This window comes from Topomyia yanbarensis, chromosome 3 (assembly GCF_030247195.1).
Source record: "Topomyia yanbarensis strain Yona2022 chromosome 3, ASM3024719v1, whole genome shotgun sequence".
NCBI classification, from domain to species: Eukaryota; Metazoa; Arthropoda; class Insecta; order Diptera; family Culicidae; genus Topomyia; species Topomyia yanbarensis.
This window is the reverse complement of record NC_080672.1, coordinates 271,977,015-272,044,192: the sequence shown is the minus strand read 5'-3', so window position 1 is coordinate 272,044,192 and position 67,178 is coordinate 271,977,015. Positions and strand designations below refer to the sequence as shown.

General features: G+C 38.2%; 4 protein-coding genes across 10 annotated transcripts in view; 1 reads left to right on the top strand and 3 right to left on the bottom strand.

Moving 5' to 3' along the window:
- Positions 1-1,725: 1,725 nt before the first annotated feature.
- LOC131688606 (dynamin-like) lies at positions 1,726-5,599 on the bottom strand. Of its 3 annotated transcripts, none has more exons than XR_009305263.1 (3): positions 5,390-5,599; positions 2,542-5,325; positions 1,726-2,489 (listed from the first exon to the last, which is right to left on the bottom strand). XR_009305263.1 is itself a non-coding variant. In XM_058972972.1 (3 exons), the coding sequence occupies exon 2, from the start codon at positions 5,287-5,289 to the stop codon at positions 2,764-2,766; it is 2,526 nt and encodes an 841-aa protein (XP_058828955.1). In that variant the 5' UTR covers positions 5,290-5,325; positions 5,390-5,599; the 3' UTR covers positions 1,726-2,672; positions 2,737-2,763. The 3 variants fall into 3 exon arrangements, 2 of the variants coding, with proteins under 2 accessions (XP_058828955.1, XP_058828954.1); XM_058972972.1 differs by having other exon boundaries at positions 1,726-2,672; positions 2,737-5,325; XM_058972971.1 differs by having other exon boundaries at positions 1,726-5,325.
- Positions 5,600-18,597: 12,998 nt separating this feature from the next.
- On the bottom strand, positions 18,598-45,611 carry LOC131689121 (GTPase-GDP dissociation stimulator vimar). Of its 4 annotated transcripts, none has more exons than XM_058973969.1 (5): positions 45,293-45,611; positions 26,497-27,405; positions 20,939-21,112; positions 20,664-20,876; positions 18,598-20,282 (listed from the first exon to the last, which is right to left on the bottom strand). In XM_058973969.1, exons 1-5 carry the CDS (start codon positions 45,297-45,299, stop codon positions 19,747-19,749), a joined length of 1,839 nt encoding a protein of 612 aa, XP_058829952.1. In that variant the 5' UTR covers positions 45,300-45,611; the 3' UTR covers positions 18,598-19,746. The 4 variants fall into 4 exon arrangements, with proteins under 4 accessions (XP_058829952.1, XP_058829953.1, XP_058829951.1 ...); XM_058973970.1 differs by lacking the exon at positions 45,293-45,611 and adding an exon at positions 44,891-45,047; XM_058973968.1 differs by lacking the exon at positions 45,293-45,611 and adding an exon at positions 44,789-44,819.
- LOC131689122 (uncharacterized) lies at positions 32,855-37,136 on the top strand. The gene is made up of 4 exons (XM_058973973.1): positions 32,855-32,989; positions 33,051-33,178; positions 33,279-33,575; positions 36,768-37,136. Exons 1-4 carry the CDS (start codon positions 32,857-32,859, stop codon positions 37,002-37,004), a joined length of 795 nt encoding a protein of 264 aa, XP_058829956.1. The 5' UTR covers positions 32,855-32,856; the 3' UTR covers positions 37,005-37,136.
- Positions 45,612-62,545: 16,934 nt separating the features above from the next.
- LOC131690070 (basic salivary proline-rich protein 3) overlaps positions 62,546-67,178 on the bottom strand; it is an 8,170-nt gene continuing 3,537 nt past the window's right edge. For both annotated transcript variants that reach the window (XM_058975550.1, XM_058975551.1), the window contains 2 exons: positions 63,247-63,773; positions 62,546-62,892 (listed from right to left, as the gene is read on the bottom strand). In XM_058975550.1, coding sequence (XP_058831533.1) covers positions 62,785-62,892; positions 63,247-63,773 — 635 coding nt within the window. In that variant the 3' untranslated portion in view covers positions 62,546-62,784. The remainder of the gene's footprint in view (positions 62,893-63,246; positions 63,774-67,178) is intronic.

Sequence of the window (67,178 nt, the reverse complement as noted above, 5' to 3'; positions counted from 1 at the left end):
TTCAAATAATACTTCTGTTTGTATTTTAAATAGAAACATTGTTGAAACAAAATAAAATTTGGTAGATCTAACTGATCCCTTTGTTAAAAACCAACAGAATCATAGTTTGATTTCAACTAAATTTAAGTTTATCTCTCCTTTGGTTATTATTAAAATTTTTTTTGTTTCTTCGAACTTGTTAGTTCGGTTTAACTTATAATAATTTTGTTGTTTCAAACGAAATATTTGTTGAAATTACTGAAAAGTCAACAAATGAATTTGTTGGTAATTTCAATCAACATTATTGATTGAATCAAACCTGAATCTTGTATGTCACTATATATATATGAAACGGGAAAATTGTTATTTAAAACCAAAATTTGGTTATTTTTACTGATTTTTTTCTGCATGTAACATGCTTTTACAGAAAAAAAATCCTGGAATTTGTTACCCAATCACGCAAAATACGCTGTTACACAGCGGTACATTCCGAACCCCTACTCGACCAGAATGTCATTTGGTGCGCTCTTTGTTTACTTGGCTGATCAGCTGTTCACAGGTTTTCGAAAGAATAGCTGATCAGCCAAGTAAACAAAGAGCGCAGCGAAATGTCATTGCGGTCGAGCTGGGACTCAGAAAGTACCGCTATATAAATAACACAGCATATAAATTTTGACAACATTTGTGACCATTTGTTATACGGGGGGGAGGAGGAGGGAGTCAGTTTTTCGCAATTTTTGCGTTACGTAATTTATGAACGGTTCCTAATGATCATTAATATATTCTGGTTGCAGTTGGAAATCGAAATAGTGAACTTGCGCCTTTCGGTTTTTCTCCCATTTTCAGCTTGTGCAACTAAAGCGCAACTGGTGTAGATGATGTGCAAGTTGATTCTCTAACATGTACACAAGATGCGCCTTAGCTGCCCACTCTGCAAATAGGGAAAAAAGCGAAAGGCGCAAGTTCAATATTTCAATTTTCAACTGCAACCAGAATACATGAAGATAATCGACATATCTCTTTTATAGCACCTCTGACATCACAGTTCTCAACTAATAATGAATTAGAAATACTCTGAATCAGTGATTCTCAATCTGGGATCCGTGGACCCCTAGGGGGCTGTGAAGTCGTTGCTGGGGGTCAACGAAGAAAAATTTATTTTCCGAGTGCAGATTGAAATTTCAAATCTTGTTTCCTAACAAACTGAAAATAACATATTGATAGCATACAAAATTGATTTTTATTCGTGGGGGTTCGCAGAAACTCAGGGTGATTTCAAAGGGGTCCGTGGCACGAAAAAGGTTGAGAACCACCTCTCTAAATTATAAGTCTAAGTCTAAGAGGTCTAAGTAAGTATTCTAAATCGTAGGTCTAAGCAAGCACAAAAATTTTGCCAAAGAAAATTTGACGCTAAATGTTAGCGCAAACGAAATATTCCGCCAAAGCCCCAATTAGTCAAAATTTTATGAGCTATGGGAATCCTACTACACGGGTACTAGTTATTTTTGTAACGCTTTTCTAGGATAGCGTACATTCAGAGATGGTTTTCCAGGAATTGGTACTTTCGAATGAATGGTTTTATGAAGAACGGTTCTAATGGTAAATATCCGGTGTTTTAGTTTAGTTTAGAACCTCAAAGTGCATAGTGCGATGGAAAATTATATTGAACATTGAACAACAAAATCAGCAACTACATGAAAAATTTATTGAAAGCCATGCATTCTTTGCATAAATAAGACAGGTAAGTTGCACCATTAGGTGGATTTAAACAGGTTTACATCCTTTATTTTTAATTTCTTTGATTTGGTTCATAATTTGCTTATTATACCTTATATTGTAATGTAGTGGTAAAGATATGGAGTTTTAACGCCTCCTTTGGGTAAGCTTTACACATTCAATACAGGCAACTCTAGAGAGCTTTTTCTTCATCAGGTTTCATAACCCCCCGAAAGTCCCGCTGATGGATCCTCAAGCGAGCATCTGCTGATATTAAAGACGATTTCACCAAAGTTGCTGGGCATGACGCACTTAGTGCACAAGCTCGACTATCGGAAGGTTAAGACTTAAAAGTTTGATGAAGGATTATTAAAAATAAATAAATCTAAACATGCCCTACTTAGTAAATTAACATGATTGATTTTCAACATTTCCAGAACTATTAGATTTAACATTACATCTCGTTTAAATGATATCTGTGAGAGCACCATTGGCGAGTAAATATAATTCATTGTTCGTAGTAACTTTAGATACACGCTCACATAAACTCTAAGATTTTCGTAAGATGCTTTTTTACTCCATGTTTTTTCGTAGATCTTTTTGAAAATGATAATAGTCGTCTTGGTGAGAATCTTTGGAACCGATGAACTCAATCATGAATGGTACCGTAGCCATTAGTCAAAATTGATACATTTTCCATTAAACGATAGGATACTGAGCAGTCTCGAATTGTATTAGGTCGCTACTTGCGACAATTTTGTTATACATTGGAGTATTTTTACTACAAATCAAGTCTGAAAACAGTCATATATTTATTTTTATAATTCAAACTTCAATGATACGTACATTATACTTATGATTTAGATATTATACAATCATATTTACTGTACGTTATACAACAATATCAGCAACTACGATGAACGAATTTTTACAAGCAGCTAGCTGCCTTTTCTAGTAATCCACGAACATGTTGGTACCTAATTGGAAACATGGAGAGTATCAAGGTCAGATTTTAATTAATACTATCAATAACACATTTGCCTTAGCTCTAAAATCGCTATCGTTTGTTTAGCGACGCGATGGGATAAGTGGTGCTGGGAGAACCTGTCCACCTGGCCTTCCCTGTGGTAAAGGGGGAGCACCGCCACCACCGGGCCTATTTGGAACAGCTGGTGCTGGCCTAGCACTTGATGGCGCCGGTGGAGGACCTCGTGTATTGGTTGGACCTCCAATTGAGCCGAAAGAACCCTGTTGTTGGGGTGCATTTTTACGGGGACCTCCTGGGCTTGGAGGTGATAGCCGAGGGTTGTCCAAGCCACTGGATAACCAATCATTTTTAACAGGCGGTGGAACGGGAGTCGAGAATGTTGCCATTGATACATCACCTATAATTCTCAAGGCTTCCTTACAAGCTTGGTACATTCTCAGCATTTCTACTCGCTTCTGAGCCTCTTCAGGACTCTCTTCCATCATTGAAGCTTGATCACCGGATGCGTAAAGATGAGCAAGCAATTCACCATTTATGAAGTCTTTCGAATTGTTGATGATTAGCATCATAATAGCTTTTGGAACCATATCATGAGTCGTCTTTGTGACGATTTTCATATATGAATCAACTAAATTTCGTATTGTCTCAACCTGTCTCTCTAGTTGTGGATCCAGTGAGCTGGTTTGACCAACGTCATTCGAATCGTCTTCGCCTTCTTCACCATTTGTTGGATTCTCTTTCTCTGGATAGACACCTGCCCGCAGAAATGAAGCCTTCCATGAGTCAACATCATCTGTACTTTCAGACGATAGTTCCAATTGTTTATAGTCTTTATAAACATTACGTCCATCGGGGTTGAAAAGAGCAAATGTATGACGTCTTGACATGAATCCTTGCTCAATGTCTCTTAATTTCAGTCCGTCAAGAGGGAGCATATATTTCTTTTCCTTTTCATCTTCGTCTTTATACCAAGAAATACTTTCAGAAGTCAGGACAAACCAATATGGCCGGGAGCCACCTTTCATTATGCCAAGGTTTTGGATACATATGTGGCCTTTTCGTATCACTTGATTACCAAGACTTCGCGAACCGGTTTTTGCTGCACTTTCCGTTTTATTCTGAGCGTTTGCAAATCCAATAAAATCTTCATGGTTTGTGTTCATATAAGCAAGCTCATAATCTATCAACAGCAATAGTTGTTCTTTTGCTCGTTGCTCGCACTGCCTTATGTGGGTGGTAATGATACGTTCAGTTTCGTCTCGGAGACGAGGATAACGGGACATCTTGTCAGTGCATGTTCTGACGACATTTGATAATTCTTGTACTGCTAAATCAATACATTTTAAAATCGGCTCTTTTAGTTGCGAGATCTGTTTTTTAACTATTGCTTCAAAAGCCATATCAGGAGTAAATAGACCAACTCGAATTCCATGAATATTCCGAATTGCAAATGATATTTCTCTGCGCAATTCTTTTTCATCACATGACATTTTAACAATTTCAAAACGTAATCTTTCATGAAATATCCGATTTATCTTGGCACCACCCGACAATTCGTTGGTATTAACTAATGCCGAACCTGACCCTTCAATTGTTCGTTCAAAATCAGATTGTAGTTGCTGGATCATTTGCAACATCGCCTTGGTCTTTATGCTAGGATCGTCTGGCCGAAAGTGTTTAAATTGCTCTACATCTTTTTCTAACGTTAAAAGCTGTTTTTGCAAACGATCCCGTAAACCAGGAAGAGTATCCCTTATATGGTTAGTCAGCTGTTGGTTCAATATTTTTTGTAAGTACGGAGTTCCCAATCGCTCAGCGATGTGACTGTAACTAGGATGGCTGAGAAAAAACTTTCGCTCCGCTGCCAGAGCAGCAGTTATATCTTTACGCCCCTCAATATCCCTTTGGGAACGATTAACAACGCCAATGTATCCCCGACGCAAAGGCAGTAGTTTATTTTCTAAGATGTCACGCGCGTCTGTACCTTCGTCCATTAAATCTAACTTCGTTATCACTCCTATAGTTCGCTCACCTTGCGGGTCCACCTCTTTTGCTAGTTTGAGTGCGTCGGAGTTAGCCAAATCTGTATTAGCAGGGGTCACGGCCAGAATCAGACATGTTTCTTTACGAATGAACTGAAATATCATTCCTTTTATTTGATTCTCTATGTCAGCCGGTTGATCTCCGATGGGCACTTTAGTTAAACCAGGCAAATCAATTAGAGTCAGATTCAGCACATGTGGTGAATAAACTCGTAGATTGATTGGAATGTTTGAAATGCCTTTATTACTTCCTGTAATACGATCCGTTTCCGCCTCAATTTCTTGCCGTATTTCGTCGAAATTTGTAAACTTTTTGCCTTTTTGATGTAGAAACTCGCCATACTCAACCGTTCCATTTATAAGCTGTAATATCAGGGGCCGTCTAGTTACAATGCCAGATCCTCGAGGAAGAAAATCCTTGCCAACGAAATTTTCTAGAACAGATGATTTGCCTGCAGATTGGCCACCTACCACTGCTATTTGTGGTAAATCCAATTGCATGTGAACACCCATTTGGGTGAACGCATCCTGCAGTTTATTAACGATTGGTATTAGCGATTCCATGTTCTATAGTTGCTGTTAGCTAATCTTGAGTTAATGCTAAAAGTATGACACAATGCAATGATCAATCGTTTTTTGTGTTGCGTTTCAGTTTTGATCTTACTGTAATTTCCTTAGGCTGATTTTGTCTTTGGATCCGACATGATATACTGTTTAAACTAACACATCTTTGTAACTAATAAAACAACAAATTACAATGAGTTTGAAATATTTTACAATCTTTTCCTGTGCAGAAAAATATCGATCTGTATCCACTTAGTCCGCCCTGAGTCCACCTTGCTTGTGGCTGACTAGAAGTTTCACTCTCTAATGATTGGCTCGCAGTTTGCAACCAGAGAGCATATTCTCTCTGATTTTGACATATCAAGTGAGTCCGCTCTGCAGCATATATCCACACCAAGATGTTTTGAAATGTGGAAGGTGGGTGACAATCCACCCCTTGCACGTGTACAATAACAATAATCATCAAAAGTTTTCAAAAATTAGTAACCAATTTGCTTATTTATCACACATTTAATGAGCCTATTATTTTGCTCTGTTTCTATTATCACCTTACCAAATTGAAGTGGTTGGTTAGAACAGTGTCTGCTATCAACGCTTGCTCAAATGCTAGTGCGATAATTGGGGCATTCAATTCGAGTTTTAGTTGCGCTGACACAGAACAATAAATTCACTATTCTCAGGCCATTTTTTATATATTGATTCTTAGGGATGAATATGTTGATGCTATTCATCGATTGTAGGCTGCGTTATTAATTAAAACCTGCGACATGTCAAAAATAATATATCTGCTCGTATTTTTGCTGTATTAACTTGAGTTCTCCGATAGATCGATATTTATAAAGTGATTCTAAGAAGATAGTAGGACGCACAAACCTTCACATGACAACAATTTTAATTATTGAATAATCCAATCATTTTTTTAGAATATCTGCGACGTTAGTTAGTTCCTATATTGTCGTATTTTTACGGTAATGATAATTCATTTTCTGTCTTAATCACAAATCCAAAAAGAAAATATTCAATATTTCGACTAATTTCAAATAGGAAGTTGACATTAGAAAACGTTGTACATTTCAAAACGTGTTTAGTTTAGAAGAGGAGTAAGCTTCCGTTTAGTGTTTCAGTTGTATTCGTTTGTTTACCAGAGATAAAAGAACCCCAAGCAGGAATTTATAATTCAAAATTAAAATTTGCAAAATTTCAAGACATTTCATTATACCAATTCACAAAATAAAAATATATTTCTAGAAAAACTTAAAGTATGCTAATAACCAACGAAAAAAGCACTTATTAATTTAAATCGGATGAAAATTGTGAAAATTATTCAAATTTTGTAGAACTTTTGAACCTCTCTGAGTCAACGCACTGAACCATCTCAATCCCAATTTTTTTCTAGGACTCGTTTTATAAAATATTATTAATTCTCTGTTAAACAAATAAAAAAAAATCTTTATGGTTGTTCGGCCTCCCTTATCCAAATGGTTGAAGACTTCTGATAAGAATAATTTCAGGCTCAGTGAAGTCGGAAGTCATCGAATGATTGGTATGCAATTCAGTGTGGAGTATTTAATATTTTTCATAAAATAACACTTACGATACAAAATTGGTTTAAAAAAAAAACCCTCTAAAGTCTTAAAGTTTGCACCCTATAAAGTCTTAAAGTTCTAGCTGCTCAATTATATTCTGCACAATGTTAATAAAAACTTTACGAATTCGTAGATACATGTGAAACTACATAATACATACGTAACGTATTGTTATTAGTTTTACAATACGTCACGTCTGTAGCGGTATTTAGTATCACAAACTAATAATTTACTTTCCATCCTAGAATATCCAGCAGTTCGAATTTTGAAATTATATAAGATGTCGGACAAGACTTATGTAAGGTTAAAAACCTCAAAATCTGAACATCAGAATGATTTGAAGAACGTTGAATATTTTGTAATTACACTTAGATGTCTTACGCATTGTATTTTAGTACATTGAAGTTTGGTGAGCCAGCACGGCAAAATCGATACTTCGTAAAAGTCTATATGAATCCAATAGAATTTCAAATTATAAACTTCTAGACGTTGTAATAATGTAAAGTATATTGTTAGTAGAAAGTGACTAAATAGTAGGTTGAGTTACCATTCGTGAAGCTAGTTATAACATTTAATTGGTTGATTTTCGAAATTTGACCTAGTATTTGTAAAGGACACCTTAATACATCCACAGGCTGAAGCAATTTAAAATAATTATTATCTTCTTCGCGATATGGTAGAATGCGTGATTTGCGTAGAATCGGCATTTTTTTGTTTGGTGGGAAGTTGTGAACCAACACAAAAAGTAGAAGAAATGGAATACTTTTGGGTTTTTTTTGTTAGGGCTATAGAAGATAAATTTTAAGACATTTCTTAACTAAAGATGAGACGGAAAAATGATCTGATTCGCAATAAATAGTTGACAACATGATTCGCGCCAAGCCATCTGAAGTCGCGGTTGCGACACGAGAATAATCAAATTGTTGTAGAATCCTATTTTTCGCATAAAATTTAACCTTTTATAATATCATAATATGTATGAGTCATCTCTCTGTTTTTCGAATTATGATACTGTTCTTTTTAAAAAAAACTATAATCCACTGAAATGTAAGGCTCACAACTCCCCACAAATAGTGGTTCACAACTCCCCACTTTACATAGACTGATGAGCTATGTATCCAGATCATGGACTCCCACGCGTGATATGTAAAACGAATCATTCTGCTTTTTTCAACCGATCAAAACAAACGTAAACATCACGCACATGAAAGAAGAGCGCCCAGAATTGCGCAAGCAGGAAATAACCATGCGAAGGTTAACAACTGGAATGACAAGTTTCACATCACACATTGCTTTCTCGCGATCCGAATTGTATGTGCAGATGAAAATAAAATATCTCCAATCAACAATTAGTTGAATAACTTGAAATAATTGATTACTGAAATTGCATTAAATATATTTTCAAGTTCATGTTTTGGTTTGGCCACACTGGTGATTCTTTTCAGTATGATGGATGCAAAAAGTTTGTTTTGATTGTGGTAGTGTACCGGACAAAACATGGCGATAATGTGAACCACCTTATTTAATATTATCCTATTATAACACTACACCTATCCTAGTGTTTAACGAGTGCTTTTAAAGTGAAATAATCGTAAAAAGGTTCCCCAGGTAAAATCGAGGTATGTATCAGTGCAATGTTTAATATATTTGTGCTGGAATAACGAGATATGAGGCCGTAAATGCTGCCTCGTAAGTATTTATTTTGCTAAGCTCCGTTGCGTCCTGTTTCGGTTCACTACGTGAGTGAGGCGGATTAGCAGATTTTTCGATAAGGTGATTTTAATTTAATTAAAAGTTGGATTTAGAGGATAGTTCTAAAAATATATTTGTACAACAAACAAAGAATATAACTTGAACTTATTTTTACACACCTGTTTTAGCCAAATCGTCATTATTTCATATGCTTGGTTCGAAGCCAAGGGATACGAAATACTGCCATAATAGGCACATCACCCTATCTTCGAAAAATACGTATCCCCATCGACACACTAAAGGTTCAGCCAAATTTGTTGTCAATGAAAGCCAATTGCCCAAGGAATGTTTTGCACTAATTTATTTTGAAATCAGCTACATAACTGGACTCCACATACCACAAATACAATTGGGTAAAAAAACTTTTTGTTTGGTATATCTATTCGCTAGTTACCTAAACACGAAGAACGTGAGTTAATGAAATATTTGCTAATGAAAAAGTGACGTCATGACAGTAGAAACATTGAAAAGTAGTTAGCACATTTGTATCATTTATAGCTTAGCAGGAATTGACGGTGTTCACAACTCCCCATCGTCCCCTACTTATACGATTCTGTATGAGACGTGTAAATATTATGTGTATTATTTTATAACACTTTTTTATTAAGTTCGTTTATTTAATAAGCACAAATGCGTTCTTTTTTACATTTTGGATATCCTAAAACTAGGAGCTTACAAAGTTGAAATATTTTTTAACATAAGAGGAAAAATTTTACAGATATCTTAACCCAGTCATGCCCATGTTGTTTGTGGATAACAAAGTTTTAAAACAGCTCTAACTTTAAGATTTGCTCACAAAGGCAAGTAAGGCTTATAAATGTGACTATTGCCTTTTATTTGATTATCAACAGTTACAAGGATCAGTTCTAGAACTGAAATTATTGCAATTAGTCTGATTGGATTCCGATGGAAATTGCTGCCAGGGACAGTTTGCGTTGACAACGAAAAATGAATTTTTCATATATCTTCGTTATGGTGCAATATTATTGAAAACTGATAAAATTTATCAATTTAGACTCTTTGGCTATGTTTCCACGTTATTGGACTATTGTAAATATTCTAGGAGAATTGTATTGAGCATTGGAATGTAAAAATTAAGCAGCTTCTAGCACTGCGAGGAGAGCACCTATCTTTATTAAAAAAAACCATTTCGTGTTTCTTGACCTCACCGTTTTCAAGAGAAAATAGTTTTGAAACCTTACATGCACTAGAAAAAAGTTGGGCATGAAAGGGTTAAAACTAGAAATACTATATTCAACAGTGGGATACACTAGCCTTCCTTCGAAAATTTGTTTGCAGCTATCTTAAAATTAGGAATCCAGTTTGATGTACAAAAGAGTGAACATAAGTTTTTTTTACGAAAATTTTTACATCTATCTTAAGACTAAGAATACAGTTTAATATGCAATAAGGTATCTTCTTAAAACTAGGAATACAAGGTGGGAAAGAATAGTTTTTTATAACAAAAAATATAGCTACCTGAAAACTAGGAATACAGAATGCAAATTTGGTTTATTTCCGGTGTTGCTGTCGTTACATCAGGGACCGAAGAGAGTAGGCTGATATGAGAACAGGTAAAGAATACCAAACTTGCCACTTTCAGGCAAACGGGGGATCAGCAACATGACTTAGATCGTCAGGCTACCCAGACGTCAAGACCTGGGTTGATGGGTGGGATTCATCGGTCCAGCGGAGAATCGGGTCGCCCCTCGCTTCAAAATTGCTTTAATGCAGGCGTGGTAAGGGCGACGGCGGTCATATGGTAAAACTCTGGTGCTGATCAGCTCCACAAGGTAGGACAGGGAACTTCTTGGGATATTTATCGTTTTTATGAAAATATAAATAAGGGACATATAGTGCGAGATCGCGATTTGCCAGCATATTCCGAACTTGGAAATTGGGTTGTCCACCTCGAGCTCGAAAGGAATCCTTTAACTGAGATCTTGCGTCACAATACGCGGCGCATACCCAGACAACGTGCTCGATGTCATGATAGCCCTCGTCACAAGCGCACAGATTACTCTCTGCAAGCTCAATACGCCGAAAATGCACATCCAACATGTAGTGGTTGGACATAACCCGGGATACTATACGAATGAAATCCCGACCCATATCCATCCCCCCTGAACCAAGGCTTGGTTGATACCTTAGGTATAATAGAATGTTGCCATCGTCCAAGTTTTCCATTGCTCCATGGGGTTTGCCAAATGCCTATGACGACAGACACTGAAAAAATCGTTGAAGCAAATTGGTCTTTCATAGATGTCACGTGCTTATGCGCCCACCTAGAAGTCTAGAAAGTCGGCCTTCTCATTGTATCCTAGGCAATGAGAGTAATGAGAGGAGAACCAAACACAGGTAATCTGGTAAGATTTTTCAGATAACGTCAGAGATGCCAACCTTACAGATTTATCTAGATTCTTCCAGATTTTTAAGCGTCGTCCAGACATACAGATTCCAATCAAGATCAAAGAATTTGTCCAGACTTATCCAGAGAATGTGAAAACGGCAAAATAAATAACAAGAATGCTTCATTGATTTTTAAACCACTAATAGGGAAAACATGATTATTTGTAGTGCGAATATTAAAGTTTCTTCGCTGAAAGTCGACTAAATTTGTCCAATTTTTATCAGCTGGAAGCTCCAGCAATCAAAAATACTGAAAGCTCAGAGATTTAAATTGAATCCATTTGATGGATTCATGCTGAATATTAGGCATTTGTAACCGAAAATAGGCCAAATACCGAATTTTCAGTAAGCCGAGATATGTTTGTTAACCACCAAGCATATTCCAATAGTAAAATGTACCAATACAGCTCATATAAGAAACTTACTTAAAAATGTGCTTTTCAGACAACGCAACAGGTTTAGCAACAAGTTATTTAAAATCGGCGAAAGACCATACTGGTGCAGCTGCTCTGAAAGAATGTTGATAGAAACTGAGTCAAAAGCCCCCTTAATATCCAAGAAGACTGATGCCATCTGCTCTTTGTTAGCATAGGCCATTTGGATTTCTGTAGAAAGCTACAAAAGGCGATCGTTCGTCCCTTTGCCTTTGTGGAAGCCAAATTGTGTATCTGACAGTAAGCCAATTGCTTTAACTCAATTGTCGAGGCGAATAAAGATCAGTTTCTCGAACAACTTCCGAATACAGGACAGCATTTCAATCGGCCGATACGAGTTCTGGTCGGAGGGTGGTTTTCATGGTTTTCGGATGGCTCAGTAGCAGGGATGTAATGCACCTCAGGGCAAATAAAGAGAAGAATGAAAATCGCTCTTTGCACTTTTCATGCGAACCACCGCTCTTCTCTTTCACAATATACCTCTTCACTCCGATGTGTGCTGCTCCCATACGTGCATTCTACTCCATGGTTGCACAGCTCAAAGTGTAGAAACAAAGAGGCCCTTTAGTGTGAATCTTGGTTCCAAGTGCACATAAGCAGAGAAGGCTACCAAAAACATTTTAAACTTTATCTGAATTGTAGTTTGATTCGCCTTCCTACCTGCTTGCCAGTGATGGGAGGCACGAAAAAGTGGCTCTTCGAGGTGACTCTTTGAACGAAATTGTGCAGCTCTTGGTGAACAGATCTTTCTCTTTTTCGTTTTTAAGTTTCTCTTTGTGCGGTCGTTCTGCACATCGCAGTGTTTTTCGCTCTTTGTGGCACATTGTGCGAGCAAATAACAAGCCTGCTCAGTAGTAGCCCTAACAACCTCTGTTCTCAACTCCTATTTGGAAGTGTTCAGGCCGTCACTCGCGTTACGACTTGGTAAGGCCAATCTGGTGGCGAAGGGGATCAACTAAGGTTGATGGTCACATCATAAGCGTATCTGCTTTAAAATCGACAGACAGCCGTTATTAATTATAAGATTAGGGAATATGTGTAAAGTGGCCTTTTTCGCATCAGATAGTTCCCAAGTAACAATTGAAGTTTTATAGCATGCTACAAGTGCAATCTAAGCTTTATGAGTGGCTATAAAACTACCATAAAACCTCAATTATTACTAGGGTTGGTATTCGCGCCAGCAGAGCTCCGAAGGAAATAGCGGATTCGATGACAGAGTTTTCGATTCCAAGAGACAATCGACTAACGGTGTCGAAATGCCAGAAGAGATGAGCAATGAGTTTGATCCTACTTACAAGTGAATACATCAATTCGCTTGGGAGGGGGGACGTGTGGATCCTGCTAGTTGTCGACTCTTTTGACCTTGGGTATGGGTTAATTCGAGCAAGGAGTGCAGGACTGGCACCTAAGAGATAGTTAATCATTCAGGACTTGTTTTTTTTTTGATTATTTAACACGGCCAAGCAGACGGGCTTTAAGAAATGCTTATCAACCCTTTCGGGTCAATGTGGTTTGTATTATTACAAATATTATTTCTCATGCCATTTATGGGCATAGATTATTGTTGTGAAACTCTAAAATGCCTTCACCCGTATAGCCACTCAGCATAATAATAATAGAAAAAAATGATGATTTGTTTGTAATAGATAAGAATATTGACTAGAACAGGGAAAATAGAACTCTGATGATGGCAAAACAGCACGGTTGTACGAAAAATATTTGCGAGTAAGGACTAACACTGCTGGTATGTTTATCGTATCCATGAATATTCGATTGATTCGCTTCGAACCTAGGACACAAAAAGGAGATTAGGAAGAGACAGATGCGAAATTTTCAACTATGACGCAGACTCCAATGCCATGGTAGGATGATTTACCATGAAATTGGACAGACTAGATGACAAGACGTTACACGCTCTCTGAAACAAACCTGTGATAAATAGTAGGTATGTATGTTTTTTATGTAGTAAAGTTTAAAAAGCTTCAAAAGCTTGGTCTGTAGTGTATTGGCACTGTATGGGACTCACGACTCACGTTCGTGCCAAACCACCCGCTTCCTTGAGCCATTTAGCTTCCAACTTTATCGAGATCAACTCGGATATTATCCTACTCCGACTGAGAGTTCCCCGGCAACAGGATTTCTCTCGGTATCGGTGTTGTTTTGTAAGCCAATTAGCTACCCTTTTCATGACGATTCTGTCGGGCCGTCCACGGCGGCGAATCTACCCTACCGTTAACTCCCCAGCGGTATATTGCTCACGATACCGATGTTCGTTTCTGTGAGCCATTTAGCTTCCCGCTTCGTCTACTCGGTCTAGTCCCCGGTTGTGGACCTAGCCTATTCAACAGGCCAATCAGTAGGTGCTGAGGTCCATCCAGCGTTTCTGGGTGCAGCGTAGCTTTCGTAGGTTCACCGGCGCCTCAACGACCCACTGCTAGCTATTCGACGCGGTCTACTCGGTCTAAACCCCGGGGGTGGATCTAGCCTACTCACTAGCTACCCGGTATGGTGTCGAGGTCCATCTGGTGATTCCTGTGAAGCCTGATGTCCGGTTCTCTGGCGCCCCGACTACCCGAACCCGGTGCTACGTAGCGTACTACTCAACTGGTCCCTGGCGGAAGACCCAGTGTACACCGTTGGAGAGTTCCTTGGCGGTGGAATTTCTCCCTAAACCCGATTTGTGGTTCCACGGCGGCATTCTAGCCTATGGCGCTACTTTATTGGTCCCTTCGCCACTTCCTCTGCAGCTCGGAGAGTATACTCCTAACAACTCTGTTGACAGCGTCCCAGATATACTCGTCGTGGCACATCTCTTCGACGATAATGTCCACTGTCACACCAGGTATACCTCTTCGAACTTCTTTGAACCTAGGACACTCGAAGACGACGTAAAGACAAGGGATGGAATGCACCTCAGAGGAAATAAAGAGAAGAAAAAAAACGCTCCTTGCGCTTTTCGTGCGAACCACCGCTCTTCTCTTTCATAATATACCTCCGATATATGTTGCTCCCATGTGTGCATTTCTACTCCATGGCTGCACATCTAAAAGAGTAGAAATAAAGAGGGTAATCAAAAAACATTTTTGAAACGTTCTTCCGATCAATCTTTATCTGAATTGTAGTTCAATTCGCCTTCCTCCTTGTTTGCCAGTGAGGGGAGGCACAAAAAAGTGGCTCTTCAAGGTGACGAAAATGTGCAGCTCTTGGTGCACAGATCTTTCTCGTTTTCGTTTTCAAGTTTCTCTTTGTGCGGATGTTCTGCAATATCGCAGTGTTTTTGTGCTGCACTATTTTGCATCGGTGTTGTATTACGTTCTTTGTGCACATTGTGTGAGCAAATAAATAGCCTGAAAAGGACAGTCCCAGCAACGCTCGCTGCTTGGTCGAATTGTAAGAAACAGTCATAGCGCAAATAATTATTGCTTTCACAAAATCCATTATTTCCGTTATTTTTAGTAATTGTACATTCTCTGGAATCAGTTACAAATTTGTTGTGCACATTTAAAATCAGATTTTCTCATCACTCGTTTGACCGTCGTTGTACTACCAGCATCAGCAGTAATGGAGCAACATATTTCGCGCCATGGCCCGTAACAAACAGTCCACCCGCAAGTCCACTGGAGGGAAAGCTCCGCGCACACAGTTGGCAACGACGGCCGTCCGCAAAAGTGCCCCAACCACTGCTAGTCTTAAAAGCCCCTATCGCTACCGGATATTGACCAGAAACTGTCGCCCTATCAAAAATTCGCCACAATTAAAAGTCAACGGGGCAACTAATCCACAGGCTTCGCTTCCAGCGTTTGGTTCGTGAAATTGCGCAGGACTCAAAATCGGTCTACGCTTACAGAACTCAGCCGAAATGGCACCCAAAGACCTCCCCATCCAAAGCCGCCATTCGAACGAAACAACACTAAAATCCGCCCTTTTCAGGGCGACTATTTTATTTGCATACAGAGTTACTTCAACTTTCTTCCCTTCTCTAATCAACGTCCATTTTGAATATTTGAAGTTTTTTTTGCAATGCCGTCCTAAATACTTAAAATTCTATCATGTAATGTATTTTTATGCATTTTTAACATGTTATTATATTACAAAATACGTGCGGCCGCCGTACGGCATCGTCATTAAAATTGAAAATATATCAAGACGGATGAAAAACGGGAAATTGCAATTAATTGTTACTAAAATGTAATTAGTTGGTCCTAGGGTTGTGGTACCGGTAATACCGGTACCGAAAATCCCAGGAATACCGACCCATTTTTGGTACCGTAATACCGGTACTGAGCAAAAGCCAGTACCGGTATTTTCGGTACTATACAATTTTTTATGACAAATATGTTAATTCTGCAGGGGATCTGTTTCAAAATATCGGTCTGCAAGATAACGTTTAATTATATTAATTTGCCTTCTAGATAAATGTTCGATATAACACCTTTGTGTAGGAATGAGGTGGGGCCATCATCATAATAATTCTAGAAGTTAAAGTTTTATTAGCGACATTCTGATTGGTTTCCATTATTCACTGGGTGGCGCGTAATAAGACTACGGTCTAAGTCATGTCCGTATTTGGTTTGCTCTTAAACCTTTATCTATAAAAGAACGAACAGCGATTTAGTAGCTAACAGTTTTAGACTTGGTGAACTGCAAGAGAGGAAATGCGATTAACCTGCTCGGATTTACTGCCATTCTCGCTTTGATTTACTGTTGTTAATAGGGTTTTATACATTTACCACCTGTTCAAATCGACGAAAGTCGCACAACTTAGCAGTTATTGATTTCAAAGTGGCCTATATTTCGAAATAAAGGAGGTGCCCTATACGAAAAATATCTTCTATTAAATAAGTCTTGCCATTCCGAAGCAATTAAAAACAATAAACATGTTTTTTGATCAGCACAAATCAATCATCTGAGAATAAGATCATCAGTTTGAGCATTCAATTTCAGTTTGAAGCTTTTTTCGAATTTTTTAAAAAAAATATTCGAGTACCGGTACTTTACCGGTACTCAGGGCTTCAGTACCGTAGTACCGATTCTCCCCAAAAAGGGTCGGTACAGCGAACCCTAGTTGGTCCTGACCATTGGTTTTTGTGTTTTATTGTGCGAGTCACAATTTAGGCTCGCTCATCGTGAATTCGACGAGCCAGTTGAATGTTTTCGGCATGAGGTTATTGGCCTGGCGTGGATGGCGCACAGATTCGTATCCCTGAACAAACTCACCAGGTAGGCCTCGCCGGCTTCTTGGAGGGCCATTACGGTGGTTTTGAAAGGACAGTTTGTCGATTATTAGCTCTGTCGACTTCTGATAGCGATGAATTTAACGCAGGGCGACAGTTCCTGATCGATAGCAATGGGCCTTCTTAATGCCACCTGTGACATTTTTACGGGAGGCCTACGTTACCAACTGCTTGCGGGCAGTCTTTCCTTCAGTGAACTTGGGGGGGCGGTTTGTTTTGTACGGGTCATGGTGCGAAAAATGCTGCTCTGCTACTGCTGATGCTTGCGGGCTAGTACTACAACGTGAATACGCACTACTATCGCTCTCTCTCTCACTCTATTTCTCTCTCTTTCTCTTTCTTTCTCTTTCGTTTTCATGCTATGTACCTTTCCATTTCGTTTAGCTACGAAAGCTAATACATAATCAAAACAAATATGTCGTTATTCCTTCATCCAGCCGAGTGGCTAGTGTTGCATCACTTGCTTTTTCAGCTTTTCGTCAATTACGTTTCAACGATATTTTCAAAGACTGTTGCTGATTGGAAAAGAAGGTAAAAACACATGGAAATTCCAAAAATAATTCCAAAAAACTGTGTATGTACAAAAAATGGGTAGGTAATGTCTGTACATAACCGAAGTGTCGCGACTACACTTCGGACATTTTAACAACTTTTAACGCTGATAGGGTTATTTTTCTTGGCAAAGGAAAACGTCAATGTAGAAAGTAGCAAATACATATACATATTTCGTACTTTTCATATCTCAGACAAACACTTCATTTGATTCATCCAGTGGTTTAATTTGAAATCTGGAATACACAACACATGGTAAAATTATGATCGGTTGACGCCCTACACTAAGCATGTCATGTCATGGTGCCTTCCGCTGCACATGATCTGGTGCATTGTGATCTTGGAGGCCCCAGCTTCCAAGCTTAGAGTCTCAATGCCAGGGCTCATCGCCAAGCTCAGGGATGTTCTTTTTACTTTTGTCAATAAACGTGAAATTTTGCACGAAACGCCCGTATAGCGTTTGCTGGCCGATCGTAGCGCCGGCTAGTGGCAAGTTGCTACTTACTAGTGGCATTTCAAAACGACCGATTTATTTCTTACGCACATTGAAAACTTTACTTGTATGTCAGTTCTCAGTTAAATGAAAATGCAATTTATTATTGTTGCGGAATTAAGCAAACACTTATGTATGAAGATTGAAAAATCAAAAAAAAAATACTAGAAATCGTATAATTGCGTTCGATTTACACATTTACAGAGAAATGTTCAATACCGAATTCAACACACACGTAAAGCGTACATACTAAACAGTCTTTCATTTACTGCCGCTAGAAGCATAATTGTCCCATGTGTATAGGGATTCCCATAGCACATAGGACAGTTATGCTTCTAGCGGCAATTTAGATATAGCATAAAAGGCTATTCAACCAGTTTGAGGGCACTCTTTTCCAATCAGAATCGATCACACAATGGATTGCTTCGTACAACCGGTCAGAAGTTCACAAGTTCGATCGGAATTCCACCCTTTCTAGTGGCCTTTCACACCTCGTTTAGTGTGTCGATCCTTATTCAATTTGGACCTGCTCTATTCTGCCCATAAAAGTATAAGAGTCCCATATTGAAAAACAACAAGCCGAGAAAAACGCTGTTCAAGATTTACATTTTCATTGGAACTTATGGCTGGAACAATCATATTTTGGCATTTTTTCGATATTTTCTAAACAAACTTGGTAATCTTATTTGTGCATTATGATGTACTGTCTATAATCGCAAGTCATTTTTGATTAAAAATTCATATGGGACTCTTATGCTTTAATGGGCAGTATTCGTTTGTTCACTCAATAATGACTCAAAATGTCTGTCTAGAGTTTGAGTATTCTTTCAAATAAACAATAGAAGGTGTTTTAATTGGAGCTTTTTTACTTCGCAAAATTGTTCTATAACTATATTTCAATACGTTTGATACAGTGTATGCGAACGTTAATTATAGTTGTAAACTATTTTTTATGTAGAAGAAATAAGTTTTGCTGACCACAATACTTAATGTGCCTTCGTGTGACCTACTTTTCGATGTGCCGTTTGTATTCTAAAACGCTATACACATGTTTTGCGTGAAATGTATATTTTGTAATCTGTATGTTCCAAACGGAAATTCTTTTAACTATCCGATAATCTCGTCTTTTGTTTCAAATCAATACATTCAACCTTGCAATTGTGCTTTCTATTTACTCGTAGAATTGCAAACCTTTCCATATGGATTGCGATCCAGTAGCGTGTTTGTATGATGTATTTGAATATGCTTGTAAATAACAATCTCGTGTATTTGTTGGCGTGAACGACATGAATTTGGTTATTGAACTCCATTTCGTAACATTTTGCCGTTGACAAATATGAAAAACATTGCTTATTATTTGGTTTTAAATGCTTTCAACATGCTTTATTTTCAACTTTGTGTTTTACTTGAGTAAGGGGAAAAGGGTTAAGACGATTCTATCTGTCGATTACAAGAGCATTCGTTTGACGGCATAGAAAGAGTAGTGGTAGAAAAAAGTTAGTCTTACATGCTCTGTGTAGATTTCTTTATTTTAAAATAGTATTTGCAGAAATCGAAAATATTACTACATGTTTCTACAGTTGTGTTTTGCTCTGTTTGCAATATTTAGCACATATTTAATAAATGCAGTGATTGTTTTCAGTTATCAGTAGATTATTTTTGTTAAAACTTATCCAAATCTAAAAGATTTACCGAAATAGCTAATGACTAAAATTTGTGATTGCATCCGTTTTTGTTTAATTTGAAAATAACGCCACACAATATTGCTACAAAGAATCAGTAACATATATTTAGATTCATATCACCAAACTGCAGTGCCCAGGGCAGAGGTCCTTTGAGACATAATTCTGTGACCTTCTGTGCGCTATTTTAATTTAGGCATTGCACAAACAGAGTGCTTCGAAGACTCATTCATCTTTTATTATTTCGACGAAAGGGTGAATTAAGTAATTATGTAGCAGTGTAACTGGAAAAAGTTAAAGATCAAATTCAATACCTTACAGAGTACAGTACTCCACTTGACTAGGTATGGAGTTTAACAGTTCGTCTATATTATGTTTTTTCAAATGCTCTACGCACGTTGGGGAGGTTCTTAGTAACCGGACAAATGTTTGCAAATTATCAACAATTTCTTTCGTCATAGTTTCTCCGTTAAGAGTGATTTGCTCTGCCAGCTTAGCACCCACATCGGCTTTTATTAGCAAATCTTCCAACTTCAGATCAGTGGCATTTTTGTTGTGTAAGACCGTAGACAAGATGCTAAGTGCAATCAACGCCTCGTTTTGCATCACCAAATGAGTGGAGGTTAGCATGCTCACCATACTGTCGACAGAACCCTCAACGTCAACGAATTTCCTCAGTCCAGTATCGTCCGCCGCAGATAGATCCTTATTAGCATGGTACGCATGTTTGATAAGCCATGCCATCAGACGTAACGATTCCCCGAGTACACCAGTAAACTCGGATGTTTTGCTCCAGTGAACCAGTTGCTTTATAAGTTTCTCATTCTGCAGCAACTGTTGCGCTAGTCTTTCTAAAATTGAAAAATGGTTGTTAGTCTACAGCTTGAACTACACACCTAGAAAAAATATTGTAAATTTACGTCTCCTGACCCTGACATATACGAGCATCAAAAATAACTTAGTTTTACGTTTGATTTTAATTTTACATGACGTTGAATTTCGTAAATCATATAATTTTACTCCTCATACAGCGTTTGTTCTGAATGGTAGGAAGTGTAATCTTATGTCATTGGGCATGTAAAGTATATGTTTCATGTAAAATTAAACGGAACACGGTAATGTTCCGTCATTTCGTAAATTACGGTTTGTTGAATTGTGTCATGTTTGCAATTACGTCAACGATAAAATTCAGATTTTTTTGGTGTGTATGCCCTTCCTCGTTTAAAACATACCCTGGCCATCCACAGTCATCCGAAGAGTGCCAAGTAGCTTAAACACAACAGGCGGCTGATGAATTTCCAACATGGGCAAGATGATGTCTACCAACCCGGCTTCAATGACGGCTGCCTTGTTTGGCTTCGGAATCACCAGGTTCTTCAATGTACTCAGTAGGGCATGCTGCAGAGTCATTTGGTTGTCGGCTCCATTGTTTTTCGCCAGGATAGCTAGAAAATGTGGAAAAAATCGATTCACAAGGATAAGAGTACCTTTCACGCATACACCTTACAAAGCAGTTTGTGCATGATTTTGTTCTCCACCATGTAAATGCAATGCCTGTCGGTACGAGCGAAGTTTCCCAATGCCAGCACACCGGTCGTCAAAAGCTCTACGTCATATGAGTCAAGCCAGTCTTCCATGTATTTCAGCAACGGAGTGTTGTATAAATAATGCATTGATTTGTCTGAAATGAGAAGAAAGTATATTTCTGCTGTAGAAGAAATTGCCATCAGGAGCAATTTTACATATACAAATGAACTTGGCTTATTTATGCTAACAATAACCGGAAGTAAGTTTTAATCAGCTTTGAGTTATATGTGGGAGGTTTTTTTAAACACTCAGCTCAATGTGTTAGCATAACTGTGTCATGTTTTCACACCATGTAAAAAATAACACTTAAAAGGCCTGTCGTCGAGTCTTTTTGACGCAGTTTTCTGCTGCGTGTTGAGGTGTTCTTTGGCGGTGAAGCTGGGTTGTCTAACCTGAGGGTCATTTTTGTTGTCTAGTGTATGAGTTAGTATTTTTTGTGGAAATAGTCCAACTGAAGACCTGGACCTAGGTGCTAGGACCGAGGACGGCTGATCGCGACCAAGTTTGTTTAATGGCGAAGGAAACTAGCGTTTGTATGTTAACATTTGGTTGATCACATGAGCGTTTGCATATCGCGTGTGCTAGCATGTATGTAACTTCGCATTTATAAATTTCTATAGTCGTGTTGTCGTTCGCGTATTTTGTGTGCTCGCGCAGACGAGATTCCAATATAGAATTTTTTACTATCTATTTTAGGGTGGTGCAATTGGCGTTTGTATAATCGCAGTTGTGATCGATTTTATAAATCTGTTGGGTCTAACAGGTTGATTTATTCACCGAATTTTCCAAACGGACTCACCGCAAAAGCCAGAGCATCTCGAGTTCCCACGCTAAACCCGAGCCTAATCGGACACAATCAAGAGGAACTGAAAAACCATCAAAATCAGACAATCCTCACCCGCGCAAAATCAGAAGAAATCCAATACGCACCCCCATGCCTAATGGAGCAGAAATGTATGAAACACCGAAACCTGACGCCATATCGAAGAGAATCCCTCCTTGAAAATCGCGCCTCCGGGACGCAGGAAATCTCCGAGAAAAGTTCAGAAGTGCGGTCTCCTACCTTTCCCCGGTATCAAAACTCCCAAAATTGAAATACCGTCGAAGCAAAAAAAATCAACAATTTCAGCTCCAACCACAAGTCCCATCCTGATATAATATTGATAATTTCTGGATTAATTTGGCATTTTTGTTCCACGCCTTAGGAGTTGCTTAAGATCTGAACTGCACAGGGTGTTTTTTAAGTGTTATTGGAAATTCTGATAGGCTGGGTACTACAAACCTACACTAAAAATCAGTAACATCATTTTAGCCAAAAATCTGTAACCTATATATACAGAATTTTGGTCGTAAATTATCTAGGAAAACGCGCAAAATAGATTATAATCTGTATGTGTGATAACCCTGGCCAGACTAAACATCCAAATGAACTAATAAAAACACCCTTGTAGTGACAGCCTCGCCACCAAACAGACATTAGAGAACATGTATTGAGCAGGCATTGCATTTATCGCTCATATGAGTAAATGCGTCCAGATAATTTGCTACTGCGACATAAAAAACTCACATTTTCACACGAAAAGTTACTGGCACTCACACAATTTCTCCGGATAAATACAACGTGTTATTTCTCCGGATAAATAAAACAGCCGGAGAAGGAGCGAATGAGTTTATCACGGTATCCTTTTGGCGCTCGCTGCCTTGCTGTCACTATTCCAAAACACGAAAGAACAAGTCTATCGTACTTCTTTGCCGCCTTTCTTCGAAATTGAATATATATTTTGACGCTTTTATTGATTTCCACGAAATTAAAATATTATCACCTCCTCCGGTGAGAAGGAAAAAATCAAATAAATTTTATCCGGAAAATTATTTCTCACGCCATTTGTGGAGACGGAGAATTTTGCGACTCATCTTATCTCGGAAAAGTTGGACATCGGATAAGCTTCTTCTCGCGTGAGTGAGAGAGAATTACAATGCTTGGTATTGAGACAGAAACAAACAAACACCAAACGGTGCCGTGACCATAACTCACCCCAGTGGGTCTGGGTTCAATACCACGTTCATGTGCTGATAAGCCGATATCTAGGGTCCAGATAGTGGAGTCACCTCTCTGGCGTCGGTGCTAAGAAAATACATTAAATATTATTGGATCCTATAAGTGAACTTCATTGAATTTTTTAACGTTGCGATGAACGATAAAACCAAACCGCATCAAAATTACAAAAACCACGCAATGCACCCATCAAGAGCACACGCTAGCACTATAATCAAACGATACACCTTGCGAGGAACATACCCACTACAAAACAGCGTTCAGCACCCCCAAACCCAAAGCCAGCTCCATCAGCGAGGAAGCCAATGCCAATGACGGTGTTGAGTTATCGATGCAAATTAAAATCGGATTAAAGTCTGGAATGTTTAGTGCTAGTAAATGTAAATAACTGAAATTCCACCAGTGCTGTGTTTTCTGCTATACTTACTCGGCTCTCGATTTCATTATTTGCACCTTAGAAGACAAACCATGGATCCCGTAATGACAACTTGCGAACTCATCATATGTTTGTGGATTTCAAGGCAGTGTACAATTCAGAGCAACGAAACGAACAGTGGTGCCCGATGATGCTTGAACATGGCTTTCCGACAAACTGAATAGGTTGATTCGTATGTCGCTGGATGGAATAAACCAAGTCAAAGAGATATTCGACTCGTTTGTGACGTAAGATGTATTGAAGCAGAACACTTCCTGGTTTGTTGGCCAAGAGTGCTCAAAAGTGTGATGCTAAAAACTGGTGTGCAAAGAAATGGCACTGTCATTACGAGATGGCATATGATTCTTGGCTTCCGGATGACATAGACACCATTGAAATTGATTGTAGACCAGTTGAAGAGGCTTTTGTGCCTGTAAAAAAGAGGCTGCCTAAATCGGACTGACTATATGCTAGCCGATAGAAATCAGGCAGTCCACACAGAGTTGGTTCCGACGTAGAAATGGATGCGGTACCTTGTTATCGACGAGTTCATATATCTTGGCACACACAAGTGCCATTAGTGACATGAGATAAAAAGCGATTATCCGTTGTACATGGGAACTTCGGAGGATTGCGTATTCAACAGCAATCCCTTAGCTTAAAGACCTGCACAAAACTTTTCCTAACAGAAGTAAGGAGACAGATTATCGACTGGTTGGTGTGTACAAACATATAGATTAAGTGTACAAATATGCTACGATCGCAATGATTATAAATCATGGCAGACTACTGTTGGCCGGACATGCAACTAGAATGCCAGAAGAGAGAACAACTAAAGCTATGTTCAGCTGTGAACCGGGATGAGGCTGTTAACGGTAGTACAGATCCCGACCACAATTCGTATTGGCCGATTGAAATACTATTCTAATACCCCTAGGTAATTCGGTTGAGGCAAACGATTTATTATCAAATCTCAAATTGCCTTTCGCGAAGGGAAGGGTACGAACGATTACCTTACACTGCTTTAAACAAAAATTCAACTAGCATATTCTCTAAAGAACAAGTGACTTGGTCTATAAGAGCTTACGATTCTGGAGCAATTGTTATCTCGGCTAAATTTCTTCATCTTTAAACCTATTCGTATAATTTGTGGTCAGAAAACACATCACTTTTTCGCTTATCGATACGGTAGCGCCATGGTGTGGCTACATGGGTTTTCCACAAGGCCTCTGTTTAACCCCTTCCTTGCAATTTAAACCTGACTGGCATTGATGAGTATTTTGCGAATACAGTATCGTTGTTTGCGTATTGCCCGAGATCATATTCCATTTCTGGGATATCTATTTTCGTCTGCTCATTCGACGCGAGATTAAGAATCCATTGCTGATTATTGAAAATTTGTTGAGAGGGGATCGTTAAATTCATCGGAGATTTTGAACATGAATCCCATCTGGCGGTTTTTTCCTTGTTAATGATATATTCGTAATGAAGTCTGAACGTGAGTGCCGAGTCCAAAGTAACTCCAAGGTCGCTCACTTGTAGAACACGTTCAAGGTTTTAATCTCCAATACAATAGACGCATTAAATTTTGTCTTCTACAGCCACGAAACCTAGACAGATAATCAATGCGCTTTAAATGGTTTCCAATTGATGGTGTTGCGAACGAGCTTCGGTGGGGTGAAGATGAAAGACGAAATGCGGAAACAACGTATGAATCACGCATTGTACAAGTTTTTTGAAGAACCACCCTCGAAAGCTCTTACGTCATTTCAATTTAGTTCCGTCCAAGTGGCCAGTCAATTGCAAAAGAATTCCCTTGCAAAGGAGGATTGGCCCTTATCAGAGCTAACGTACTAGTAAGAAAAATTAACATTTGAACATCTTTTCCTTCACCAACCATTTTTTATTTCCGATGCACAACGAAAAAAATGATATTAAAACATACGACTGAATCCAACAAATCTTGAGCTGAATAGTTGTGAAATTAGTCTAAGACAGGTGCTCGAACGCAACGGATGACCCCTTTTTTGAGAGACTACATATCACCACCGTTTGCGACCGGTCGGTGAACTGACTGTTTTAATTAGTTTGTTCAGTTTCGTCCAAGTCCCTTATCAGAGCTATCATACCAATCAGAAGAATGTAGCTTGAGCTTGTGCGACAATCCCTGGCTGCTACTCCGTTATCGATCTGGACTAAATACCAACCAGAAGAATGTATTTGAAAAACTATTCCTTCACCAACCATTATTTTGGCATTACAGTATCAATACTCTCCAGTATTGTCAATAATCTTGATCGTGTAAGGGCCACCTCGATACAGTCACGTCAGTTTTTATATAGGTACATACGTCCTATACTGCCTATGATCGCAAATCAGTTCCATAAAGATAGGAAATCCCATAGAAAATGGGGCAAATATGTGATCATGGGCAGTACACCCCTTGACACAATTTGTAGGCCTCCCGTGAATGCGTGGCATAATTTGCACAGAGCTCCACACAAATACAATACCAACTACAAAATCAACCTGGCTGTCTGGTATATTATCGTGATAGTTATCCAGAGCGATATTAGATTTTGAGAATACAATACTCATTACTAATGAAATTGATTACATTTGTAGTTGGAGCCCCACCAGAAGTGTTTTATAACAGTAGTTGGTTCTCATCGTGACATTGCCAGCTCAACCTCATAGCGTAAAGTTCCCCAAGAAAGTCAGCAGAAATGATGTAAATTACTTCTTTTTGAAGTCGAATAATTAAATAATTAATTTTGAAATGATTCAGCCCTTTTGGGAATAGTGTAGCAATCAACCATTGCGTTTTGAATTATTTGAGCAAGGCGGTAACTCAATATTAAAATATAGCACCTAAAACTTTTCAATAACTCGAACCAAATAAAATAAAACAGAGTTAAATAGTATCTTACTTATTTATAATAAATAATTAAGTTTTCTAGCCATCCATACATCTACTATTACATTAACTCGAAGTCTTCATAATTACCTCCGGTTAGAATAAGTACAATCAGATCACAAGCCAGCTTCATCAGCACCCGTGCCTCATCCGTGTTGGCAAAGGTCTTATACTTCTCCAGTAGTTTGTATATCGTTTCACACAAACCCTCCTCTGCCAGCAATAGTTTCACTTCATCATTTTGTGCCTCGTAGTGCAAAAGTGCCAAACACGATTCGGCTAAATCGGGATTGGTGCATTTGGCCAAGATCTGTGCAATAACTTTGTTCAGCGATGGCTCAAAGTACAAATCGCTTATCTGCTCTGTTAAAATGCTCAACGGTGGCAGTGTGTTTAACAAAAGGTCTTCATGCTTGTCAACGTCTTCGACGCATCGGATCAGAATTTTCTCAATTTTTCCGATAATTTGCAGCTCTACCGCTCGCTCTGCAATGTCATCGCTACCGAGTAGATAGTTCGAAATCAAGCCACACCGCACGCGAACAAATTGATCCTTTTCATCTTCGTCCGTATCTAAGTCCAAGTCCAATAACGAAAAGATTCGCTCATCTCCTTTCGTCGCCTTGATGATATTGCGCGCTTCATCGTTTGCATAACATATGTTACCCAGCGCTCGGCACACCTGAGTGTTTAGCTCAAGCTTGCTGTTCTCGTTTTCACTGGACAGAAACGAAACTAGCTTACGAATAATGTCTTCCTTAGTAAACTTGTCTCGCTGAGACTCAGTCTTGGCCACCTCGGCAATACATCGAGCCACCTGAACGCACACAGCTCGGTTATCCAACGATAGCAAGTCCAGCAGATCAGCTTTGATGTCGTACTTATCACAGAGAGTACTTTCCGCTTCGGATATCCGTTTCAGCAGAGGCAGCGCCTGTTCAGAGTTCTTTTCCAGTGTTGCGTTCTTCAAACCAGCGATTATCCCGTCCATCGTAGCAGCTGCAGCGAAGAAAAGAAAGTAGGATATTAGGTGAGGACTGAATGTAGAATGAAGTCAATTTATAGCTTTTGTCAGACCTAAATCGAAGGAATACCTCATATTGAGTAAAGCGGGTTCTGTTCGCTTGGCTAGTGGCCAGAAGCTTTAAATAAATTCTAGTCGTATAGTAGCGTCAATCAGATGGATCGCATGGGTATTTAGGACAAACATGTCAACGGCAAAACTTTGTTGTTATCATGAATTTTAGGAAGAGGAAAATGTTTCCTATTTATGTTATATCTATGTCATTTTTCAAGAGTTTGGGCAAACTTTTCAACCACCAATCGTGTAAATATCATGTTTCCTTATAACTTTTTATATTTCACGTATGGGTTCATAAAGCGGATAGAATGACAAAGAGTGTCAACAATTAGAGAAAATGCGCCTCTGAGAATAATTACACTCAGGTTTTTTTTTTACGCGGGGGATACGAGCCGCGTAAATGAAAACCGCGTAAATGAAAACCGCGTAAATTTCAAAATCCGCGTAAATGAAAACCGCGTAAATTTCAAAATCCGCGTAAATGAAAACCGCGTAAATTTCAAAATCCGCGTAAATGAAAACCGCGTAAATTTCAAAATCCGCGTAAATGAAAACCGCGTAAATTTCAAAATCCGCGTAAATGAAGACCACTTAAATTTAAGAATCCGCGATAAAGGGAACCTCATTGATCGATACCGCGTAAATTTCAAAATCCGCGTAAATGAAAACCGCGTAAATTTCAAAAACCGCGTAAATGAAAACCGCGTAAATTTCAAAAACCGCGTAAATGAAAACCGCGTAAATTTCAAAATCCGCGTAAATGAAAACCGCGTAAATTTCAAAATCCGCGTAAAAAAAAAACCGCGTAAAAAAATACCGCGCAAAAAAAAACCGCGTAAAAAAAAACTTGAGTGTATAAACATCAGGGTGATAACTTAGACTGCGAACAATTATGCGATGTTCTGGTTTTGGAAGAAAGTGCTCTTCACTACAATCGATTTTGAGTTTCTGCTACTGATGCAATCAAGGTAAATTCTATAGAATGCATTTGATAATATTGATCCCCGTTTCGAATACACCGAATTCTTTTCTTGCACGGGGGATGCGTTCAGTGCAAAAATACCGTGAAAAAAATCCGTAATTATTTCGAGAAACCGTGTAAAAATACGTGTTATTTCGAGAAATCGTGCAAAACATTCGTGCTATTTCGAAAAATCGTGTAAAACAATCCGTGCCTTTTGAGAAACCATGCAAAAAATCCGTGTTATTTTAAGAAACCGTGTGAAAAAATCCGTGCTTTCAAAAAAAATCCGTGCTATTTCGAAAAACCGTGCAAAAAATCTGAAAAATAATTTTTTTAACAGGTATTTGGTAGTGGTATTTGATAGTGAATACTGTTGAACATTTTCAATGTACAAGGGAGTCGTCAATGTGCCAAGTTGAAGTTTTTTTATTTTTCGAGGAGTTTTTTTAGAATAGTTTTGTTTTTTTTATTCAGTTCGTTAAAAGAAGTTAATAGTCAAAATGGTAAAATGTTTCAACTATTTAGAGTTTGTTAACTTTTTGTAGATTGCACGGCACTACAATGATTTTGAACTTTTTAAATGAACTAACATTTGTTTTTGAAAGAAAAAAAAAAAATTCGCTGTCAATTGTGTCGGGGTTACATTTTTGGAAAATATAAAGAATAGTGAATCAAAATGTTAATGTACTCAAGACATGAGTGAAAATGATTAATTTTGCTGATGGTTTTAATGGAAGAATAAGTTTAAATTCAGGTCTGGTCAGAAGAAAGTGCTGTAGATCTAAATCAGCAAAATATGTTGGCGGACAAGATGTTGGACCTGTGCGACTCCGATTTCCATTCAGAAGAACACACTTGTTTTGTGGTTTCCGGTTTCTATTTAGCGACAATGGTTATGATGCAAGAATTGAGTGAAGTCAAAAGTCAAATCGATCAACAAAGAACGAGCGTTGATCAGCAATATGACCCCGCCCAGCAACGACAATCCGCAGTAGATGCGACACTCTTCGTACGTTCTGATCATCGTTGTTCTATGTCAGTTTCCTTCAGCTCCAGTAGATTTTCTACCGCTGTTACCCCGGCCAAGTTGAATGTCGCCTTTATATTCGGTGAGCTCGTACTGATTATCATAACCCAATATACTGATTTTGTAGCCCATTACACTTCCGGAAGCAACGTGGAACGTGTTTTTGGCAGTACATAGGATATAGAAAGGATCTTCGCGTGCTGGATATCGGTGAGGCCGTTTCATGTACCTTTTTAATTTTTTTAAATATCCTGTATCAAGCAATAACATTTTTTTCGCCTTTTGATATCTCCGTCATCTATGAACACTGTTTCGGTTCCGAGCGTTTTCCTTAAATTGTCAAATTTCAACCGCTCATTGAATGGCTTTTACTTAATTAAATACTCTTTCCTGAAAAGTTGCAACATTTACCATTTTGAAATATTGACAGACCTCTTCTTTGCATTTAAAATTTACAAAACTGCATTTTGATTAAAAATTCGTTCCTGAAAAGTTGAAGAATTCGCTATTTTACACTTAGCGAACCCAGTTTTTTTAGCGACTGCAGCCTATACCTTGATGTATATCGCGAGACAAACTTTGCAAAATCGGACGAAGTGACGACTGTCTGCCAATTAAACACGTATGTGTATCTCAAAAAGTGCGATGTTTTCTGATTTGTGTACTTCTAAACAATGTTCTTCTGCCAGCGCGTTTGAGTCGCCTGTCTCTAAACTAAACAAATTTAGGATTGGAACCGCTTTTTGTCTTGTTTCGATTCTTCTCTTTCGTTTTCTAATTTGACAATATCTGTACACTAGGAAAATACGCTAGAGTAGTGTTTATGTTGTTTATTACCTTCACCAACAGGCCCCTTGGCCCCAATGGTGGTTGCTTAAACTAATTACATTTTAAAATTGACAACATTTTCACTTTTATCGCATTCCGCGTCCTGTTGAAGTCAAAGGCCGTCGCCACACTGTTAAAAATTCGTTGGAGTCCGGTAACAGCGCTCTGGCAACCATAGTTGGTTCTCCTGAACGGAACTCGCAGAAGGGAGTTATTGCGTAGAGCTCGAACGCGGGCTTGAAGATCCAGACGTTTCAAGTTCCTCAGAAACAATCTCCCTATATTAGATACTTGAAGGTTAATTGCATCTGCTCTCCGAGATCACCAATCCTCAAAACGATTCAATCTGCTCGAATCGAATGCGTATTTCAACCACCGAGCATTCAACTCGAACATATCACACCGATCTGAGGAAGCGATTTGTTATTTCCAAGAACCAACGTAATTGGTCGAGTGAAACAATCAACATTCTCGCAGGTGCCAGTCTAGCACTTCTTTCTGGAACCAGCCAACATACCCAAGCTCGGTAGCTAACAGGAGCCACATATGACTCCACCCAAGCGAAGTGATCAATTCTTTTGTAAGTAGGAACACTCATCCACAAACCAGTCATGAACACATTCGTACTACTGATCATGCCAGACGAAGGCCACAGGTCCAGCAACAACTCGGCCCATCTCAGTAAAAAATATACTTGTGCCCAAGGATGCAAAATGCCTACCTTTTCTACGGCTGTAATTTTTTTGCCTACATTCTCATTTCTCTTGGTGGTGTAGCTTAGCCGTATACTCATTGCTCTATTGCCGATGCGATGTGATATCCGAACCGGAATATTATTTGATGATATCTAAAAACCACATAATCCTATGAAAACCATTGCCCAACATTATTAATTTTCAACTACCATAACTTGAATTTTGATTAAAAACTCATCCTAGAATTGAAAAATACGCGATTTTTACATATTGGCACACCATCCCCATTTGCATTTCAAATATCCAATGCCATTTATTTACAACTATCGTTACTAAAAAAAATATTTTTTGCACGGTTTCTCGAAATAACACGGATTTTTTACACGGTTTCTCGCAATAAGACGTTTTTTTGCCCTGTTCTCGAAATAACACGGATTTTTTGCACGGTTTCTCGAAATAACACGGATTTTGTTTCACACAGTTTGTCGAAATAGCACCGATTTATTCTGCATGGTTTTTTTGCACGGGATGATCGTATCATTAAACCGGTATATCGAAATAGGTATTTTATACAAAAAAATCGTGTGATTTTGCAAAGCCGTGCAAAAAAGATCGTGCAAAAAACCGCGCAAATAGTGTACTGTTTGATAAAAATTGATTTTGATGTCGAAGTATTTTCACCAAATATGTACAAAACATGTCTAACAAGGAACATATAATGTGATTGTAGTATATCAATCACTTATTAGTAGTAAAATTATGACCTTGCTTAACGTGTTCATTTTACCAGCATTTCCCCGACCGTTCAACCACATTGCGACTCAAAAGCCAAAATTGACGTTTCCCATGTTAATAAAAAATTTATTTGTGTGTTAGTACCACCCTAATCAATCCAAAATCATTTTTTATGAAATCATATATGCCGAAATGGAATCCTGAGCAGTAAAATAACCTAGATTCGTGATTTTGGAAGATTTAGAGATTTTGGCCATCTTTTCTTCTTAGTGGCATCACAGTGCAGCCCCATCCCGATCAGAACATCATAACAGAAAGCTATCAAATTTATATCTCATGTTGATATAAATTACTCTCTGTGTTATCTTTATGATATACCGATCAGGAATGCAAGAAAGCTTATATCAAGATTATATTTTCTGGTGCTATCATTGGATTAATAATATGATATTAATGTACGCATACAACGATGATGTTACAGTAAGTTATACATTCTTTCACAACTATCTTTGAACGCTAACGGCTACACAAATGACAGTATATTTGCTTATACACTGAGGTCTCTTTTTATGCGTCGTAATTCAACTTTTTAAAGCGAATTTTCTAAGTTTTTGATTTTTTTCATTTGGATTTTCAAAATTTCGCGTTTTGAGTATGGACAAGTTTTAGATGCAATTGGTCGGAGACAGTGGCGGATCCAGGGGGAGGGTCTTGGGGGTCCGGACCCCCCCCCCCCCCCGAAAATTTTTAACATAATGATAATTTTCAAAAAAGTTTCGTTTTTAAATTCATTCTAAGTTCAAAATCTTTGCAAACCAGATTCGATTACCAAAACTGATTTTAATTAAATGAGGATATTACATATTACGTATTCACGCAGAAAATTTTAGCATATTTAAAATAAACATATTTGTTTTCAATTCAATCGATTTCTATTTATTACTTTAAACGAATAAAAAAATTGTGCCAAAAATATTTTTTTATTAAAACAAAAATAAATGATTCATTTTAATATAATTTATTATTGAGAAGGTAGCGAAAATAATTAGTGTGTATTTTGTTTTTTTGCGTGTACACCTTATACGAAAGACATTCTGTCGGCCATTTTAAAGTGGAAAAAATGTGTTCGAAGCAGGAAGCGGAGTTGTCGGACCTAACCGTCGAAGCGGAGGTTTTAGATACGGAAGAAGTGGCCGTGGTAGACCTTCTCACCTCATTTGGATTATCGTTAGATGTTATTGGTTTGTTCATAGGTGAGTAAAATACCTTTTCTGTGAATAATACATTCAGCACAAAAAAATCCACCATTTTCAGATAACCGCTACACTCTCGAGTCGTTGAAAATTGTGGAAAGGAAGGAGCTGGAGGAATTAATCCAATCTCCACATCTGGCTGAAAGATCCAAGTGCATTTTTGGGTTAAATTCTTGGCGAGAGAAACAGGTAAGAAGTAGGAGAAATTTAATTAACTATTTTGTGATTTTTGATGTCACCATATAAAACACTATCCGTATCCGTTTATTAATTAATCGATTTTATATAGGGAATTCATCCTGTCACATGCATAAAATGTCAGCATTCGTCAACGTCTGCTGCAGCTGACCTTCCACCGGAAATATCTCGTGAAAAGTGCACAGCCACTTATTTGTTGAACACGTCTTCAAAAGGTCGCGGGATTATTGAAAATTATAAACAAACTGGTTATCTGACCCGGACGAACAAGAAGGCTATCACTCACATCATCATTGACGAATTCAAGGATCGGTTTTCAAAATTAACACCAGTTGAACTCTTGGGCAGGTCATTGGAACTGAGCCAGATATTCCCGAGTGAACCACAGGTAATGAAAATTGTACTTGATACAATAACATTGAACTAGAAATACTGCCTCCATGAACATCGTTATACCCTCTCTAGATAATATAATCTCATGGATTTACTTCCCAGTAAGTCCAGCCGGAAAATGAGCCGAAACTTTGGCTGGTATCAGTTAGTATTCCAGCTCCAGTGACAACCGATTGTAATTAGAATCGGTTGAGTCATTGGAGTCGGAATACTACTTAGGACCAGCCAGGATTTCGACTCATTTTCCGGCTGAACTTTACTGGGTTAAAGAAACTAAAAATAACCAAGTGAAGACGTTTTATTCAGATTTCTAATTCAGCTGTTAAACTGAATTAGCTTCATGCGGAAGTGTCGATAAAACTATTTGAATATATTTTCATGATTCAGAATTTCGGTTGCTTTCTCTTCGAACTCCGGCTCAAATACAACAATCAATTTCGACCCGCCGGAAGCTGTTCTTTTCTTTAAACCGGAACTTTGGCAGATATCAACTAGCTGGAGTAACCCGGTCAAACCATTCGGAATTTGATTCGGAATCCTGTATGGAGTCAGTATGGATTCCAAATCAAATGCAACAAACGATTCTGAGTCGGAATCGGTTGTTGCATTTGATTTGGAATCCATAATGACTCCATTAAGAAATCCGAACCGGTTCCGGAATGAGTTTAACTGGGAATGAATGAATTTCACCTCAAATGCAACAACCGATTCCGATTGAGTCTAATTGCATTTAAGCTGGAATCAGGATTCCAACCCGATTCTGCAACGGATTTAACTGTGTTTGCCCCACATTACCACGGCAGATGGCTAGCTAATGGGAGGCGTGATGCCCCACTTACCAACACCACTTGCCGCAATACATGCAGGCCAGTAACAGGCGACCGAAATGCAAGCTCAGATGCAACAACCAGGCGGGTGGCTACATTCTTTCCCAGTTAAACTCATTCCGGAACCGGTTCGGATTTCTGAATGGAGTCATCATGGATTCCAAATCATATGCAACAACCGATTCCGACTCAGAATCGCTTGTTGCATTTGATTTGGAATCCATGCTGACTCCATTCAGGATTCCGAATGGTTTGACCGGGTTGCTATGAATATTGGCCACGCCATTTGCATTCGTATGCCATCCGGTCAATAATCAATAAGTTTTTGATTGAAGAATTCAAAATCCAATGATTAAATCAAAACATTCTAGAAATCAAACATATAAAAATTCATTCATTTAATTTAAAAATTTAATGATTTTACAACTAAAAAAGTATAAAATTCAAAATTCAACTATTTAACAATTGGGTCATTAAGCCATATGCTGTTTTTATTTTTTCCGGTGCAGCTGATATTAAAGATACCTTGACGAACTTTTTTTCCCATTTTTTATGCAAAATAACAAATAAATATTTTACAAAAGTGAATTTTTTCGACCACACCTTGCATTGAACTACCTTGATCCCTATCCTTTTGCTGGGATAACTATTGACCATCTATCACAACCACCCTTATTCGTAGTAAGCCCATTTGAATTAACTGTCGTAGACGGGAATACAAAGCACTTTCGAACGAATCTCTCATTCGTCGTAAAAATGAATGAAGCCAAACTAGAAAAGCGATGAAAAACAATCTTATAGAAAATTGACGATTGCAGCTGCATTGACGAAATCGGTTGCAATTCAACCGGCTTATTTGTTTCAACTAAATCGAGTGTCGCTGATAATTGTTTTTCCTCAGTATATCAATCGGCGAATTGAATTAGAGATGATCCCCAAAACAAACAACTCAATTCACTCGATTGTGCCGACTCGAATGGAAATCGGTTTTTTTTTTATTTTCAACGGAAAAATATACAAAATTTTAATTTGACGTTCAACGTTTTAGTTGAGAACAGAAATAAACGCCTACCGTAATGTGAAAATTGAAACTCATCGACAGCTTGTCAAAATTGACAAGACTGATTATTTGTCAAAATTGACATTGGACGGACGACTTGCCAAAGTGGGGTGCGGATTTGGGAACGCAGCCTCCAACAAAAAGCTGAATACAAAAATACAATAATATAAAAATAAAATAAAACAATATAAAGAATTCTAAAATTCAAAAAGCAAAAAATTCAGAAATTCAAAAACATAAAATTCAGGAATTGAAAAATTAACAAATACTCAAATTCTAAAATTTAAAAACTGGGAGATTCTAAGCTTCAAAAATTCAGAAATTTAAAAATTCAGGAAATCTGAAATTCCATACCTCAAAGATTCAAAAATACGAAATACAAAAACATAAAAATAAAACATAAAAATGCAAGAAGAACAAAAATATAAAAATACAAACAAAAAATATAAAAATACCAATTGAATAATATAAAAAGATGCAGAAATACAAAAATACAAAACTATAAAAAGACAAAAATACAATAATGCAAAAATGCTAAAAAACAAAAATATAAAAATCCAAAAATTTTAAAATACTAAAATACAAAAATGCTTAAATATAAAAATACAAAAATATAAAATATTAAAAATACCAGAAATACAAAAATCCAAGATACAAAAACACAACAATACAAAAATAGTACAATATAAAAATACAAGAAGTACAAAAATGCTAAAATACGAGAATATAAAAATAAAAATTCAAGAAATACAAAAAAAAACAAAAATACAGAAATACAAAAATAAAATAATGCTAAAATATAAAAATATAAAAACTACCAACTACCAACTACCCAACTACCCCGTAAACCCATTCCTGAACCGGTTCGGAATCCTGAATAGATTCAGCATAGATTCCAGCTTAGATGCAACAATTCCGACTCAATTGGTTATTATATTTGAGCTAGAATCCATTCAGAATTCCGAACCGGTTCCGAAATGATTTGGCTGGGTAGAGGTATAATTTTGTCGGCCTTTTAGAAATCTCTATGTGATTCGTTGTCAATTCAGCCGAACTCAGCCACTAACAGAAATGGCGACAGTAGCGCACCGGTGAAGATTTTCCAACTACCCTTAAAAACGTTTGCGAATTTTACAAAACTTGAATGCTAGAGATGGACGTCTGCTCTCTGTGGTTGTATCTTATAACAGTATAAAAAAATTTGAATCCTATATCTTTCTGGTTGGTAGACACTAAAATAATGCATACTCCCAATTTGCCTTCCAGTCGTGATTTTACCCTTTTTCTTAAATTGTTATAGGATACTTGGTACCAGCCTGCATCAAAATATAGCAACGGTCAGACAATCAAAAAACGCAAGGTGGCTAGAGGTTGCTTGTACGATCGGAACGTGAACTATAAAGGGTGTTCCAAACACTTGGCTTCGTTGACTGAGAGTGAAGGTTCCTCATCACGGGTAACTAACGAATCCATCGAGATTTTTTCGGAAAATCAATGTAAGAACATTTTTAACTTGATAAAAAAGACACTAATATAAAGATTATAACAGGTGCGGAATACGAGAATGTTAAAAAATGGTTTTTGCATAACATCGATGAATGGGAGGAGTTAAAAAAAAGATGGAAGTCAACTAGTGCGATTCGATTGTGGGAACTACTCAAGCTATCAATCCGGACATGCGAAACCATTTTGGCAGAATATCCTACTCTCAATAACAGTTGTGGATATCAATTGGTTCAAATCGATTTCGAGCATAAGCATCCGAATAAAGTGACACTTCTTTTTGAGCGGTGGGCGAGTTTTCTAGAGGGGATTCGGCCAATATTTGATCTTGAAATCTCCGATGCAGATGGAAGAGCATTGTTGGATTCAATAGATAAGGAGGAGTTATCAGAAGGTTAGTGATATAGGTCCGATCTGTTACTGGAGTTTTGCAAAATAATATGCTGATATCTAATATCACATGCTAGAACATGACATTCGATTTTAATAATCCTAACTTTTGAAATTTCAGATGCAAGAGACGTCGCATTTGTTCAGTTGTTGGCACACCTGTTACCATGCATGCACATTTCTGGAAAAGCATTCGGCAAAAAAAGGTGGAAACCTTCTGTTCTAGAAGCGAAAGAGAGCATTGCAATCAATATTACTAATTTTGTACAGTTGGATGAAACACTGGCTCGGTTGTCGAATAGCTGGTACGAGAAGAACTTGTCGCCAACTCCAATTATCATCGTACACAGAACAACATTACAGAGTCCAACTGAATTCACTGTGTGGCATAAGTCTGTATCGTACAAGTTTCCCAGCTTCGTTAAATCTTTGGACATATGTATAAAGCTTTTTAAAGTGTACGGAATACATTTTCCACCTCAATCGCACTTAGTTTGGGAATTCATTGCGTCATTCATGTTCGACTTCAAGCCAAGTGCTGATCACGCAAAAATAGTTACTCTGTGCTCTGCAATTCGTTCTAATCTAAAATGATCATTAAATGCATAGTAAGTGGATGTAAATGGTCGAGCCCGGAGCCAGTCCGGTTGTATGAACACATCAACAGATTTCACAAATCATTAGACGTATATGCTTGTAACATTGGTCGATGCATGAGAAGATTTAGCATACGATCATCATTTTTCAGACATTTGAAAAAGCATTTCACGCAAGATCATGCAGACATTCGAAACGAGTGTAGTAACGATAATTCAAATCCTTGTACGAGTAAGGTACATTCAGGTCTAATTGAATATGCTCATGTATCCGACAATTCATATAAATCGACGGAAAACGAAATTGAACGTCATGATTCCAGTGACATTAGCTCTATTATTAATAAGTTTAATGAAGTCTCTCTAAGTGGCATCAATCTTTCACTCAAATGGTTAAATGCTAACACATTACCCAGAAAAACAGTGTTCTCTGTTCAACATGATATTCAAAAACACATATTTAACCCATTAAATGAAATGCTTTCAAGCCTAGAGAACACAGGAAGTATAAGCGAAGAGATAAAACTAATGCTCAGCAAATTATTCAATGTATTTGATGGATTACACTCCGAATATACTTTTATGCAAACATTAAAAACAGCCGATTTATATGAACAACCGCAAGAATATACGATACCGATTACGAAACATCTCACTGAATCTAATCTTCTAGACGAGAATAACCAAGTAATGAATACAATCAAAGGTACACTCTAATCAAATGATGTTATACAAAGATCTTAACATTCATTTCCTTCTGTAGGGGTTTTAATGCCGATCAAGTTTCACCTGAGGAAATATTTGGAATGCAACGATGTCCTAAAAACAATAATTGATCATCTGGCGCCATCTCGGGATGGCATTATACGTAGTATCGTAGACGGCACGATATGGCAACAGAGAATATTTGGCATGTCATCGAAAATCATCATCCCATTGAATTTGTTTTGTGACGATTTTAATACTGGAGATACCGTTTCACCACATTCTTCTGAAACGTCGATTTGTGGTATTTACTATTATATACCATGTTTACCAAGTTATGTTCTTGGTAAATTAGTAAATATTCTCGTGGCAGGCTATATTCTCACACAGGATAGAAAAACGTTAGAAAATGAAGATTTGTATAACAATTTGATAAATATTTTTATTGATCTTGAGGAAAACGGTCTTGAAGTTCATTACGAAGGCAAACTAATAACGGTATATTTCATGATAGGCTTCATAACAGGTGATAACTTGGGTCTATCCAGCATCTTGGATTTTGCAGAATCAGCTCGAGCAAATTATTACTGCCGAATTTGCAAACGAAATAGATTGGAGAGAGAAAAAGACACAATTGAATTTAAGGATAGTTATAGGACTACAGAAAACTATGCCGAAGATGTAGATTTACAGGATGTATCACGCACTGGCTTGAAAAGAGAAAGTGTTTTTAACAAAATTCCTTCTTTCCATGTTACTTATAATTTTTACTTCGACGTTATGCACGACCTATGGGAGGGCGTTTGTATATATGGACTCGTACATTGTTTAAATTATTTTGTTTTTAAAAAAAAATATTTTACTCTAGGCGAGTTTAACACCAGAAAAAATTCGTTCATCTTCGGGAATTTAAATTCCGACAATATTCCAACTGATATAAAAGACGTCAATCTGATTAAAAGCAAAATAAAAATGACAGCGAACGAAGTAAAAAATATAATATTATTTTTACCTCTTATAGTAGGAGATCGTATTCCACTATGTGACGAAGTTTGGGAATATTTCTGTACTTTGTTGAAGATATGTCACATACTCATGTTACGTGAGATTTCGCAGAAAGTAGTTGAAACGTTAAAGTGCCTAATTCATACACATCATTCAAGGTATCAATCTCTATTCGATGATTGCCTAAAACCAAAACATCATCATCTTGTACATTATGCATCATTCGTTGTATATTCAGGTACACCACGGCACCAGTGGGCCATGCGGTGTGAGGCCAAACATCGGGATGCTAAGCAATATTGTAGAACTAATAACAATAAAACAAATATATGTAAATCATTAGGAATTAAAACAGCATATAAGTTTGCATTTAATATTGCTAACAATGTTTTTGTTCAACCTATTGTAGACCTTGGCGACTCAATAGCTACAGTTAAACCGCTTACTCTAGAATTAGATTCTCTTAACGAAAAATTTCAAGATCATAACGCTATTCAATTCATAAGCAGTGTAATCATAAAAAATGTTTTATACACGGCTAATACAATTTTCTTTGTAGGTATTGAGTTGGTTAAAATATTCGAGTTGAATTCAATTGCCAGGGATAAAAATAATGATATAACACTAATTTGTAAGAAAATTCGATACATTACCTTCAATGCCCATCTGCAATCGTTTCAAGTTTCAAGAACAGATGAAATTATCGCTTTGAACAATATTGATAGGTTACAAATGCAAGTTATTAATCTGCATACATTCAATGGAAAGGAATATTTCAGATACTGTAATTTCATTCGCATAGATTAAAATTAATTACTATAATTACTATAGTGTAATAAAATTACAACAAATACAATAAAGTTGATTCTTATTCCGAAAATTTCCGAATATGTATCTAAATCTATTAATCTATCAATATATAAACCAATAATTTATTTTTGTTTATAAATAACTATATTATTGTTTTGATCAGCGCTTCATTATTATATCAATAAAAAGTATTATTGTTTTGCTCGACAGCTTCTTTTATTGCACAAAAAATACTATTATTTTGATAAGGACACCATTATTATATCAATAAAAATATTGTAAAATCAATAAAAATAATGATTTTAGAAACAATAATATTTTAAATAAAAACAATAAGTTTGTTTTATTAAATTCAATAATATTATTGGTCGGGAAACAATAATTTTTTTATTGAATCCAATCCATAATTTTATTAAACCTATAATTCTTTTTTCTGCGTGTTGTACAATGAACATTTTAAAGTCGAAATTTTGGATCCCCTCCGAAATTTTTTTCTGGATCTGCTCCTGGTCGGAGAACTTGTCAGTGAGGTGTTTGATTGACTTACTTGGTTACAGTTGGATTAAGAGATGACATTGCCTATTTTCTGAGACACTCGTCTGACACATTACTTCGAGTTGGAGGCGTATGATTTAAATGTTAAAGCCATTATCATAACAAGCTTTGGAATCGTGAAGTTATCAAAGAACTTTTCTAAAGATTATAATTTTCCTATGAAACTTATTTCGAAGAATATGCAGGAAGTATCAAGCAGTCCAGATGAAATAAAGATACGCGAATTGAAATCAAAAAGCATTTTAAAACTAGTTTTCATGGCTTAGTCTAATGAGTATATAATTAATTTTCCTCTAATCTATGCTGCATATTGCGAAAACGAATTTTCGGGTCACAAAAAACTATCTGATATATTATACTGATCTCCAAAATTTTCGTAGTGAATTTTGAGGATCTTAGTAAAACTGTCAGTGCGATTTCTCCAATTTATGCAGGTTTTTATGAACACCTAAACATTATCCAGTTTGTGGCTTTCTAGTTTGTGCGTTTTTTAAATTTCTAAACTATCGCGACTTTTTTATTTTATCCTCCCCATAAAAAGTGTTTGAGTTTACTTGAGTATATTTAATGGTTGAACTGTCAAGTGATGTGAATGTGTTTTAGATAATCCTTGAAATATCTAAAAACTTTAATGCAAAAATATTGTTAATTTCCTCCTTAAAATTTAATCAAATTTGGAAAAAATGTGTAACAGAAAAAACATGAAATATTCAAGAATCCGTCCCATCGAACAAACATCAACAATTTCTCGAATTTTCTCATAATATAATGTAATGTACGTAAAATATCCGCTCAATGTTACCATGTCGCATCGACATTATTTCTAAAAACCACGTAAAACATGTTAACGTACAAGAGAAGCGCCAAAGCGCACTATTTAGAATCTAAAAATAGCCCCTCTTTCCTAATCTGAAAAGATATTATAAAGCTATTCAGTCTATCGTCATATAGACAGCTGTATTGGAGAGTAAAATTTAATAAAAACAAAGCGTATGGCACCAGGAAAACAAAGAGCACTTAGGCATGGGCAAAGTTCAATGTGTGCGTTCTGAAAACGTCTTCTGCATCTATAATCGTTTTGCCCTTGACGGAAGTGTGGAATATTATGCTAACTTTAAACATCAGTCGAAAACAACGTCGTTGGTTCGTGCAGGAAACTTCCCCATCAAACTCAGAATATCCAGGTTCAAAGCGGCAATATCGACAAATAATAAGCTGCATGTCATATATTCACAATAACAATCAGCCAGCAGGTATGCAATCATATTTGGTAATGCTATAAAAGCTTTTGATGCATGAAGCTTTTTGCTCCCAAAGCAAAAAGCGCCTTAATGTATGCTTTATTTTTCTCGTATTCTATTTTTAGACGTGCACGCTAAAATCGTTTATATTATACAATAAGTAATACAAGCTATGTTGGGGTCAATTATGCTATCTCATGTTGTTATGATCGTGTTATATTGCTATCAACATTTGTTATAAATGTGATATTCGTAGAGAATTTTTTGTTAGAATTTTTGTTATTTTAACACCTAACGGTTTCTGCTTTATAACAAAATTTGATAGGAAATTTTTCGTAACAAAATATCAGCATGAGTTATAATTGTGTTATTTCCTCCTGGTCGGGAATGCTTTAAAAAAAATCGAAATTTATGAAATGCAAATGAGACTTTTCAGTAACGTACGATAAGATGTTTCCTCTAACAAAATCATCGAAACAAAATACAAACCATATTATAAACATGTTCAGCATCTACCGGCAACGATTATTTTATCATTTATTGTACCTTTTATGAAAACAAATTCAAATTGAAAATGATTCAACTTTCATGCATCGTTCCAATCTGTTTAAACAACTTCTTGTATATTAATGAAATCAAACAACTCCAACTGAACTGATCACTTTTTTCGAAACCGAAAATATGTTTGTCCAATAATTTATTAGAAAATCCGAGATTTTTATTGCTAACTATTTTATTTCGACTATTTTCCCGAAAAAGTTCGATAAAAGTCGGCCGTATCCTTCCACGGAATTTTTTCTTACGAGACGACACAATATCGGGCCATAAAATCGCCTGCAGATATGCAATTTACACAACATTTGGAGCGTTATTTCTTATATCGATAGACATATTTTGCTGATCAAAGTGTGATCAAATCAAAGGACGATCTATAGATACCAGTACTTGAAAACAACGAATGAAAATTTACAATAAAACAAATTTATTTTTATAGTAAAACGAAATAAATTACCAAACAATTTGGACGTTTTCAATCTATGGTTACCAGTACTTGTTTTAAAAATGTAAGCAGTTATATCTACCTGATTTGAAGACGTTATTCGAAAAAATGTAGAAAAATTGATCAATGTTCCCTCGTTTTACGGTATTGTACATTTTACAGCGATTCTGCTGAACCCCGCCAAAAGACGAGGTTGGGTAGCAGAGGGTTAAGTTGATATCAACTGAGAATAAAACACCTAGAATTTGTTCCATTTGTAACCTTGAGTTTATCCGACCACGTATTGAAATGCTGCTTTTAAATCGCAAATTACCAAAGAGAGAAGAACAACCTCTTTCCTTGGATACTGGACGGATTGGCTCATCTATATTGCTAATTCAAGAAGCCTCATGAGTTGCTACCAGTGCCCATAGTCCATAAGTTGCTTCCAGTAGCCGTTGATAAGTACACGTACTCTTTTATCTCCTTGGTTTATTTCGAATCTTCCAAGACTTTGGCTCAATGTTTGAAGGTAGGTTTGATACTCTCCCAGATATGTTTAGATGGCACTGAAAGAAACCTTTCATCCATTACCTTCCCGGAATTGTCCCTGCCGGGCCATAAGCAATGCTCTTTGAAGGAGGATTGAGAGGATTATATGTTTTTTTCTTGTTGGCAATGACTTCAATAAACATGAGCGGAATTAGGTTCGCCTAAATACAGTGCACCTTTTTCCGCGCACTGTAATTTCAGCGATAATAGCTATAGTTACGAGTGTGCTGACCATATGAACTCTCCAAAGGAGACGTTAGTAGTCTAAATGCATCTATTCACATCTCTAATAATTGTCAGATTGATTGTCAATGCTTTTTAGTTGGACAATGGTCCAACTAGCGGAGGTCCAACTAAAAAGCAGTCCAGACTTACTATTTGTTCAAACCACTTTCCAACGAATCTCGCTTCCACCCACCATCGTCCTGAACAAGAATGAGGATGTATATTGAGTAAATTATTTTAAATACGTGCTTTATACTAAACCTCTGGGGCAGGCCATATTACCCGGGATATCCGTCTTCGGCACACTTCCCCTATGTTGTTACTGCTAATATTTTCAAAATCCTTTCGTGGGTTTATCGAACGAAAAAATTTTTTTTTAAACTATTACGCAGTGAAACCAGGATTGGCTCCAAAATTGATACCAAGGACGGGATAGCCGCGGAAGCTGTCGGAAACAATGGTTCCTAGAAGGTAAGTTACTATTTGTTTTAGTATTTAGTTATTTAAAAAATTGCCTTCGCCTACTGTGATTACGCCATATCGCATTTTCCGGGTTCTGACCTCGATAGCCATAGCCCGTATGTTTGAGTAAACTGGACAAACGAGAGGTTTACATATTTGCTGGCTTTCGACGAATACCCGAGATAAAATTGAGGTCGCTCTGCTCACGGATTTACGTTTAGCATAAAATACGTCATCTTAGAAAACAAAACGAATTTAAAAAACTTATTTGACCAAAATTACCAAACTATACCATTGCCCTCAAACTTTTTCATACGTCTATGTCAAGTCGCCCGATTTTTCAATTTTATTCGAATTCTGTCTAGCTCACAGTATTTATCTAAAAAACAGATGCACTCACGAACAAAAAAGAACTGATTTCTCCAATGATAAACGTGCTTGTTAATTATAGAACTCCCAGTTGTAGTTTATTTTAAACAGAACATCAAATCAAAGGTAAACACACGGTTTTCATCTCAGCCAGCAGCCGTCACCATCCACCTCTACGATTCATACTAGACAGAACTCGGTACCGCTGATGCAGTTCCCACCCATCACGGTATTTCTGTATCGATCCATCTATGCTACCTCTCAAAATGTGGATGATCTTTCAATGATGATGTCTCATAAAAATGTTTTGCCGGTATTCATAAAAACCACTTATTCTGAAAGGTTTCTTCTGCTTGAATGGATACTAGTGTTTTGAAAATAGAACAATAGAATGACATCATTTCGAGGCGATGGCATGAGACAGGCACCTTACCTTCCATTATTATGATGACTCTTCTATCCCACCTTCATACGATGTTTCATTCATGGAACGATTCCTGCGTCCTGTGGATAACACTCACTGAGAAAACTATCTCGCCGGGAATGCAGACACTAGTAGTTCACCAATGATATTATTTTCATAGGAAGACAAGTTGTATAATATTCAGAAAACAATCACTGAAAATCACTGTCTACACCGTGCTTCTTCACTCAGTTGCGATAGTCACACTGTTCTCCAACTAGCCTGATTTTTCCTCCTTCGCATTCTTACCTCACTCACCCAGTCAAACTAGGAATACTAATGCACCCGATCGATGCCGCGCTGCCATTATTATGTTGGTTTATTTATTTTTATGTCATTGCGCACACCATGCGACTGCACACAACATTGCCGGTAAGAAGCACTGAGAGCGAGATGAGATGGGCTGATTTTTTGACAGCTCCAGGGGAGTGTCATGCTGTGTTGAATGACAGCTTAGTGTGTACGGGTCTTAACCACTATTAAATTAATTCGTTAAAAACTCAAGCATTATACAACGTGTATAATATACACGTTATCGCAAATGATGAATTAACGAATTTCATATTGATATTTTGGAAGACCAACTTTCCGTGCAAACACCACAGACAACTTTTATCGCAGGACTGCTCATACTATGACTATATTTTTTATACACCTACATTGCAGGTCTTATTGAAACTCTTTGAGAAAGTGATTGTGAGCATGTGTTGAATTCCTTTCCATGATTAGGGCATATATCTAGACAATCAGTGAACGTAAACTCGACACGCATAAAAGTAATTATTAGGTAGGGTAATTTCGGGAGAGATGCCGCACATTTTTAAAAATCGATCCTGCATCAAAGTAAACCATTCAATAATTGATGAAATCATTTTTACCAATTGCGACAAGTTTCTAAAATACTGTGAAATGGTTTTTGTAATGAAAAAAAAATTCACCAAATTTCCATGAACATTTTACAAAAAAAGGTCTTTGCGGGAGAGATGCCGCATGTGCGGGTGAGACGCCGCACCGTGGTCACAAACTGAAAAATAGTGAACAAAAGTATTTTTTGGCTTTCGTTGATGTTTTTGTAATTAAGTGTCTTCAGCTGAGTTTGATGAAGTTTGAATACACCTAAAAATCGGCTAACACCTTCACTTTTCTTAAGGGGGTACTACCATTTCCAGAATCATTTTTTTATTCAATATTTTAAAAATATTTTTCTTTCTCAACCTTGTGTAACGGTTAAGTTGGAGTAACTTAATTCAGGGCACTATTTATCTATATGCTTGTACGATATACATATCTATGTGTTAGTAGCAGTTCCCTAAAAGCACTGTTTGGCTGTTTCTCCCAATGAATTCATACAACTTAGGTTTGTTCTTGTAACCCGTCAGGGTAACAATTTAGCACTGGGTGGAAATATACCCTTTTTTTGCGTATACACTCCATAGAGTGTATTGTTTACGTTAAAGTTATGCTCACCGCTGTTCGATACCGTTCACATTTAGTTTGTAAATTTTTATATAGTTTCGCGTTTGTGAACGGTTTTGTGTAATCAGATAGGTGTAGAAAATTTTGTTTTATGTTTGTGAATTAGTAGCATAGGGTTTAGCTAGGCTACCGCTCTCCTCTTGCGAAAATACGAGTGCGCTGGTTATGTTGCTCATGGGTGACAGCTATGCAATGAGGCGGATTGTGTTGGTGATAGTCGAGTGCGGAAGGCAGCCATCGAGTTTTTTGACCAGCAGATAGTGACGGACCACGGCATCGATCAGACGCCCGATCAGTTTTTGTTTTGTTTTCGGGACAGTTTCCCGCCACTAGGAGATTATCTCAGTGCGCGCGTGCGACGGCAAGCTAAAACCGTCAAAAGTGCCGGCCCGTGGTTCGGGCATTAGTGAAGTGTACGGTGTCGGTTCGCCAATAGGGGTAAGCTAAGTGTAAAGGAGTGCTTTCGCTTCCCCGGCTAAACAATAAGGAACCACGACATCGGCCGTTCTCGCTATAGAGGATAAGTCAAACGAGCCAAGCTCTCCTCTATAGCTAATTGTCAAGGAGAACGAAGCAGGGCGGACAAAGGTTCCCCCTGGGAAGAGCACTGCGGTGACTTCCGGGATCGTTTACGGCGAGTAGACGATCCGGCGATTTGTCGCCAACGTCGCTAGGGAGGTTCCGACAAAGGAGCCAAGCTCACCTCCCTAGCTAAACGCCAAGGACCGCTGCCGGAGCAGCCAACGACATTCCGGGAGAACTCGGCCGTTGCAGTCCCGGCCGGTCGGAAGAGACAATCCGCCTTTCCGCCCAGAAACGTAGCAGCAGCAGCAGCGTGAGGATTTTGGAGAATAAACGGTAAAGTTAGAATTTATTAGTTTGTTTACCTTTTTTTTCTTGTGAAACGAAAATCCGAAATTCTGTAGAAGCACCTAGGCCGCCCTGAAAAGAAGGGTTCGCCGGGCAAACAAGAACCCGAGTAGTGGGCAAACCCCTACTTACATTTGATTACGCCGCTGCTCGAGCGGCGCGCCGAAAAAGGTATAGAAAGTGTGTTTTAAAAACCTTTCATACGGCAGTTTCGGTCTTCTGGGGCCCGATGTAAGTAGGGGTTTGCCCACTACTCGGGTTCTTGTTTGCCCGGCGAACCCTTCTTTTCAGGGCGGCCTAGGTGCTTCTACAGAATTTCGGATTTTCGTTTCACAAGAAAAAAAAGGTAAACAAACTAATAAATTCTAACTTTACCGTTTATTCTCCAAAATCCTCACGCTGCTGCTGCTGCTACGTTTCTGGGCGGAAAGGCGAGATTGCAACTCTACGACATGTCTATTGAGCACCGGAAAGGCAAGGACAATGTCGTTCCAGATGCGTTATCCCGGGCCGTAGCAGCCGTTTCAGCTTTGTCCACCTCAGACTGGTACTGTTCCATGAAGTCCAAAGTTATCCAAAATCCTGACGACTATGCCGACTTCAAAGTAGAAAATGATCAACTTTTCAAGTATGTAAACTCGAAAGTTGTTCCGTGCGACTCGCGGTTCAGTTGGAAACTCGTCCCAGCACCCGAGTTCCGTCAAGATTTGATTCAACGTACCCACGAAAATTTGCTTCACGTGGGATACGATAAAACGATCCACGAAGTGCAGTTACGATATTACTGGCCTCGTATGGGATCTGAAGTACGAAAGTTTATTCGAGAATGTGGGACGTGCAAGGAAATCAAAGCTCCTTTCGTCCCAGTCCAGCCCGAAATGGGTAAGTCGCGTGCGACTAATGCACCATGGCGAATGGTTTCTGTGGACTATATTGGTCCTCTTCCAAAAAGCAAACGTGGCAATCAACACTTGCTTGTCGTCCTCGACGTCTTCAGTAAGTACGTCATGTTAACCCCCGTTCGCAAAATCGCTAGTACGTCACTCTGTACGATACTGCGCGAACAGTGGTTCAATCGCCATGGTAGCCCGGAAATTCTGCTAAGCGACAATGCCTCCACTTTCACCTCGAAGGAGTTCAGTCAATTCATTAAAGAAACCAACGTCAAACATTGGCTGAACTCCCGCTATCATTCGCAGGCTAACCCAGTGGAGCGAACAAATCGCTCGATAAACACCGCAATCCGGGCATATGCTCGAACCGAGCAGCGCAACTGGGATGTCCACATCACCGATGTGGAGCGCATCCTAAATACTACCGTTCATTCCTCCACTGGGTTTAGTCCACATTTCATTATACACGGGTGTGAAATGGCATCTGCCGATGACTTCAGCAGGATTTCCGGTGAGGGTGACCTAGAAACAAGACACCAACAGATAGACAAAATCCGGGAGATTGTGGTCAAAAATTTGGCAAAGGCAAGCGAGGGCATTCGACATCAGTACAACTTGCGTCATCGAAAGTTCTCCAAACCTTTTGAAACAGGACAAATGGTATACCGTCGAAACATGAAGTTGTCGAATGCACTCGAGTCTTACAATGCTAAACTTGGACCACAATACTTACCGGCTAAAATTGTCTCAAAAAAGGGTGTATCCTCCTACGAGCTGGAGGATTTAGCAGGTAAAAACCTCGGAGTTTGGCCAGCAAATCTCCTTAAACCAGCATAAAAACTTTTCCGTGTCGTCTGTGGACTGACGGTATGCTCACTATTTACTCACTTGGGAGTTTTCCAAAAGCAGCCGTCAGTTCCCGACGGCAACAACACGGACTTTGGTCCGAATAAAAAAGATGGGTGGGTAATGTCTGCGACATAACCGGAGAGATGTAGAATACATAAGGAACACGTTCTTTAAATATTTTGATACTCATTGGAATTTTCGGACAAAAGGTGATTTGGGCGAGGAATATTTCAAATTATTCTTTACAAAAATGATGGTGGTCCTGAAAAGGACCGGTTTTGTTGGCGTTGTTGACCTTGGTGAGGGAGATGGCTAACGATGAAATTAATTGTTAGCATGAGGAAGTCGCGTAGTACTGGCCAATGGAAGAACAGATAATAATTGATTCCTGAAAATCAATTTTTCTTTATTCATGTAAATTATACATACTTACAAATCTAACAGAAGATTCCTGATCATATTTCTGAATCATTAGTGCGAATATTGTGTAATTTGGTTAAGTACAATGAAAGTTACAAACTTTCCAAACTCGACCTTCTGTTCCTTCAGAAATATTGAAATGGGGTGTCTATATTAAACCGTTAGTCGTGGTCACAATAAAAAAAGATGGGTGGGTAATGTCTGTCACATAACCGGAGCGTCGTGATTTCAATTCGAGACGTTAATTTAAATCTAATAATATTCAACAGAATCACGTTTGAATGGGAAATTTTCAAATAATTCTCTATGGTAATAATGGTGGTTCTGAAAAGAACCTTTGGTATCGGCGTTGGTGTTGATGGTGATGCGCTGGATCGTTGGATATTTTTGGCATGATAGTTACGTGCCTGGCGAACTGTTTTGTAGCCTCGAACAAAATGACAAGACTGGCTTCTTCGGGTACCATTACGGCTGAACTTTATAAGCTTAGCTCGACTTTGAAATCCTGCACAATCTCACGAATCAGACACTAGTAGGGCCATTTTGTTTGCTACTAGCACGGAGCTGCACAAAAAAACCATTTAATGCAGTTAGTTCACGGGGGCTGCCAAAAAGCTTGAATAGAAGCATGCGACTTCAACGTTTCTCTTAAACACATGCAACAACACATTCGTTTTGGTAATACTGATAATAACAGTAGAAAGGAATGGAAAAGCAGTGCACGAAACGAGCGAGAGGATAATTTAAATTTTTGTTCCGTGTGCAAGCTACTTCTTTCCACACAACGTATTATGTTGCTTGTTGAAAATTTGCTACACACCTTAAAATGAAAGTTTCAGTTTAACTCTCACTAGAACACAATTGATTGGTCCTGAAAAGAACCGTTGCTTTTATTGTAATTTACGCCCACTCCCACAAACCGACCAAGTAGGCATCACTGGCTTCATTACGGCTGAGTTTTGTAAGCGTAGCTCGACTTTGAAGTAATACACAACCTTACGAACCAGACGCTGGAATGTTAGCCAGCGGATTAGTTGCTCCGTTGCCCTTTAGTTGGGGCGAAATACTAGCACGGCGACAGTTCCTGATCGGTAGTTGGTTGCGATGGGCCACCAGTAGCTGGGGCACTTTTGCGGACCGTCATCATCGCCAACTGCTTTCCTCCGGTGGACTGGCTGCTTGCTAGTGCTTGAACGAATACGAATGATGAGAAAAACCGACCGACCAATATTCATATATGAAAACACGAGAAAGCACTACTATCGCTCTCCCGCTCGTTTTCGTGCCATTCCTGTGCCTTTCCTTTCCGTTCGGCTACCAATACTAGCATAACCAAAACGAATATTCTGTCTTTCCATCGCCTTCAATCTAGTGGCCAGTGCTAGCAAACTTGCATGTTCAGTTTTTCAATAACAACATTTTCAATATTTTCAATGAATGTTGCAGATTTGAAAAGAAGGAAGGAGAAGATTTTCACAAATTTAAATTCTTTTGTCTTATTTGTTAGCGCTGATAAAGGCTATTTAGTTTGCTACTAGCAAGGAGCTGCACAAACAAATCGATTTATGCAGTTAATCAACGGAGGCTGCCAAAAAGTTCGAATAAAAGCATGCGACTAGTGTACTTTGCATATTCTATATTTTATCAATACTAGAGAGGATCAATAAAATAATTCAAATTGTTATAGCGACATGCAATTGTGGCAACACTGGCCAAGAGATGGTGGGGGAACACGCACATTCGTTTTAGTTATGATGGTAGTAGCAGCAGAAAGGAATGGAAAAGCAGTGCACGAAAACGAGCGAGAGAGGATAATTTAAATTCTCTTTCTTTCTTTCCACACATCGTATTTCTTATATAGCTTTCTGAAAATTATTTGTTATACACCATAAAATGTAAATTTCAGTTTAACTCTTATTACAACACAATTAATTGGTCCTGTAAAGAACCGTTTATTGTTTTATTGCGGGAGCATAATTCAGACGCATTCCCCGCGGACACGGTGAGCCCGTTTAACTCTTATTAGAACACAGATTAGTTTCTCTGTTGCCCTTTAGTTGGGGCGAAATTCTTGCAGGGCGACAGTTCCTGATCGGGTTGCGATGAGTCACCAGTAGCTGGGGCACTTTTTCCGACCGTCGTCATCGCCAACTTCTTTCCTCCGGTGGACTGGCTGCTTGCTAGTGCTTGAACGAATACGAATGATGAGAAAAACCGACCGACCAATATTCATATATGAACACACGAGAAAGCGCTACTATCGCTCTCTCGCTCGTTTTCGTGCCATTCCTGTGCCTTTCCTTTCCGTTCGGCTACCAATACTAGCATAACCAAAACGAATATTCTGTCTTTCCATCGCCTTCAATCTAGTGGCCAGTGCTAGCAAACTTGCATGTTCAGTTTTTCAATAACAACATTCAAACAATATTTTCAAAGAATGCTGCAGATTTGAAAAGAAGGAAAAGATTTTCACAAATTTAAATTCTTTCGTGTTATTTGTTAGCGCTGATAAAGGCTATTTAGTTTGCTACTAGCAAGGAGCTGCACAAACAAATCGATTTATGCAGTTAATCAACGGAGGCTGCCAAAAAGTTCGAATAAAAGCATGCGACTAGTGTACTTTGCACGTTCTATATTTTATCAATACTAGAGAGGATCAATAAAATAATTCAAATTGTAATAGCGACATGCAATTGTGGCAACACTGGCCAAGAGATGGTGGGGGAACACGCACATTCGTTTTAGTTATGATGGTAGTAGCAGCAGAAAGGAAAGGAAAAGCAGTGCACGAAAACGAGCGAGAGAGGATAATTTAAATTCTCTTTCTTTCTTTCCACACATCGTATTTTTTATCTAGCTTTCTGAAAATTATTTGTTATACACCATAAAATGTAAATTTCAGTTTAACTCTTATTACAACACAATTAATTGGTCCTGTAAAGAACCGTTTATTGTTTTATTGCGGGAGCATAATTCAGACGCACTCCCCGCGGACACGGTGAGCCACAAAGCACTATTTTGCATCCTCGAACAAACCGACCAAGTAGGCATCGTTGGCTTCTCGGGGCATCATTACGACTGAGCTTTGTAAGCGTGGCTCGATTTTGCAGTCCTGCACAATCTCACGACCCAGACGCTGGAACGATAGCCTACTCTGTTGCCCTTTAGTTGGGGCGAAATTCTTGCAGGGCGACAGTTCCTGATCGGGTTGCGATGAGTCACCAGTAGCTGGGGCACTTTTTCCGCCGTCGTCATCGCCAACTGCTTTCCTTCGGTGGACTGGCTGCTTGCTAGTGCTTGAACTTGAACGAATACGAATGATGAGAAAAACCGACCGATAGATATTTATATAATCGCGCTAATATGCACTACTATCGCTTTCTCGCTCGTTCTCGTGCCGTGTATGAGCCTTTCCTTTCCGTCCGGCTTCTAATGGCCTAACCAAAGGAATATGCCGTCTTTCCCCCACCAACTGCTCTCGTCAAGCAACCCAATGCGAATAATCATAAAACAAACATGTAGTGGACCTATATATAAACTTTTCATTATTTTATTGTTCGGTTGGTCCACCATTTTGACGGCTCTGTGCGGGATGGGCTGAAAATTTTCACTTTTCCGAGTAGTTTTCGAAAGATTTTTCAAAAACACAATTTTTTGTTATTAGTGCATGTTATACATACTTCAAATTTTAATACAGCATAGAGGAACATATTTTCAACAAATTGGCCTAAAAATCAAATCATTCTGTTAAGTATGATAAAAGTTATTAACGTTCAAAATCTGACGCGGCGCCGCAGCCGATATTTTGAAACGGGACCCCTATATTGAAAGCTTAAATGTATTCTACATTAAAAAAACAAACATTTCTCCGTCTTCTCTATTTTTATTGTGGAAGAACAACTCTGCCGCGAGAAGGTTCTTCAACACCTTCTTGCAATTTTTCAGAGCCACACTCACGCAGTGTGGTAAACAAACACTCGCACGAAATATATGCTCCGGCCCCGGTGACGACTACGGTAGGGTGGAATACTCTACTAAAAAACACTAATCTTATACCGTGCCGTTCTCCCGGGCACCGGACGCATCTAAATACACTACCTGCCGTGTTCGGCAAACAAATAAAAAAATTCTTTTGCGCCCCACTCGCGCAGTGAGGTAACCAAATTATCCACTAATTTGATTTGCTCCGGCGGTCGAGACGGTTACGGTAAAGCAAACTTTCTAACCAAACCAGTACCAGTGTTTGGAAGAAACAAAACGAACCTATCGTACCGTCCTTTCACCGCCGGATGCACACACATCATTCTTCTGCCGTCTTCGGCAACATAAAAAATTCCAAAAAAACCCCTCTTCGGGGGGAACACCCGCACCTACGGGTGCACAAAATTGAAAAAATACCCTTGTTTGGGGCACCGGAACTATAATAAAACTCACCAATCCCTTCTTCGACAGGGACCACTAACTTGCGCAACTAGTTCCCAACCGGCAGGAATCCCGCGACCCTAACGAACGGGCTAGAAACGCGAAAACAACACATCGTCCACGGCGATTTCGCAATACCGAACTTGTTTTGATTTTGGTTCATTCATCCTGTCGATGGATGACACCATCATCGATTTTGACATTTTCCCCGATGTTCGCATCAATGCTCTGCATCATGCAGGTGTAGCCCGATTTGGATCAGAGTAGTGTGAGTGGAAGAGCGAATGGGGTAAAACGATACCGCGTCTTCGATTTCGAATCAAATAATAAAATTTTATTTCGCATAATTTTGGGTTTGTGGTTTAAACTGGGGTGGTTCGTTTGATTCCAGCGGGAATCATTTTGATCTGTTTAAATTATGCGAAAGACATTCTTTGGTCCCTCTCAAACGTTTCTTTTGCCATGTACGAAGCGTTTTGAGGCGAAAAGGGACGAATATACAAATATTTTGTCCGGAATGTCTGCGAAGGGGAGAAACGATGACGTGTTAAGCGGTATGGTATGTGTGAATGTATGTGTGCAGAATCGAACAGTGAATGAATGCATGTGTGAATGATAAGATAAAATTGTTTTGGGGTTAATTCGAAGTGCTTATCGGAATGTGCATGATCGAGTAGGCCACTGATTGAGGATGAATGAATGAGATAATTGTATGAATGTATTTGGATAGAAACCCCAACACAGGCGTGTAGTACTGGTACCGTAAGAACACGAAAGACATTTCTGGACAGTCGATGAAAAAGAACAAAATAATGCCGACAACCGTTCCCCTGCAAGTTGAAACATTGAAAATTGTCAATGTCACTTGCAGAATTTTAGGAATATCGAGTTGTTACCGATCTTGCTTTCGGATTAGATTTAGGGTTCAACCCATAGCCGAGTAATGACGATGGCTGACAACCTCTCGCTGTCAGTATTATCAGACCCAACACAGACAAACAGTTCACCGGTTAGGACATCCGGTCGATTAGTTCTGAGATGAAAATTTATAAATTGCGGAAGAAATGATTAGGTGTAGTTAGTTTTTCTTTGTTTATTTATTTATTTATTCATTTCGTTCATTATTATTGTATCGGTGTTAGGTGTTAGGTTAGAAAAAAATTGTTGCCAATTTTTTTCCACCCGGTGTGGGCGAGATTGTAACCCGTCAGGGTAACAATTTAGCACTGGGTGGAAATATACCCTTTTTTTGCGTATACACTCCGTAGAGTGTATTGTTTACGTTAAAGTTATGCTCACCGCTGTTCGATACCGTTCACATTTAGTTTGTAAATTTTTATATAGTTTCGCGTTTGTGAACGGTTTTGTGTAATCAGATAGGTGTAGAAAATTTTGTTTTATGTTTGTGAATTAGTAGCATAGGGTTTAGCTAGGCTACCGCTCTCCTCTTGCGAAAATACGAGTGCGCTGGTTATGTTGCTCATGGGTGACAGCTATGCAATGAGGCGGATTGTGTTGGTGATAGTCGAGTGCGGAAGGCAGCCATCGAGTTTTTTGACCAGCAGATAGTGACGGACCACGGCATCGATCAGACGCCCGATCAGTTTTTGTTTTGTTTTCGGGACAGTTTCCCGCCACTAGGAGATTATCTCAGTGCGCGCGTGCGACGGCAAGCTAAAACCGTCAAAAGTGCCGGCCCGTGGTTCGGGCATTAGTGAAGTGTACGGTGTCGGTTCGCCAATAGGGGTAAGCTAAGTGTAAAGGAGTGCTTTCGCTTCCCCGGCTAAACAATAAGGAACCACGACATCGGCCGTTCTCGCTATAGAGGATAAGTCAAACGAGCCAAGCTCTCCTCTATAGCTAATTGTCAAGGAGAACGAAGCAGGGCGGACAAAGGTTCCCCCTGGGAAGAGCACTGCGGTGACTTCCGGGATCGTTTACGGCGAGTAGACGATCCGGCGATTTGTCGCCAACGTCGCTAGGGAGGTTCCGACAAAGGAGCCAAGCTCACCTCCCTAGCTAAACGCCAAGGACCGCTGCCGGAGCAGCCAACGACATTCCGGGAGAACTCGGCCGTTGCAGTCCCGGCCGGTCGGAAGAGACAATCCGCCTTTCCGCCCAGAAACGTAGCAGCAGCAGCAGCGTGAGGATTTTGGAGAATAAACGGTAAAGTTAGAATTTATTAGTTTGTTTACCTTTTTTTTCTTGTGAAACGAAAATCCGAAATTCTGTAGAAGCACCTAGGCCGCCCTGAAAAGAAGGGTTCGCCGGGCAAACAAGAACCCGAGTAGTGGGCAAACCCCTACTTACATTCTTAAAAGATTCATTTTGAAAAAGCATCAATTCGTTCAAATTTCCGCTTTTATCTCAATATTGACATCACTACAAATCAATGCGTTCACGAAAATTAGTGCCTGAAACTTTAAAGAATAAACCGAAGTAACTAATACTTAGATACATGTTGCCCATTTAAATATATAGATAAATAGACTCATAATCCTATATGTCACTGTGTTAGGTCCGTTATTTTGTGGATAAACCTTATTAAGAACCTATACTTGACGCAAATGATCATTTAATGACATTCCGGGGTGAAAAATATACATTTTAGCTATGCATCCTCTTCCATTGAGTGCGGCATCTCTCCCAATTGTAGTTTGATGGGCCCTAGCAGACGAACCAAGTTGATTTCGAGTAAATAATTTCTTGAGCATATTTTTCTTATCTTAGAGAGATCCGAAATATGAATTTTGCGCTGTCAGTTTAAATGTCCCTTAAGGGACATTTAAACTAAATAATCAGAAAAATCTAGGGACTAAAAAAGAATATTTTAAGAACTTCGGTTTATTAGAAAGAAAGAAAAATATAAGTCCCGCTTTTGTCAATGACTCCGTTTTATCAGCTTGAAATTCACCAAGGGTTGATAAAAACGGGTCTTTACATATGAATAACAAAACTGTAATGTGAATAAAGTTCATGATTTCAAGACCTTAGTTACGATTTGTGTAATTTCTTTGTGAGATATCGTGATATTTTATACTTGAGATAACCATTGATTTGACACGTGGAGTAACTTTTGTCGAGATTTTTGTAGTTTCTCTTCGCATTTGGTGGTGTTATTCTTGGGCTTGCCTACGGATTTTAACGCAGAGTAACGTGACAACATAAAATCGACCATAGGCAATCTATTAGCGGTATATTGTTTCCCAAGCATTTTTTTTTTTGGATTAGACCAAATTTCGTGCATGAGGACATAATACCTTACATAAAAGTTTGATTGTCTTACGTGAATTACCGAAAAATCTGGTCTAAATATGCGTTTATGTTGGAATCCATGCATCGCATAAAAATTTGGTGATAGAAAAACTTTCATAGAAAAATCACATTACCTTATCCTAAACTCTTAAATTGGCTATCATAGACATCAGAAGATAATTAATTGAATTTTCCTTCGTTTTGGTATACTTACTTTGCATATGCATTGATCCATGATTCGCTACCTGTGTAGATGTTATACTCCAACTTTGAAGCACCCCGATTGAACTTTTGAGCATGTTCTTACATTAAGGGATTACACCGCTGTAGAGTTTTTAAAAAGTCGAGATTTTTTTATTGGTCCAAAATATGCTTAAGCTCTTCAAAATGATATACCAAACGATTGCAGACGAGAATCATTGTTAAATGTTTAAATTTTCAATTCTGCGGCAGCGCCTTTTATGTAGCCTCCGAGCTCATTGAAAAATTTAACCGCGTTTTTCGCGAAACCATATTTTTTGAGCTGGCCGAAAACGAAACTCGAGCAAATGATTTTTGATCGTTTTGAAATTTTTGCAGCAAATCCAAATTTAATTTTCCAGCGACGCACGTAAAATTTTATTTTTATTGGTTAATTTCTTTTTAAACAATTTTGTGTCGATTTTTGACATTTTCGGAAATTTTTCACAAAAAAGGGTGCCATTTTGCAAAAAAAAAAAAATAATATATCGGAAAAATCCTACGTGCGTCGCTTGCTATTATTATAAGGAATTGGAAAAAAAAAACTTTAGTTTTAAGTTGTAGCACAGAGAACAGACGTCCATCTTCAGCATTCAACTTGTGTAAAATGTCTAACGGTTTCGAAAGTAGTTGGGATATTCAAACCAGGTGCGCCACTGTCGTCATGTTTTTTTGTGGCTGAGTTCGACAGAATTGACAGCGGTTATTCCTCTACCCAGTCAAACTAGTCCGGAACCGGTTCGAACTTCCAGTATGAATTCCAACTCAAATGCATCAACCGATAGAGTCGGAATCGGTTGTTTTCTTTGAGCAAGATTCCATACTGAATCCATTCAGGATTTCGAACCGGTTCCGGAATGGATTTGACGGATAGTTGGGATACGTTGGTGTGGCGGCGCTAGTGTTTATCGTATATTAATTCAAATGTTTACACACGTTTTTTAAATATTTTTGTTCGATCATGGATGTCTGTTCTCTGTGGTTGTAGGTTGGAAATTGCGGGAAATAGGTTACCGGCCGTGGACCCTTTCCAAAAAGAGGTGTCTCACAGAGGATTAACTAGAACAAATTCTTGGCCAAAAACCAAAATTTTTTTTTTTCGATTTTTTTGTTTCGTTATATTTATATATATATATATATATATATATATATATATATATATATATATATATATATATATATATATATATATATATATATATATATATATATATATATATATATATATATATATATATATATATATATATATATATACATATATATATATACATATATATATATATACATATATATATATACATATATATATATATACATATATATATATATATATATATATATATATATATATATATATATATATATATATATATATATATATATATATATATATATATATATATATATATATATATATATATATATATATATATTCAGCAAAATCGCTTTCTAGTGATGATGACTGTATTAAATAAGACAATATTAGTACAAGCGTAGTTCAACACAACCGTTTGTTTAACTTCAGCTTAAAACTAACTAAAAGAGTAGACTTGCTGTGTATTGCACCAACTTTAAAAAATACCCTTTTTTAGCATTTTACTCCAAATTTGAATGATAAAAAAGATACATTATACGGCTAGATCCGGCAAAGTTACTGAAGCAGTATTACAAAACAAGATTTCAAATGTTTATGCAACTGGAAAAACAAATGTATTCACAAAGATCACCTAGAAATTACTAGTATTCGAAAGGATATAGAAAATTGGCCTCTGCACTGGTAGGTGGATAGATGCCAAATTGTTCCAAAAACTAGTAATTGTCTATTTTTGGTTCATATTAAGGCATAATAACAACAATTGCAGCAGCAAATAATTTTGGCCAGGATTCGACCCCAATTACTCCTCTGTGCATCCACGGAAAAAAGCTGCACAACCGCCATCTTGTGTCAAATCTTCTCGGATTTTTTGTAACCCCTGGTAACCCCTTAATCAACACGCGTGTGAATGGAGAACAGAAAGCCTAGTTATGTACGGTATGCAAACTAGGCTCGATGGACAGTCCAAGTCAGTCTAGGATCTTATTTGTTTATTCGTTGTTCATTTTTCATTTGATCTTTATTGGTCTACATGAAGTGTATTTGAAAGAGAAAAGTCCATTCGAAGGTGCACTAATGCCCTTAACAAACCCATCATCTTTTGAAGTAGAATACTTCTAACGTTTCAATATAAGGGCCCGCCTCAAAATTATCGGCCGGATCTTTTTTAATTTTTTTTTTCTAAGTCTATCTGATTAGAAATGCGCACAACAATTTTGCAACTAATTCCGTAGAATGTACAGTTACTAAAAATAACGGAAATGGATTTTGCGAAGGTAGTTATTATCTGCACAATGATTGGTCCGCACAATTCAACCAAGCAACGAGCGTTGCTAGGGCTGCCCCTTTGTCATCCAATGAACATTACTGCTGCCAGGCACTGATACCATTTCCTTCCAATGAAGATATAATGATTACACACCACAGAAAAAGCAGAACGCTCTTAAACGCTCTTGAGCTGAATTGACGGATTCCAAGTGTGTGCTGTCGATGGGGTGGTTTGGTGCGAGAGACCTCGCTCTCCCCCAGTAAAGTTCAGCCGGAACTGAACTGGAATTCTGGCTGGTTCCAGCTCATATTCCGGCTCAAGTGACACAACCGATTCTAACTAGAATCGGTTGTGTCACTGGAACCGGAATGCGAACTGGAATCAGCCGGAATTCCAGTTCATTTCCGGCTGAGCTTAACTGGGCCAGCTCTTTAAATTATGTGTCGGCGTGTTTAGATAATGTTCTAAGGCTTCAGAAATAGCAAGATTGAACATTAGACTGCCCAGAAAAACAATGAAATTATGATAACTCAATCGGCCCACACCTGTATCGTTTCCTAGTCTCACCAGGAGTACTTATATCAAATTTGAAGCAAATCGGACAAGTCTAGCTACCAGACCAACGTGCCTGACGTTTACATGGGATTTTTCGATAATTTATATGGAGAAAACCCATTAGCTCGCGTTTTCGTCGCTAGGTAGCAATGTATACGTCGTATTAACACTATAAGTGAAAATAAGAAAGACAATTGAATCGTCTACAACTTTGTCGAAGACTGCTAGTCAATCCGGTTTTATTGAAAGAGGGCGCCAAAACTAGCTTTGCATATAAGAGAGATAGAATATCTAGATGTTCAGAAGAATTACTAAAAAATGCTTGTTCTACAATTTTGTAGAAGACACCTAATTTCCATCTCTCTCCGTTGAAAAGTTAGTGTTGGCGCCCTCTATGCGGTAACATGTGGAACTAAAATGTTCTAACCAAAACATGACTCGTTTTATTTACTATAATTCTTCTTAACATGCTATTGAGCTAAACCTAACCATTATTTCACGAAATTTTTAAATTCGTGAGAATCGAGTATTGACACATTACCATGCACTGCCAGGCCGCATGCAAAACTGACTCAGACATCACTTCGTTAAAAGTTTAGTAACTTCTTTCAAAATAGCCGGATTGATTAAAAGTCTTATTTTCACTTGCAGTGATAATATGACGTATACACTGCCGTGATCCGCATAACAGTCCCATTTGCTATGGGTTTCCTATGCAGGTGGGACTGTTATGCGTATCACGGCAGTACAGTGCTACCTAGTGGCGAAAATACGAGCTAAATAAATTGTCGAAACATCCCATACAAACTTCAGGCACGTTCGTCCGGTAGCTAGACTTGTTCGATTTGCTTAAAGGTTGGAGCAAATACTCCTGGTGGCACTAGGAAGCGACTCAGGGGGTGGGCCGATAAGGCTTATTTTTTTTTCTTGTCACTATATTAAACATCCTTCCAAACAAGCCCAGGTTGGTTGTAGTCACCAAACTATAAATGGGCCACATACGAGTCTAAAGAATTAGTGACATCAAGTGCTCAATCGATGTGTGTCTGAATAACACTACACTGACACCAATGTTATTACTTTGGCTATTGATCGAAGCCCAACACATTTTGTTGGAGTAATATCAGATGTTGCTTAAAGCTTTCCTAAACTTCTGTTCAAGTTTTCAGGACGCCACCCGCATTATGGCATGGTAAGGATAAACTTGTGTCGAAGAGAGTCAATTGTGTTTGTTTGACATATTCTTAACGGTCACATCGTTAGCAATCCGACTAAAAATTCTGCTGACAGCTAGGATCATTAGAATAGAATATTCTTATGCAATTGAGGATTGTTTCAGATTGTTTCAGATAGTACACGGGACAATTGTCCTTTTCTTAGCATAGAAAACCAATTATTTAGCTCAAAATTAAATGTTTATGGAAACAGAAACATCAACAGAATTATCATAAAGGGTGCTCTTAATAAGGAAGTCCCCCCATGTTCCCCTACATGGAAACATCTTATTTCTGTAAAATGCTGTCAACCAGTAGGAGTTGATATCGTTAACACGACACATTTTCCAATAAGTTCTCTTGTAAAACTTGTGCTTTTCTTATGTCCCCAACTCACGGTGTGTCACATGACGATTTTCATTATCAGGTTATGCACAGCATTGATGTTTTTGGAACAATAACCGATTTTGGATGACCTTCGCGAAATGGGGCGAACTACAGCCAGTGATTAGTGGTAATTAGTGGTAATATAGTGGTTTCTCACCACATAAATGAAAATTTTATTTTCAACGTGCCTTGCTTTGTGCCTAATAAAACAAACCACTAACTACGGATTTGTCATCGTTGAACAAAGAAAATCATTTTTATAACTGCAGACCGTGCTCTAATCGTTACGCATTTTTATTTCTATCGAAGAAAGACTGATACCAACGGCATAAAGTGGACAATAATCGTACGAGATCCATCCAACTATCGATCCCTGTTGCCGTAGAGCAACATTGGTGTATTTAGCGAATTATTTCTTCAACTTCGAATCTAAACTGTAAAATAACGTTATTATTACGAGATAGGCAAATGCTGTTCGTAAAAATCCACACTGCATAATGTAATAACGTTATACGTTAGTAACGATGTCTCTGATAGTGCATCTGCGACGGCTGCTGCGGATTGGTGATCGGCGGTGGCCGCACCGGTGGATATCCTTGTGTAATGCTGCCACCCTTTGGCATCTTGTGTAAACCCATGTTTGGAAATTTGGTAAAATTTGGCCAGTGCAAAAACGGTAGAAATAGAACAGAATGGATACTGTTGGCTGGTTTCATATTGCAGTAGAATGTGCGTAATTTTATTTATGATTGACAAGTAGCAGAATACTGTTAGTGCAGAATTGTTGAGAAGATAAAAGAGTCACGACAACGACCAGTACAATCCGTGATACAAACCATAAAAAGCGGGGTTAGAAGTGTGCATTTAAAAATTATGCAAAATGAAAAAAAAAAAAACAAAAGGATGATGAAAGCATGTGTGGTCGTTAAAAAAACTAGCACTGTTTAGCAATAACGGGTTAGGTCAATGGCGCTTACTTGCTGATTCGAGGCAATCGCATGCATCGGAATAACCCCAGGACGAAGTGCTGAAGTGTATACAATTCCTTCTGGCAGGTGTGTAGTTTGCTGTGATGATTGCGGAGGTGGCTGCTGAACTTGGCGCATATCTTTACGATCATCATGTTTCAGTTCGATGTGATATGGAACGCCACGATCTTGTGGAATTTTCTCGATCGTTATGGCCTTCAGTTGTGGTGGTGGACCGGGATTTTGAGTTGGTTGCGGATTTCCGTGCTGATCTAACGTGATATGATATACGTTGCCAGGTGGCGGAGCCTGTACTGGTTTGTTCATATCCGGTCCTTTTTGAGACGTCGAAGGTGGTGGCCCTTGCTGGGGTGGCAGGTCCACGTGATACGGCTGACGAATGGGCATCGGGGCCATGTTGCCTTGGTAGGAGGGATAGATGATTTGCGTCTGGGGTTGACGGTTGTCTTGCGGGTTCTGCTGTGGCGGGGCACCCGTGGGATAGAACAGCGTTGCCGGTGGGCAGTACTGCGGCTCTGCAAAAATACGTAAGAGGAGATAGTAATTTGTACGGACCTTCTTAGCGATAGGCGGTGATGGAAGCATAGTGGGTAATAGGAATGTTAACAGTCGGTGCGCCGTTCTGTCCTGTTAGAATTTGCGGCTTGGTTAGTATTCTTCACAAGGATGGAAAAGGGGTGAAATGCAAAAAACCCTGACCCATTGGTTCTAGAACGTACTATTTACAAGTATAGCTCAGTGGTCAACAAAGCACATGTACATTACCTACGTGCTGAACTTGGACAATTGGCTTCGTACATATAAACCAAATGGCTTTTGAGTCAATCAGCAGTAGTACTATCATAGATAACAGACATTTTGGTTAACAATTTTTTTTAAACTTGTGCAAACTTGTAAATGTTTGAAATCAGTGTTTCATATTTCTATCTACGCAACTGTTTGCTACACGTGTAGCACTCAACTGTATTACATCGCTCACACATATTTCGACTCGAGCCTAAACGTCTGTTATCTGTGGTACTAAGTCGCATACGGTAATGGCCAAGATTATAGGCAGTGACAACTTTAGACACATTGCACACTGCTTGGCTGTTTTTTTTTCTGTCCAGATTTCCCTTGGACTTGATTATCCCATAATATCGATCTCAAGTGACTATCATAAAACAACGCTATGTATTCATAGCAACATGTTATGATTGTGTTAGTTTTACAATATGTAATTTTATAAAAAAAATGAAACAAATTTTATTATTTCTAAGATTAGTAACTAACACTTGTTTACGCTTTCATTTTTGGATATAGAGATTTGATGTCCGTTGCTGTAACAAATTGCTACTTTTGACTGAATCGCTTTTAAGGTGGTCCTAAAAACCGAAGTTCCACTAATTATTTTAAAAACTATTTGAGATAGAACGATAGTTCTTGGACAGTTTTCTGCTGCGGTATTCTAGAGTAATAAAGTCGAAACAACTTTGTTAAAGTTTGCATATTAAACAGTTTTCCTTTTCAAGCTATTTCTATAACGTATCTTAGGGTATTTCTTAAAAAAACTTTTCTTCTAAAAGTGTAATTCTGAGCAACGCTTTGTAATATTTATTCCTGCGAGCCGTTCACCCGCAGCTCTCGTATTTGAGGGTGCTGCCAAAACGAGATTTTTTGAATTGAAAAGTTCTCCAGAACTTTCCGTAATGTTTTTCAACAACTTTCGGAAAATGATTTCGGTTTTCGTCTACTATTTTCATTCTTTTTACAAAATTTTTAAGTTTCCACGTAACCGTGCTGCGTTGCGAGTAATGAAGGGAACTTTTCTACCCATATTGTGTTTCTATTAGTTTACTTTTTGACTACTTATGTATACCAAAAATAATATCGGTCAATTTATGCACTTCTACCTAATCTCTTTGCATCTTTTTTATCTGTATTCGGCATGTTATTTTTCCTTTTTTCTATATCTTAAAATAGAAGTATAACACTCACTAACACGATCAATTACATATTCACTCATAGACACTCACAATCTCTTCATTTTATGCGTACAAACGCTCGTGGGCTGGTCCCAAACGCCAACATACAATTGCAATCATTCTTACTTACTTATATAGTTTAGTCATCAGACCTGAATCATATTTTGGTTGTTTTCATGTAGCTTACAAATATCGCCTTGATGTCAAAGGAAAAGCTACATGAAATTTTACAAGTCTTTTGAAAAAACCTATTGTTGTTGATGAAGAAACGCGAATAACGCATGAAAAGGTCGTAATTAAAAAGAATATTTGTCTTGTTTTTTATCCTTTTATGGACAGCTAGAGCCTAGGGTGGTGCCTAGCGGGTTTCATACATCCTCGACCTGACGGACGAAGCTATGGTGCCTTGAACACAGGCCATCATCGAAATGCTAAGTTCTGCGTTTAAGATGCACTTCCCCCGGTTGCCAGACGAATATCTGTAATTATTGCGTATGACTTTGTACGTATGAGTCTAATTGTGAGTCTTGTGGCGATGCGTTCGTACCCCTTCCACGCACGAGTTTTTGCGTTAGAGTCCAGAGGTGCATATCTGCCTGGGTTTGCGTGGGTGTTCACTAATTGCGTAATAGTGTAATCGCGAAGGGCTCGAGCGTTTGTAAGTTAACATGTTTGTCGCTACACTAACGTGTATGTAACTTCGCGTAAATAAATTCGATTTTATAATCGTGTGGCCATTCGCATATTCGCGTGTATTCTTGAACGATCTCGCGCGGACCATGAATCCGATGCTTAATTTTTAGTGTATGGTAGAGATGCTGCAAGAGAATCAGTTTCCCGATATCACTAGAGTTCCCGGTCAAACCACCATGGTATACGTGTTGTCTAGTGAATATGCATTAAATCTAGGCTACTATAATTGAATGTAGAGACTTCCGGACGCGACCAATTCATGATCGCACGAGCGGCTTAATGCTTGAGACCGCGTTTATAAATTTATGGCTGCTACAAAGTCAACTTAATTACCGGAGTGTTTTAATGCTGCCGAAATCGCAGGCGTAAGTATGTGTAGATGATTGCAATTGCATGTTAGCATTTGAGACCAGGTTTGCGTTATAGCGAAAGACACGAGCGTTTGTACGTTTGAAATGGGAGAGATGGAGAGTGTGAGAGAATATGTAATGTGTTAGTGAGTGTCAGTGTAAATCTAATTTAGGATATAGTAATAAAGGGAATTATAACATGCCGAAAAAAATGCAGAGATTGGAAGAAGTGTTTAAATTGACCGAAAGTATTTTGGTATACATGAGTAGTGGAAAAGCAAACTAATAGAAGTACAACAAAAACAGACCAATGAAGTGGAAGAAAAGAACACAGTTAACATGCAATCAAACTAGTTTAACTGTTACGATTTCATCATGCTATGTTGACCGCGAATGGATGATTCACGTGCGTCGGTAAATTGATTGTACCTTAATTTATCCAATCCAACCTTCCCCAATGAATACAATCGAATGCACAAATCGGACACCGGATCTACTCACTATTCTATCATATGCGCCAATTCTGCATCCATTCCTGACCCAGCTGTCACAAATACTCAGACGAACACATGCACAGATAGACATACGACTAGCAAATAACAATTGTACACTAGTACTAAAAACTAACTAATACGTTTCTACTGTTTCAATTATTTAATAAATTTATTGGCCTATGCACGATGGCGAAATCGATTGATAAATCGACACACAATTACCCCTACTGCAAGCCGTGCTGGCAAACACTGGTATTGACTAATCCATGTGCAGTTGTGTTAGTGCGAGATTGCGTTTGGGCTGGTGCAGTGTATGAAAAAACGCAAAACATATGGGGTTTTCGATTGATTGACACCGGTGTAGTGGAGTGCACTGAAACTGCACTGTTTTTGCACTTTCTAGCAGAAGTGCAGAAAAC

Excerpts from the sequence above, each read along its gene's own strand:
- LOC131689121 (XM_058973968.1), bottom strand. Across the intron at positions 21,113-26,496 it reads TGTACTTATTCTAACCGGAG|ACAAATCAATGCATTATTTA; the intron begins GTAATTATGAAG and ends TTCTCATTTCAG. Across the intron at positions 20,283-20,663 it reads GATGACTGTGGATGGCCAGG|AAAGACTAGCGCAACAGTTG; the intron begins GTATGTTTTAAA and ends TTTCAATTTTAG.
- LOC131688606 (XM_058972971.1), bottom strand. The coding sequence starts at position 5,289 with ATGGAATCGCTAATACCAATCGTTAATAAACTGCAGGATGCGTTCACC.
- LOC131689122 (XM_058973973.1), top strand. The coding sequence starts at position 32,857 with ATGTGTTCGAAGCAGGAAGCGGAGTTGTCGGACCTAACCGTCGAAGCG. Across the intron at positions 32,990-33,050 it reads TGTTATTGGTTTGTTCATAG|ATAACCGCTACACTCTCGAG; the intron begins GTGAGTAAAATA and ends CACCATTTTCAG. Across the intron at positions 33,576-36,767 it reads TATTCCCGAGTGAACCACAG|GATACTTGGTACCAGCCTGC; the intron begins GTAATGAAAATT and ends AAATTGTTATAG.